General features: G+C 32.4%; 8 protein-coding genes and 1 pseudogene across 12 annotated transcripts; 4 read left to right on the top strand and 5 right to left on the bottom strand.

The window, feature by feature from the left end:
• Positions 1-246: 246 nt before the first annotated feature.
• LOC110627442 (glucan endo-1,3-beta-glucosidase 4) lies at positions 247-1,601 on the top strand. The gene is made up of 3 exons (XM_021773748.2): positions 247-389; positions 473-724; positions 1,354-1,601. Exons 1-3 carry the CDS (start codon positions 323-325, stop codon positions 1,386-1,388), a joined length of 354 nt encoding a protein of 117 aa, XP_021629440.1. The 5' UTR covers positions 247-322; the 3' UTR covers positions 1,389-1,601.
• Positions 1,602-1,620: 19 nt separating this feature from the next.
• On the bottom strand, positions 1,621-4,058 carry LOC110627440 (transmembrane protein 256 homolog). The gene is made up of 5 exons (XM_021773746.2): positions 3,783-4,058; positions 3,616-3,686; positions 3,381-3,461; positions 3,149-3,192; positions 1,621-1,887 (listed from the first exon to the last, which is right to left on the bottom strand). The coding sequence occupies exons 1-5, from the start codon at positions 3,853-3,855 to the stop codon at positions 1,788-1,790; spliced, it is 369 nt and encodes a 122-aa protein (XP_021629438.1). The 5' UTR covers positions 3,856-4,058; the 3' UTR covers positions 1,621-1,787.
• Positions 4,059-7,762: 3,704 nt separating this feature from the next.
• Positions 7,763-10,936, bottom strand: LOC110628444 (annotated as a pseudogene).
• Positions 10,937-16,130: 5,194 nt separating this feature from the next.
• On the top strand, positions 16,131-19,809 carry LOC110628486 (scarecrow-like transcription factor PAT1). 3 transcript variants are annotated; one of them, XM_043948901.1, is made up of 4 exons: positions 16,156-16,339; positions 17,542-17,622; positions 17,699-17,792; positions 17,886-19,809. In XM_043948901.1, the coding sequence occupies exon 4, from the start codon at positions 18,008-18,010 to the stop codon at positions 19,607-19,609; it is 1,602 nt and encodes a 533-aa protein (XP_043804836.1). In that variant the 5' UTR covers positions 16,156-16,339; positions 17,542-17,622; positions 17,699-17,792; positions 17,886-18,007; the 3' UTR covers positions 19,610-19,809. The 3 variants fall into 3 exon arrangements, with proteins under 3 accessions (XP_043804838.1, XP_043804836.1, XP_043804837.1); XM_043948902.1 differs by having other exon boundaries at positions 17,524-17,622; XM_043948903.1 differs by lacking the exon at positions 17,542-17,622 and having other exon boundaries at positions 16,131-16,339.
• An 11,875-nt stretch (positions 19,810-31,684) lies between these two features.
• LOC110628349 (WRKY transcription factor 1) lies at positions 31,685-36,085 on the bottom strand. Of its 2 annotated transcripts, none has more exons than XM_021774985.2 (5): positions 35,722-36,085; positions 33,396-34,077; positions 33,166-33,313; positions 32,917-33,075; positions 31,685-32,403 (listed from the first exon to the last, which is right to left on the bottom strand). In XM_021774985.2, the coding sequence occupies exons 2-5, from the start codon at positions 33,976-33,978 to the stop codon at positions 31,821-31,823; spliced, it is 1,473 nt and encodes a 490-aa protein (XP_021630677.2). In that variant the 5' UTR covers positions 33,979-34,077; positions 35,722-36,085; the 3' UTR covers positions 31,685-31,820. The 2 variants fall into 2 exon arrangements, with proteins under 2 accessions (XP_021630677.2, XP_021630676.2); XM_021774984.2 differs by having other exon boundaries at positions 33,396-33,985; positions 35,722-36,084.
• Positions 36,086-42,580: 6,495 nt separating this feature from the next.
• On the bottom strand, positions 42,581-43,440 carry LOC110628445. Its single transcript, XM_021775097.2, has 2 exons — positions 43,435-43,440; positions 42,581-43,024 (listed from the first exon to the last, which is right to left on the bottom strand). The coding sequence occupies exons 1-2, from the start codon at positions 43,438-43,440 to the stop codon at positions 42,581-42,583; spliced, it is 450 nt and encodes a 149-aa protein (XP_021630789.2).
• A 1,002-nt stretch (positions 43,441-44,442) lies between these two features.
• On the top strand, positions 44,443-46,174 carry LOC110628446 (splicing factor ESS-2 homolog). Its single transcript, XM_021775099.2, has one exon. It carries the CDS (start codon positions 44,600-44,602, stop codon positions 46,109-46,111), a length of 1,512 nt encoding a protein of 503 aa, XP_021630791.2. The 5' UTR covers positions 44,443-44,599; the 3' UTR covers positions 46,112-46,174.
• A 3,331-nt stretch (positions 46,175-49,505) lies between these two features.
• LOC110627489 (probable serine/threonine-protein kinase WNK11) lies at positions 49,506-53,170 on the top strand. The gene is made up of 3 exons (XM_021773823.2): positions 49,506-49,676; positions 51,939-52,442; positions 52,525-53,170. The coding sequence occupies exons 2-3, from the start codon at positions 51,939-51,941 to the stop codon at positions 52,921-52,923; spliced, it is 903 nt and encodes a 300-aa protein (XP_021629515.1). The 5' UTR covers positions 49,506-49,676; the 3' UTR covers positions 52,924-53,170.
• A 7,905-nt stretch (positions 53,171-61,075) lies between these two features.
• On the bottom strand, positions 61,076-65,746 carry LOC110607949 (protein MAIN-LIKE 2). Of its 2 annotated transcripts, none has more exons than XM_021747124.2 (7): positions 65,591-65,746; positions 64,952-65,055; positions 63,891-64,535; positions 63,563-63,730; positions 63,069-63,458; positions 61,543-62,978; positions 61,076-61,402 (listed from the first exon to the last, which is right to left on the bottom strand). In XM_021747124.2, the coding sequence occupies exons 2-6, from the start codon at positions 65,033-65,035 to the stop codon at positions 61,569-61,571; spliced, it is 2,697 nt and encodes an 898-aa protein (XP_021602816.2). In that variant the 5' UTR covers positions 65,036-65,055; positions 65,591-65,746; the 3' UTR covers positions 61,076-61,402; positions 61,543-61,568. The 2 variants fall into 2 exon arrangements, with proteins under 2 accessions (XP_021602816.2, XP_021602817.2); XM_021747125.2 differs by lacking the exon at positions 65,591-65,746 and adding an exon at positions 65,173-65,584.
• Between the last annotated feature and the right edge of the window lie 5,351 nt (positions 65,747-71,097).

Raw genomic sequence — 71,097 nt, 5'->3', positions numbered from 1 at the left:
ATTTTTTAATTTTATTAAAATTTTCACTAATTAATCTCTTTATATTATATTAAAGAGATTTTAGAATACTTAACAACTATAATTAATAAATTAATTAATTAATTAATAGATTTTTTATAATTTTAAAAATATTTTAATATATTTTTTAAAATTAAAATATTAATTAATGAGTTTTCTATATCTTAGCGAAACAATAATTTTTTTTCATTTCCAATTCCAACAGAATTTGTTTTTTTGTTCTATATATTGGAGCTGCACAACAACCCGATTGTGGATAGGTTACGTTGCCATTGAGACCTCTCTCTCTGTCTCTCTCTCTCTAATGGCAATTATTTGGCTAAGGGTATTGCTTGCTCTTCTAATCATATCAATAACTCCTCCAAGCTCAGGTAAGCATCTGAGGAATCTTCATCTTTATTGCCCCAACAGTTGTGAATGTTGTTTAATAACATCAATGTCTGATAAATATCAGATGGGGAGTTGGAGCAATGGTGCATTGCCGATGAGCAGACCCCAGATGGAGAATTGCAGGCAGCATTGGATTGGGCATGTGGGAGAGGTGGTGCAGATTGTAGTATGATTCAAGTGAATCAGCCTTGCTATTTACCAAACACTGTAAGAGACCATGCTTCTTTTGCTTTCAACAGCTACTTCCAGAAATTCAAGCACAAAGGTGGATCTTGCTATTTCAGAGGAGCCGCCATTATTACTGAACTTGACCCCAGTAAGCTCCTTCACAATGCTTGATCCAAAGCATCATCATTATTGTTGTTCTTTTTTTTTTTTTTTTTTTTTTTCTGTTAGGAAAACTACACCATTGTCGAGGCTGAATCACACGAGAAATGCATCACCTAAATGAAACTAATCCCCAGGAAATCGGCTTGCAGGAGTAGATGTCTAGTTACCTTTTAAGCTTTAATCAAGATTCAAGATTGTTCCTTAGTAATGTGAAATCGTAGCTTGATTAGCCAACTTTCAACGGCTTGTGTTAATAACAGTAGCAAAACTTTCATCTCATCACGCAATCAAAAGTGAAAGCTGAAAAACAAAAAGATTAAAAAAAAAAGGATTAAGGAAGCTTAGATACAGCCGATACTGTTGCTAATAGCTTATTGAAATATTTTAGGTAATTGATAAATTATATTGAATTGTTATAATTGATATGAAAAATAACTAATAAGGATATAAATTAATTTATTATATTAATAAAATAAATATAAGCCATTATCATCCCATGTGGTGGGCAGACGTTGGATGAGAATTGAGTGTTTCAAGATGCACTTTAAATGCTCATACATGAAGATTGCTTAATCTCTAATGGTTGCTTATCAAATCTCATTGAGTTGTCTGCAGGTCATAACTCATGTCACTATGAATTCATTCCCTGATTCAAAGCAAAGAGAAGAACAAAACAAGCATTGTTATTTAGATTTACCTGATCGATTTCTGCATTTCTCGTAGTGTAGCTGCACTAAGATTACAAATTGTAAGGAGACTCAGAAATGGTGAAGATGGTTGCTTGATTCACATGTTAGCTACTGCTTTCTAAACTTTTGTTTCTATTTTCAGTTTCTTCAAAAAGATTTGTTTTCTGTGCTCCAGACTCCCAAAATTCAAATATTTAGTCAAAAGAATTCACTTCATTTGAATTATTTCATTTTTACACTTTTCAAACACACCTGTGCAATACAAGTTACAAAATTATATACATGACATCAAGTAAAATTATACAAATTATTGATCCCATGACATAGATATGCAAACAATGCAGAAATGAAAGATATGACTCAGAAAAGCAAGCTTGCCCAAGCAGCAATAAATGCAAAGCCACCAAATGGAGCCAAGGCAGCATACTTTCTGTCCTCAAGTAAAGCCACAATGTAACACCTACACAATAGAAAGAACTTCTTTCAGTCTTTTAACTTTAATTGTGTAAATAGCAATGTAAAAACACCCTAATTTTAGATGACAATGAAGCTCCTCCAATCAACACATGGGTTGTTTTAGAAAGAACAGTAATTGCTACCTATTTTTCAGTCATTCTATTCATACCAGACCCATTATAAAAGAAAACCCAAGTCAGAATATTTGTGATGTTTGAGCTAACATAAGGTCTATCCATGCCAAATCCGAATGAAATGAATTTCCATGGCAAATTGAAAAACAATCTCATATAAGTCATTTGTTATATATCAAACAGTATTGTCCCAACACATGTTTGGAAAGAAAATATTGTACACACTTTACAGAAACATGTATTGTTTTCCTGCCACTGGTCAAGTCTTGGTAAAATAATCCTACTGATATTTCACATGAGTTTGAGATAAAAAAAATCCTCCAAGGTATAATCCCTACCCAAGATTTGCATCTGAGAGTGAGATTATGCCTCAATAAGATTAGTTAAGCAAAGAGGTTATGAGAGGGGAATTAACTGAATACACAACGCTATGCCTGTGCAAGAATGCCACATCATGGACCGTAGTTAAGCAAAGAAAATGGAATTAGGTGAGCAACATCTTAAGATCCTAAAGGATATTCAATGGCATCTCACTTACTAAATTTAATAGCAAGATTAGTTACTACCTTCTCATTACTTATCAAACATGAAAAAGCTGTAATCACAACTGTCATAATCTCCAAAACCAATTCGGTATAGTCCCAAGGAAAGTTAATGTTTGAAAATATTTGCTACTGTGCTCATTCTGGCGTAGTTTTCCTTAATAAGATTAAACATAAGTGTGCCTACAGTTGCCATAAAAGCAAAGGCTCACTCAGAGATCCCTCATCTTACAGCAGCATATCCAAAACCATAATCAGATTACCAAATAAATTACAAAAAAAGGAGATTAATTAGGAAGTCAATCATTGTTCAAAAGTTCAAAAATTTCCTTGAATTAACTCATAATTTAATATATCATGTTTGCTTTATAAATCCAATAAAATTCAGTAGCATTCCATTGGCCAACATATAAAAAGCCAATTGAAAGAATTTCAAAGATCACTTAGCATATTTGCATTTTTCAAGGAATGAAAGCCTGACAATATCGACGTTAATTTTCACAAAAATTGCGATAAACTCACTTCACAATATAAACACATCAAAAGGCAGAAGATCAAACACATCAAAGAGAAGGAAATGATCACTCACGTCCCAGAGAAAGCAAGAATCCCAGCAGTCAAGAGGCCCCCAAACTGAGAAGATAATAATAAAAAAAAAGAGACAAAGTTCAAAGACACATGCTTTTACAAGAAAAAACTTTTACATAAATGAACAAAAATCTCTAAATTGCTAATAAACATCTTAAGAGTGGGTGGAAAATAATGCACAAAAATAATAAAAAAACAAGAAGAGGGTGAGAAACTGAAGGGAGGAAACTTACAACATGGGAATTCTTAGTGATAGGGGCAGCAAGAAGAGCTGCAGTATGAACCAGATGGTATAGAGATGCTGTTTGCCATACCTTCAAAATATAATTGCATTTGCAACAATTGGCAATAAAACAAACACATTAAGTTCTTTTCAGGGAAGCCAAACAAAATTCAACACAGAAAAGTGAAAATTTTATCATATATATAAAGAAAGGGAGAAAAACAAACAAACAAACACAGAGAGACCTCTTTGAAAGCGGGATTCTGAGGCTTGAAGATATGGAAACCATATGTGCCCAACCCAAGAGCTGCAGCTCCTGTTTATGGGTCAACCCAAAATAGAATTGCACAGAACGAGTTAATCCAACGGATAAACAAACAGCAAAGATGATCGATGGTGGAAAAAACAATACCGGAAATAGCAGCTACTTTGAGCCATATATTAGCATCTATTCTTCTGTGCTTCACTATTAGCTCTCTCTCCATTCCAGGACACAATCACCAGAGAAAGTCAAAAGCCTTCAAAACTTGACATTCAACTGCAGATAGACGTCACTCCTTCTCTAGCTCTCCTCGAGGTAAGCTTTAAACTCTACAGACGGGCCTCTCGGATTGCTCATTGCTCTGGCCTCTGAGCTGAAAGGCTGCTGCTTTTCATGAAGCCTAAAAATGGGCCGATGATTGTTTTATCAGATTTTGAAGAACTACTCTTCTACTGTTGAATCTGATTTTGGAGCCAGTTTGATATTGAATTTTGAAGCCAAATAAATATTTTTTTTAAAGAAAGCATTATTTTAGATGTTATTAAAAAAACATTATATTAAAAATAATTTAATTTTAAATTATTTAAAAAATAAATATTTTTCGTCCTAAGACCAAACAGAACCTTAACCTGAGCCTCGGGCTATCCTTGATGGCCCACAACGACAAAAAAGAAGCAACTGCAAACCGCAGCCTTCTTGAAGCCGTTAATAATTGGAGGATAAATGTTATAATTAACTAATAATTTAAAATATATATATAACAGGTTAATGGAGTATAAAAGCCTCCAAAGATTATAAATTTTAGAATTTATTAATATATTTTATTTTTTAAATTAAAATTAAATAATAAAAAATAAATAATCTCATTAAAAAATATTTTTCATAAAAAATATTTTCTAAATATAAGAATATTTTTCACAAATAATTGTATATGTTACTTTTTTTTAATTGCTAGTAATAAAATTAGTATAAAGGTACACAAGTGAAATTATTAGATTCATAATTTTATAAAAAATGTAATGAAAAATTAAAGTCTGAATAAATCACGACATTGCATACATTAATTACAAAGAATTAAGCAATTGTATTTTTTTTATAAAATTTAGATATTAAGACTTCGTCCCTTTATAGAAAATAATTTGTATTTAAAAAATATGTTTTTAAAATTATTTTTAAAAAATATTATTTATAAATAAATTATTTTTTATTATTTAATTTTAATTTAAAAATAAAATATATCAATAAATTTATATATAAAAAATTCTTAATAAAAATATTAAAATATGAAAAATAACTTTTTTTTAAAAAAAAGAAGTTATTTTTTTAAAATAATTTATTTTTTAATTAAAAAATATTTTTTATTAATTAGTTTTTTAAACATTTGAAATATCAAAAAATCTATAAAATATTTTTCATAAAACAAGTTTATTTATTTTATGAAAAATATTTTTTATATTTTTATTATTTAAAATATTTTAAAAATTATTTAATAAAAAATATTTTTTTAATTAAAAAATAAATTATTTAAAAAAGATTTATCTTTTCCGTACTAGGAAATCATTTTTTACCCATTGAAATTTATAAAATAAGTCTAAGTTTATATGGAGCATGTAATAAAATCACTTAAAATCAGACTCAAGCTTATTTTTTAAAAAAATTGCATATCTTTAAAAGCTGTTTATATCCTTTATTTCGACAGCATATTAATTAATTATTTTCTTTTTCAATGATTAATTATTTAATCATTTTTATATAGAAATTAAATAGTTATAATTTTAAAATTATATAATTAAGAAAATGGTATTTTAGTGATGTATTAATGACTTAGATAAGTGAAAAATTAGTGATTGAAAAAACAAAAATTAATTAGCATCATTTTTAAAATCGACTAGTAAAAGAATTAAATAATTAATTTTATAAAATAATAATGGCATATATTTTATAAAATACTTTCTTATAAAATAATAATAGTGTATATCCACTAAAACCCACTTTCATAATTTAAAAGCTTAAAAAGAAAGATCAAAAAAAGAAATATTTCACCGATAAATTTAGCTAATTTGATGGTAAATGTATTTAAATAAATTTGAGAGATTTCAGATTCTATTTTCATAATACTGAATCTCCATTTCATAAAATAAAAAAAAATATATTTTTTTAAATTAACCCAACAAAATGCTAAAATTTATTTTTTTTATCAATAATAAAATTACAATTCAGACCATGAACCGAATTGAAAATTTTAAATTAAAAAATCGATTATGTGAATTAAAATGAAATCGTATTAAAATTGATTGATTCAAATTACAATTAGAATCGCTTTAAAATCAAATTAAAACCATTAAAAAATTAGGTTTCTAAGTTAAAAATCACTTATTTCCTCTCCTTTCTTATATATTTTTTATCTTTAGTTAATTGATAATTATTTATTAATTTATTTTTAATAAACTTACTATTAAATTTTATATTCAATTATATGATATATTTGTTATTTCATTTTGAATTTCAATTTAAAATTTTAATTTTTTATAATGTAAGAGTTTAAAATTATAATTAACTAAAATTAAGTAACTAATTATAAAGCTATTTATTAAGATTTTTTAGATAATTAACTAAATAATAATAAAAATCTATCATTTTTAATTAAAATAATAATTTTGGACATTCTATTCACCACTCCTATTTTATGATCAAAGAAATTAAAATTTAATTATTAATAAAATTATTTTATCTTAAATAAAATTTTACTTTAATAAATTTATTAATAATTTAGTTACTACTCCATATTTTTTTTATTCATTTCATTTTTATTATTTTAAATTTTATTAAATTAATTAATGTAAATTAAACTTAAATAAATTTTAATTTTAATTTATTTTTCTCTAATTATTAAAGGCTTACTTTTAATTAAAAAAATTGTAAATATCTCAAAACTAAAATATAAAATATTTATTAATAAATATATCTATATTTAAAATACTTAATAATTAATATTGAAAATAAAATTTTTTATTATTTAAATTAGTGATAAAACTTACTCTATTATTTTTTAGATACATAGTGAATCAGATTCATTAAAAAAAAATTAATTGCAAATAAAATAAAAGGGAAAAAAATTTCTTGGATAAAGCAAAGAAGCACAAAACAGAGAGGGAGGACTGGAGGTGGAGGCTCGCGGCCAATACACAGTAGAATATAATAATTGAGAAGCAGTTAAAGGAGATGATCGAAGGTGTCACCATCGCACGTGAACATGACAAAAGCAGAACCACTTTCACCCTTTATGCAACGCAGTCATTTCACTTTTCACCCTTCTCCCTTTTTATGGACAAGAGAATATATATGTATATATATATAGTTTCGTTGCAATTTTAATGGTAAAATTTTAGTTTTTAAATAATACTTTTTAATTTAATTACACAATAATAACTATATGATAAAATTTTAAAGTACTATTAGTATAAAAATGTAACTATAATATTTAATAGTATTGTTATTGATTTTCTTTTACCTATTTATTAAAAAAAAATTCAAAAATTTTATTATTATTAGAGCTTCTCTGTGCAACTAACGTTTTTTTTAATTTATATTAAAAAAAATTATTATAATAATAAAATAATAATATTGTTAAACGATAAAATTCGTGAATGATTCAGTTATTGTGTATTATTATTTGAAAATGAGATTATATATAGATACATTTACAATTAAGAGAGAAAAAGAAAACAATCATATTCTAAAGAAATAAAATAAGTATGTACAGAAAATAATATATATCAGATATATTAATTGTGCAAATCTCTATGAATATGTAATCTACTCCTAATTAATTAGTTTATTCCAACATTTTCCCTCAAGTTTGAGTATGGATATCTATCATGAATCATATCATGGAATATCTTCCTAGACATTGCTTTTGTGAGTATATAAGCTAATTGGTCTTCTGATTTGACAAATGGAAACTGTATAATTTTTTTGTCTACCTTTTCCTTGATGAAATGCCGATCAACTTCAACATGTTTGGTGCGATCATGTTGTACGGATTCTGTGCAATCTCAATTGCAGCCTTATTATCGCAGTAAAGTTTCATTGAACTTGCATTATCTATTCCCAATTCTTTTAGAACGCTCTTAATCCAGAACAACTCGTATAAACCATACGCCATACCTCTGAATTCGGCCTCTGCACTTGACCGTGCCACAATATTTTGTTTTGTACTTCTTCATGTAACCAGATTCCCTTCCATGAAGGTAAAATAACCCGAAATAGATTGCCTTGTTGATTGATCGCCTTGTTGATTGATCGTCTGTCCAATCAGCATTCGTGTATCCTTCAATATTTGATGTACCATTCTTTGAGAATAATAGTCCCTTGCCTGGAGTCCCCTTCAGGTATCTCAAGGTACGGTATATTGTATTCATGTATTCTTCACTTGGTTTATGCATAAATTGACTTACAACACTGACAGCATATGCTATGTCTGGCCTCGTTTGAGTCAAATAGATCAATCTCCTAACCAATCGTTGATAACGTCCCACATCTGTTGGAATTTATTCTGTAAACAAACCGAGTTTATAGTTCACCTCCATCGGAGTTTCTGCTGATTTGCAGGCAAGCATTCCAATCTCAGTTAACAAATCCATAATGTACTTCCGCTGTGAAAAAAAATCCCCCGTTCTGATCTTGCTATTTCAATACCTAAGAAATATTTAAGTTGCCCAAGATCCTTCATTTCAAATTCGGCAACTAAATAGTCCTACAATAACTTCATTTCACAAGGATCATCTCCTGCTAAGACCATATCATCGACATACACAATTAAAGCTGTTACCTTCCCTTCTTTGTGTTTAATAAATAAAGTATGGTCTGAATTACTCTGTTTATAACCAAATGCCTTCATCGTTGAAGTGAACCTCCCAAACCAAGCTCTAGGTGATTGTTGAAGCCCATACAACGATTTCTTCAGCTTACAAACTTCATTTCTGTTTGAAATACTTCGTTTAACCCCCGGTGGGACCTCCATATAGACTTCCTCCTCCAAATCTCCATTAAGAAAAGCATTTTTAACATCAAATTGATTCAAAGGCCAACCTCGATTTGCTGCTACAGAAATAAGGATACGAATTGTGTTGAGCTTGGCCATCGGTACAAAAGTCTCCTGATAATCTACTCCATACTTTTTGTGCATATCTTTTTGCAATCAACCTCACTTTATATCTATCAATGCTTCCATCTGCTTTAAGTTTCACAGTGTATACCCATCTACATCCAACTGTCTTCTTCTTTCCTTTAGGTAGAGGAATAAGTTCCTATGTAGAATTCTTTTATAGGGCCTCCATCTCTTTGTTCAGCGCTTTTGTCCATTTTGGATCTGTTAAGGCATTCTGCACACTACTAAGAATATATACTTTGGATAATTGATTAATAGTAAGTGCATATGATTTGGAAAATCTATGAGTAGAAAGATAATTACTAATTGGATACTTGACATTGGCTCTAAGGTCAGGTTTATACTGTTTCCTTGGTACACCCTTATTTGATCTTTGTGGATATCTAGGAGCCAAATTATCACAAGAGTTACTTGTTTCATTACACTCATTAAGTATAGGACTCGGGTTTACATGAGTAGAAATGTTGGTATACAGGACATTCTGAGTTGATTCTTTAGTTGATGGTGTTATCATGGGCAACTCTTCAGATGTTGGTGACTCTTCAGATGTTGGTGATTCTTCAGCAGACGTTGGTATTTGTAATTTTATAGGAGGAATTAATAAATCTTCATCACATCTTTCAGGGAGACCTTGCTGACTGTTATGCTGAAAACTTTCACTTACTTCCTCTAGTTCTAAGAAATCTGTCATTATTTCTTGTGGCACATTCTCTTCACTAAAGCTCTCCCCTTGAAGAGAAGGAGGTGTGACTTCCACTGAATAGTATGGTTCTAATTCACGAAAGGACACATCCAAGGTCACATGTAATCTTTTTTGTGTATGGATCATATCATTGGTATCCCTTCTGGAAATCAGAATAGCCAACAAATACACATCGTTTAGCACAAGAATCAAGTTTATTTCGCAAAATTTTTGGAATATGGACATATACTGCACAACTAAAAACCCTTGGTTCAAGATTTGGGACATGTAACAGTGAGAAGAAAGCTTGCATCTTTTGTTGAGGAGTTCGAAAATCAAGTGCGCGAGAGGAGACCCGATTAATTAGATAAATAGCAGACTTCACTGCTTCTCCTTAGTAGAACCGAGGCATATTCATGCCAAAGAGAGAAGCACGAATAACTTTCATGATTTGCCTATTTTTCCTTTCTGCCAAGCCATTTTGTTGTGGAGCATAGGTTTTAGAAGTATGATGTTGAATTCCTCTTTCGCTTACGAACTTTCCACAGTTTGTATCCAAGAACTCCAGTGCGTTGTCAGTTTGCCAAATACGAATCTGCCTTTGATATTGAGTGCCCACCATATTATAGAATTCCTGAAATGCTGTAAGAACATCACTTTTTTTGTGAAGCAGAGACACCCAAGTCATTCTGTGCACTCATTAATGAATGTAACAAAATATCGTGCTTTAGAAATAGAAGGAATTTTTGCAAGGCCTCAAACATCGGAATGTATAATCATAAATGGTTCAGAACATTTATTTAAGCATGGTAAATAAGAAATACGGTGACTTTTGGCTAGTTCGCAAATATCACAATAAAAGTCTGAAATATTCAAATTTGAAAAAAGATGTGGTTGCAATTTCTTAAGATATCCAAATGAAATATGTCCTAATCGCCGATGCCATAACCAAACAGTTGCTTGAGCTTTGTCTCTACTACTCGTTTGACATGTAAGGTTATTTTTCTGTTTCCCATTCTCTGTCAGATCCAAGTAATAGAGTTTGCCCCTTTTAACACCATAACCAAGAATCTTCTGGGTCAGAATATCCTGAAAGACACAGAATGAGGGCCAAAAAGTTACAGTACACGCAAGAGAAGAGGTTATTTGGCTAACCGAAAAAAGGTTACATTCAAGAGATGAAACAATCAATACAGTATTTAAAGTAAGGGTACTAGACAAGATGACTGATCCTTCTCTAGTAATTGGAGAAGTACCACCATTAGTTGTAGATATAATAGATTGTGAAGAAGCACAAATGGATTGTAACTGTCCTGAATCTCTAGTCATATAATCAGATGCATCTGTATCAATAATCCAAGTACTACTCTTAGAAGTTGCAGAGAGTACATTTGCCTTACCAACAATACCTGGGTGGGTAATGTTAGCAGTAGATTGTGATTTATCCTCCATATTTTGTTGGACTTCTGTTGTGGCTGAACAATAATGGTGTTAGAGAATACAAAATACGATGTTGCAGATGGTAAGCTATGGTGGTGGTTTCAAGATATGAAATTCGGAAAGCAATTCTTCCAGAATCAAAATTGCTCTGATACCATGTTGAACGATGGAATCTGTGAATGATCCAGCTGTTGTGTATTCTTCTCCGAAAAGGAGGTTATATCTATATACATTTACAACACAAAATCAGGAGATAAAAAGAAAGCAATCCTATTATAAGAAAACAAGATAAGTCTGTATAGGAAACAATATATATAAGATCTGTTAATTATGTAAATCCCTATAAGTACGTAATTTACTCCTAATTAGACAGTTTATTCCAACAAATATCTATAATTTAATATTATATTTAATAAAATAATTGAGAGATTGTATATATTTTGCATATGTAATTATAATATTTCTTTATAATTTTATTATATATATTAATTTCACATGATTAATTACAATTAAAATACTTTCAAAATGAAAATATTAACATTAAAATTTAATTATTATGAAATTAATTTAAAATAAATTAAAAAGAAAAATATAAACATAGCATGTAGTTTTTCCCATTTTTACTTTTGGATTTAGAGTTCATGTTAAAATATTATCGTAAGTATCATACCATTAACAAATAGCAATAATTTTATAATACCGTCAAAAAATAAATATAATTATTAATTAAAAAATAAAATATAAAAATAAATTATAATTTAATTTATTTTTATTTTAGAATATGTGATTGTTGAGATGATAATTAAAATATAATTATTAATTAAAAAGTAAAAATATAAAAAATTACACTAATAATTTATATAATAAAAATTTTATTGAGAATTAAGAAAATATAATTTAAGTAACAAATATCGAGTAAGTATTTTATTGAGAATTAAGAAAATAATTTAAATGTAAAATTAATTTTTAACTATCATTACCGTAAAATAATAAAAATTATAATTAAAAATTATTATTACTAAAATTACTACTATTGTAATAAAAATATAATTAAAAATTACTATTCTTAAAAATTATTTATTATTTTTATTAAGAGCAGTAATAATTTTTATCAGATTTCTAATTTGTTCCTTATAATAAAATTTTATTTAAAATAATAATAAAATAGAATTTAAGTTCAAATAGAACTAAATATTTTAGTTATATGTAAATTTTAAAATAATTTAAATACAAAATTAATTTTTAACTATTATCATAATAATCCTTTTTATTTATTTTTTATTATAAGCACCAATACTTTTTTTATAAGAGCGATGTTTCTTAATGGTTTTATTATAATAAAATTTTATTTAAATTAATATCGAAATAGAATTCAAGTATAAACAAGCCACTAAATTTAATAAATTTCTAAATGATTAAAAATATTTTAGAAAATTTTAATATTTTTTATATATAAATAAATTTATTATAATTTTTAATTTTCATATTATATAAAGCATGCAAGTTTTTTTATTCACATAAGGGGGCATTCTTTTTTCATCACCCTTTGTAAAGAGTAATTATTATATTATTAATAAATCTAATTCCATTTTATTTTACATTAAATATTATAATTATTTTTATTACTCTCTTAATTTGATTATGTAATAATTGCTAAAACTCAATTTTTTATTAAATTTGTTATTTAAAAATTACTATATATTTTTTATTAAAAAGGTATTATTTTTATCTAATGTTCATACATTTTATTTTGCTTTACATGTCATTATTATTTTCATTACTCTATTAATTTGAATAATTAAAATGATTTTTTTATTTAACAATTATTAAAATTCAAGGTTTTAAAAAAATTTAAATCTTACTAGTTTCATTTAAATCATATTTTTTCTACACAATAAATAATTTAATTAAATAATACTGAATTAATGAATATATATATATATATTTCTAAATTAGTAAAAACTTTGAAGTATATATTTTTTTACACCAACTTAGAATTGTGTTTAGATAATTCATTTACAGAAAAGAAAAAACTTTTTAAGAAACATTCATTGAGTTGGGCACGTGGGTGATGAGTGGAATTTCAAAAAATAGGTTCAAACAGAGAGTTACCATTGTCAAATTGCGACCCACATGAGTTTCAAAACAAAAAAAATACGGTTGGTTGGCATTAGGGCACGGTTTTGTGGGTCCGAAAATAAAGAGTGAGGTTGACAGACGGCCTGTTCGCGATTTCTTTTGATTGTGAAATTTGTGATGATCGAGTGATCAATCGACACGCAGTCATTTATTATTTTAATTTTTTAAAAAAGAAGTCCATTTAACTTAACTAAAATTAAATTTTAGTAAAGTGACAGGTTTGTCAGAATGAATAATTTAATATCGAAGCAAAAAATTCGATGACTATAAAAATCTATTTATATAGATAATATTAAAATATATAGAATTTGAGATTTAATAATTTAAATTAAGTTAATTATTTAAATATTTTATAATTTTAAATAAAATAATAAAATTTTAATTATAATAAAATATTATTTATATTAAAATATTATTTTTATATGATATAATTTTATATCTTATTTTATATAAAATTTCATATTATATTTAAATTTTATAGTAACTCATATTTTTTATGATCAGTTACGATATCTTTTTTAAAAGTTAATTTCACAATTTATTCATATGGAAAATATTCTCAAAGTAATTTATTCAATATTTTATCATATTTTACAAATTTATAGCTGAAAAATTATAATGAGAATAACATCAATAATTTATAATTAAATGCGTTCAGATTCAGATTTAAAACTTAACAATGGAAGATTTTAATTGGTTTTCTATTTATATATTAATATCTTTTACTATATTGTTTATATAAATGAGTAATTAAATACAAAAATATATATTTTCATAATATTATTTATAATTTTATATATCATATTTTATAAATAAAATTTAAATATTTTATAGAAGTATTAAAAATATTTTTAGTGACATTTTCAAAAAGGAAAAAGAAAACAATATTACTTTAAAATATAAAGATTTGTAAATAATAGAATAAATTATTAGTTTCTATTAATATATAACATTATTAATTTTGATTATTAGAATTGAATAACTTAATGAAATTTTATTAATTTAATTTAATGTTTATTTATATTAATTTGCACTATATATATATATATATATATATACACTTAAACAATCAAAATTTTTTATTTTAATGTATTTTTCTATAAAATGATTACTTTACAAAATAAATAATATATTATGTAAATTTATGAAATAAAATATTAAAATTTTATAAAATGTAATACGCTTTTATATAAAAAAAAAAGGTAAATTTAGTTTATCCTTTAATCAAGTAAGATATGAACACCCTAAGGCAATTCTTAAACAATATAATATAAATATTTAAAAATTTATTGAATTACAAAATTATAAATTTTATACATGTGAAATTGAAAATTTGAACTTTAAAGTAAAAAAGAGTAAAAAGTAAAAAGTAAATAATTAGAGTAAAACAAAACTTACCTATAAAATAAAGGAAAATAAAAGTTTAGAAATGAGTTCAATATAAATGCAATTCAAGCAGAATTTTTATATTTGATTTGGAGTGTAAGCGTGGGTGAATTAACAAATTCAAGATTGAAATATGAGTGTAAGTAAGAAGGTGTTTTTTTTTTTAAAAAAAAATGGAAATAAGATAAAGAAATTTAAAAAAATCCTTGGATTAGGAAAAGATGGAGAGAAAAGGCTAACGTGGATTTATAAATTGTAATGTTAATTATATATATTTTTGGGTTTTTTTAATTAGTTGTTTACTTTAATAAAAATAAATATCTTTTTTTAGTTAAGAAAGACAAACAACACAAAAGTAGCTAAGGACACACTTTGATTAAATCGAACTAAACTTAAATTATATTTTGATTAAATCGTGCTCAACTTAAATTATAATTTAGGAGAAACTCTTAAAAAAGATAAATTTTTATTTGAATTCAGTTTTATCACGATGAATGTGAGATTTGGGAGTTTATAAAATAATGAAATGTGAAAAGGTATTAAGATTAATAAATATAAAGTCAAATAATATAAATGAATTTAACTTAATAAATGAGGGTTGTAATGTAATAGTTATTCGGAAGGTTAAGATTAAACTTGCATGGATTAAGAAGTTGAAAATAAAATGGAGATGTGTTCGCGATAAAAACATGAATATTTAGAGAGATGATTGTACGGATATTTAAACATCATGTTAATAATAGATAAATAATTTATTTAATATTGAGTCGACTAAAATCATGCTATTTCTGACACAAACTTTATATTAAAGTTATTATTATACATGTAATTATTTTATATTCATAAAGTTATCATTATACATGTAATTATTAAGTATGAATACAAAAGTCGGTGATTTAATATTCAAAGATTAAAATTTAAATATCCGACAAATTCAAAAATAGTTTTAAATCTTTATTGTTCATGCACTCTGTAGACCTAATCAAGTTGATGAGTTTTCTTAACTATAATTAATGAGTTGATTTCGAGTGTACACATATTTTCTAATCTCATAAAGACTTATATTTTATATATTATTAATTATGAATTGAAAATATAAATAAATGCATCTCATTTAATTTTTTTTATGAAAAGCATGATGTATTGGGTATGAACAAAATTTTTTTTCCCCTAATGTGAGTGTCATATGGAAAATTTTAGCAAGGAAGCAAGCCTAATTATGAAATATATATGTATGCATTTTATGAATTGGGACATGGTTTGATTAATATCCACTAAGAAATAAATAAATAAATTATATTTAATTATTAATATTTTTATAATTATAAGTGTTTAATAAATTATAATTATAATTTTAATGAATTAATATTTTTTTTAAAATGAGAATTAGAAAAGTAGATCTGAGATATTTTGTATATACAAAATGTAGTTTCAGCCAAGTGTATTTTCTTAATATACATGAATATAACAAATAGTATTATCTCTTCTTAAACAGGATTTTTTAAAATTTAAATTTAAATTTAAATTTAAAGCTAACAGTCTTTTTTTTTAAAAATATACATATAAAAATCACAACCACTCAATTTAAATCAAAGGTGTAGTAAAATCAATGGTTAGAAAAATACTTTATAAAAAGGAAAAATAAAAATAAAAAAGGAAATTGATTGCAGGAACACAAGATTCCACTAGACAGCTTGATTTGTACATAGGAGTATTTGCTAATTTATTATTGTTTCTTTAAAGTAATTATAGTACTCTGCTCTGCTTCTTCTCTTCACATTCTCTGCTCTGTTCTATCACTCTCTGTCTCTCTCTCCCTCTTCCTCTTTTTTTCCCCGCCTCTCTGCTAACAGTCAAATACCAACAAAACAGAGCATTTCTCAAAATAAGGTGGGTATGCCAACATGTTGAAAGTGAAATAATTCGCTAAAAATAATTTTAAAAAACTCTCTTTTTGTTATTGCTTTTCTGTTTTGGTAGAATCGAAGTGTCTATTTTCTGGGGAAAATTTTTGCATATGAAAGTTAGTTTCTATGGATAAGACAATGATGCTAGAAATGGGTTGGTGGTGGATCTGTTAATGGGAGGATTTTTATGATCAGGTTTACAATTTTATTTTTCTCTTTTTGGGGCTCTGTGTAAGTGAATTCCAGTTGATGATTTGAATATCCGGTTCGGTTTTTTTTTACCCAGAAATATGCCCTCATTTTGGAATTGGAAAAAAATCTTGTGTTTGTTTATGACTGTGTGGATATTTTTGGTGTTTTTATTTTATTTTATTTTTTAAATCCTGAATTGTACTGTTTGTGGGAGTAATTGTTCTTTTGGGACGAGTTTGTGATGCATTGAATTGAAAATTTTAGTTTTGTTTTGTCTGGTAACACATGCCTTTCCTAGTGGCTTTTTATTTTGTGTTTGTGTTTGTGTGTGTGCATAGAAACTTGATCTTGGAGGGGTTGGCTTTTGGGGTTTATGCAATTTTATGCTGCTGGATATGGAGTTTTGGTTGATTTAATTGCTTTTGACAATGAGATTTCTTTCCTGATGCTATATTTTTCTTCTGGGGAATTAAAGAAAGTAACAGATGATGTATATGGAGTTTATCCAGTGAAATTACAGTAAGAAAAAAGAGACAAGTAGCTGCATGAGGTATTGAAAAGGAATTTAAGAGTAAAGACAAAAATGATTCAACATTTTTGTTAGTGATTTGTTCTTATTTGAGTGAAAGTGAGATAGGCTATAATACTCCTATTTTCTTTGTTATTAATTTGTTTACAAACTGTTATGAGGTTGATAGACTTTTTAATATGTTTATTTATGTGAAAGTAAAATAACAGAAGGATGAGAAGGATGGGACAATTAGAAAGTATTTATGGAACAGATTTGTTGACTCTAAAAATTAAAATGTGTTATTAAATGCACTTTTATTGTAAAGGGAAAAAAATTTGAGAATTCTCTGTTTCTAGGTTTCAGATTGAACTTTTGCATGATGTTTCACATGTGTTGTCTTGTATTGTTCATTCCCTCTCATGGGGTAGCTAATGTGAGTGCTTTTGCTTTGGCCCCAAATGGAGCTTTTCCCCATTGTGAAGGAGCATTAGTTCATTATATGCTACGTCTAAATGATTGTGACGAACGGAGATGGTTTTCGACAAATGATTCATGTTAGTTTGGTAAGGAATGCCACTTATTCTAATTTACAACTATGAAGAAAATGTTCACTTACTGTCACTATTCTTGTTATTGCAGATTATGTTGGTCTATAGCATTCTGCCGAATTTAGAAATTTAGGCAAATGATCTTGGAGCTGCTTGCTGCAGTGTAATCTAGTTGAACTGCTGCTGTAAGTCTTATTTAGCTGATTTCTTCTGAATTCCTTGTGATGATAACAAAAGCGCACTAATTAGATGATGCATTTTCATGGTTTGATTATCAGTTAAAAGTTCCAAATGCAGTCCTGATAAGACAATCACTTGGGTTGTTCCTGTTGCTAAAGAGGCATCACATAAACTGATTAAGTGTTCAATGTAAGCATTGAAACAACTCAGAAGTAGAGGCATGTCTACCAGGTTGTACAATCAACCAATGCAGGAAGTTGAGGACTACTGCATGCCTCAGTTCCAAACTTTGGACCACCAGCTATGCCACAGTGGCGGCAGCCAAGGATCCAATTTATCTACTCTGACTTCCCGTGAGCAATACTGCACCCTGGAGTCATATTCGGCAAATGGCAGTTGTACCATTTACAGATCTCCATCAACCATTAGTTTCTCACCTAATGGAAGTCCTGTGTCACAGCAAGAGTCTCGGTCATACCCACCTGATACACGCCATTCTCCTGACAATAACAATGGCTCCCCACTAAGTGGTTCCTGCATAACTGATGATGTTCACGACTTCCAGGACAAGTTGAAAGAATTAGAAAATGGAATGTTTGGTCCTGATTCTGATATCATTGAAAGCACCTTCCAGAATGGGGCGATCATTAAGTCGCCTGAAATGGATGGCTTAAGACAAATAATGGAGGCAATTTCTAGAGCGGACCTAAAACATGTCCTTGTTGTGTGTGCACAAGCAGTGTCAGAAAATGATCTGTTAAAGGCACAATGGTTAATGGATGAACTGAGACAAATGGTGTCGGTTTCTGGTGGACCTATTCAAAGATTGGGTGCATACATGTTGGAGGGGCTTGTTGCTCGGCTAGCCTCCTCTGGGAGTTCTATCTACAGAGCTTTGAGATGCAGAGAACCAGCCAATGCTGAGCTGCTCTCTTACATGCACATTCTTTATGAGGTGTGTCCCTATTTCAAATTTGGATACATGTCAGCAAATGGTGCTATTGCAGAAGCCATGAAGGATGAAAACAAGGTTCACATAATTGATTTCCAAATTGGTCAGGGGAGTCAGTGGGTCACTTTAATTCAGGCATTTGCTGCTAGACCTGGTGGGCCACCCCACATCCGCATTACAGGTATTGATGGTTCTACATCGGAATATGCCCGTGGAGGAGGACTGACTATCGTGGGGAAGAGACTATCTAAACTTGCGGAGATTGTTAAGGTGCCATTTGAATTTCATGCCGCTGCCATGTCTGGTTGTGAGGTTCAGGTAGAGAACCTTGGTGTTCGTCCTGGAGAGGCACTAGCTGTGAATTTTGCATTTGTGCTTCACCACATGCCTGATGAAAGTGTCAGCACTGAGAATCATCGTGACCGGCTTCTGAGGCTGGTTAAAAGCCTGTCTCCAAAGGTGGTGACCCTTATTGAGCAGGAATCTAATACGAATACTGCTGCATTCTTCCCTCGGTTCCTCGAGACATTAAACTATTACATGGCTATGTTTGAATCGATAGACGTAACTCTCCCAAGAAATCACAAGGAGCGGATCAATGTTGAGCAGCATTGCCTGGCAAGGGATGTTGTTAACATAATAGCATGTGAGGGAACTGAGAGGGTGGAACGGCATGAGCTTCTTGGGAAGTGGAGGTCACGGTTCAGAATGGCAGGGTTTACTCCATACCCTTTAAGCTCATTAGTAAATGCCACCATCAAAACTCTGCTTGAGAACTATTGTGATAAATATAGACTTGAAGAGAGAGATGGGGCTCTTTATCTTGGTTGGATGAACAGAGATTTGGTGGCATCTTGTGCATGGAAATAAAAAGTTTGCCATTTTCTTGAAACTACCATTTCAATTTCAATGCCTTGAACCTTTTTTTTTTTTTCCTTGTGCCTGGCTTTGGTGCTTCTGCTTCATCAGGATATGTTCATATTCTTAGAGAATTAGGTGTTGGATTCCAAAGTGTTATCCTCTGACCGTTCTAATTTTCTAATGAAATGCAAGAATGTTTTCAGGTTGTATGGATCTGGGAATACCAAGCAAAAAATCCTCAGCCATTGATTTGGGTGCTTGCAAAATGAGTTTTAGATTGGGAAGCTCGTTCCTCTAACATATTGTCTATTGAAGCTGGGATGAGTATGTCTTCCCCTAGCTTTATCTAAAAAATATTAGTATCAGCCTTTTTGCCTTTTTCAAATTAAAAAAAAAATTTCTCGAATCTGATAAACAATTAATTAAAAAAAAATATAAATATTACCGCATTTTGGTAAGTGTGGACAATTTATACACCCCATAATACGGTCTTCATTACCGCTCTAACCGCTCTTTAAAAATGCTTTGCGGTAATGAATATTCCACGTTTAAATCCTAGCGGTAATGAATATTCCACGTTTAAATGCGATATTCGACCGCATTTTAATTAATTTAAATTATTAATTTAATTTTTATTTATTTAATTATTATATTTTATTAATTTATATAATTTATTTAATTGTATATTAAATTTATATAAATATAACTATAAAAATTATATTAATATTATTATTAATTTTAAATATTTTAATTTATTTACAATATAATATTATATTTTGTCATTATATTTTATTAATTTATATAATTTATCTAATTATATATTAAATTTATATAAATATAATTATAAAAATTATATTAATATTGTTATAAATATTAATTATTTTAATTTATTTATAATATAATATAATATCTTTCATATTTATTATTTTTATTTTTATTATAATTAATTTATAAATATTTAATATAAATATTTATAAATAGTAGAAACTATAAAAAATTAAATGAAAAATACATATAAATACTTAGAAATAAAGGAATGTAATACAAATAAAGGAATGTATGTATAAATAATGACGTAAAAAAAATAATGTTAAGTATGATGCAAATGTTCTCCCGTGACATATATACGTCTCACTTTTTAAGGTGGACATCGAGTTTTATATGACCGACGGTCACTATTTGTATCTTCACCTTCAGCAACAACTAGATCAATATTTATTCTTCGATCTCGGATATTGTGTTGCAGTATATTGTGATGGTAAAAAGATATCGTTAGATGCATAAGTAGAGTAATACTGGCCCGACATATACTGTACAAAATGGCCGGAGAATAATTGTGCTCCTAAACTAGATGAAGGAATGCCCACAGAATATCTAGCTGAAAATGACTTAACGGAGTTTGCATGTCGGACAAAAGTATCAAAAGTATTACCAACCGGGGTCTGCATCTGAAACGGATGATTTTGAATATCAACCTGTTTGAAGGACTACTGTGTTGGGGTTATATGAGGTGGTAGCATATAACTACCATATGTTCACGCAGTATATTGTGCTCCACTGGTCCTGCTGATGACTGTCCAATCTCACCAAATGGTCAATGAATATGGAATGAAACGGGTGTCAAAATTATGACATTTATCAGAATAGTGGTATGTGCATCAATATCATCTTCTTAGCATAGGCTACGTCTAGGCCTGGGTCTCCTTGGCTGGTCAACAGGCTCGTCAGAGTCATCTGGCATAGGTTACGCTCGATGAACACGCTGTGGTAGAGATATCTCAATTTCTCTTTCTCCATGGCATAAAACATAACTGTTGTCTGTCTTTCAATGAGATTTGTGTCCAAATTAGAAAATTGTTGATTTATCCAATGAATATTCTCGATACCATCCTCCTATTGGCATTATATAATTAAACAATAATATTTTAAATAAATATAAACATATGAAAATATATTGAATAATAAAATATTAGTACTGTAACGACCCGAAAATCGGACCGCTACCGGCGCTAGGATCCAGATCGGTTTAAGGCCGCCGGGACCCGTAGCAAGCCTGACATGAACCTGTAAACCTGCTTAATCCCACACATGATCAAGAAGCATACATAAAAATTTAAACTTTTCGTTCATTCATTCCTCATACACCAAACTCAACCAAAACATGCATACAAGCTCCTAGGGGCCTCAAACAAGCATATACCCCAATTACAACACTTCAAACATACTCAAACATGCCACATTGCTCAAAAATTCCATAAAACCTAACATAGCTCAACTAACTTAAACATGCATTTCTACCCCATAAAACTTCATAAAACTTATTTAAAACATACATGGGGCTTAAGATCGGCTCTTATCTCTTGAAGATCGAGAGGAAGACGACCTAAACTTGGAGATCCACGAAAATGAGCTCCTGAGTTCCCAAAGCTCCAAAACTTGTTTCAAAAGTTCAAAATCTTCAATGCAAGCTTAAAACTCAAGAAAAATGGTGGGAATTTGAAGGAAAAACACTAGATCTGGGGAGAGGGAGGTCAGAAGCTAGCTATGGCCGAAAATGGGAGAAAACTCGCCCATTTCGGCTAAGTGAGTGGCTGACCAGGCCACGTTCGGGGGCCGAAAGTGCTTCTGCATGCATGCCATGTTCGGCGGCCGAACCTGAACTTCCCTCACTCATGCTTTCGGGGGCCTAACGTGCCTCCAAAAGGCATGCATGTTCGGCGGCCGAACCTGGGTTTTCCTCCAAAGACTTTTCATGCAAAACTCATTTAACTTTCATGCTTAAAACCATGAAATACCTTAAAACATTTTATAAAAACATGTTTCTACCCTACTAGAGGCTTCCGACATCCGAGATTCCACCAGACGGTAAGAATTCCGATACCGGAGTCTAGCCGGGTATTACATTCTCCCCCCCTTAAGAACATTCGTCCCCGAATGTTCCTCAACTAGTACACATAGCATGGCATAAAACATAACATACATGCAAAACACATAAAACTCACAGGGAACTAACCTCAGAAAAGATAAGGGTATTGCTGGAGCATGGACTCCCGTGTCTCCCAAGTGCATTCTTCTAAATTGTGGTGGTTCCATAGGACTTTCACCATCGGGATTTCCTTGTTCCTTAACTTTCTGATCTGGGTGTCTATGATCCGTACTGGCTGTTCAACATAGGTGAGATCCTCTTGGACCTCCACATCAGGCTCACTAAGAACCTTGCTCGGATCTGACACGAACTTCCTCAACATTGAAACATGGAAAACCGGATGGATTCTTTCCATTGAAGCAGGTAAATCCAGCTTGTACGACACATTCCCAATCTTTTGCAAGATTTCAAAGGGTCCGATGTATCGTGGGGCTAGTTTACCTTTCTTTCCAAAGCGAACCACTCCTTTCATAGGAGACACCTTGAGCAATACCAGATCCCCCTCCTGAAACTCTAACTGTCTTCTGCGGATGTCTGCATAGCTCTTCTGTCTGCTGGCAGCAGTCTTGATTCTCTCTCTGATTATGGGTACCACCCTGCTGGTGATCTCTACTAGCTCAGGCCCTGCCAAGGCCTTTTCTCCAACTTCTTCCCAGCAAACAGGTGATCTGCACTTCCTTCCGTACAAAGCTTCATATGGAGCCATCCCGATGCTAGCATGATGGCTGTTGTTGTAGGCAAACTCCACCAAAGGTAGATGCTGCCTCCAAGAACCGCCAAAGTCCAGCACACACATTCTGAGCATATCCTCGATAGTTTGGATGGTCCTTTCTGACTGTCCATCAGTCTGGGGGTGGAAGGCAGTACTGAAATCCAACCTAGTACCCATGGCGTTCTGCAGACTCCGCCAAAACCTGGAGGTGAACTGGGGCCCTCTATCTGACACTATCGAAACAGGAACCCCATGCAGCCTGACAATCTCATCCACATATACCTGCTCCAACTTGTCCACAGAGTAGCCACTCCTGACAGGAATGAAGTGAGCAGATTTGGTGAGTCTGTCCACAATCACCCATATGGAGTCCACTCTGTTGGACGCCGCCGGTAACCCCACTACAAAGTCCATAGCTATATTTTCCCATTTTCACTCTGGAATAGGTAGCGGGTTAAGCATTCCAGCCGGCTTCTGATGTTCCAGCTTCACCCTCTGACACACTTCGCAGGCAGACACAAACTGTGCCACTTCTTTCTTCATAGCTGGCCACCAATAAACCTTCTTTAGATCTTGATACATCTTGGTGGCTTCGGGGTGAATGCTGTATCTCGCATTATGAGCCTCTCTCATAATGTCTCCTTTTAGCCCTATGTCATCTGGTACACACAGTCTGCTCCCATAGCGGAGGATCCCCTTGTTGTCAAATCTGAACTCACTGTCATTGCCTGACTGGACAGCCCTGGCAATCTTCACTAATTCCGGGTCCTCATGCTGTTTCTGAGCCACCTGCTCCAGAAACACTGGTGCCACTCTCATCTGGGCCACCAAGGCACCTGTACCAGATAACTCCATCTGTAGACCTTCCTCAATAAGCTTGTAGAATTCCTTCACCACTGGCCTCCTCTCTGCCGATATGTGAGATAAACTACCGAGTGATTTCCGGCTTAAGGCGTCTGCCACAACATTCGCCTTACCCGGATGGTACTGAATCTTGCAATCATAGTCACTCAGCAGCTCCACCCATCTCCTCTGTCTCAAGTTCAAATCTCTTTGACTCAAGATGTACTATAGGCTCTTATGATCCGTGAAGATCTCACATTTAACCCCATAGAGGTAGTGCCTCCACATCTTGAGTGCAAAGATTACTGCTGCCATCTCAAGGTCATGTGTGGGGTAATTCAACTCATGCTTTTTTAGCTGTCTAGAAGCATAAGCAATCACCCTCTCATTCTGCATTAGTACACAACCCAGTCCCACACGGGACGCATCACAAAAGACTGTAAAGTCCTCATCACTAGATGGCAGAGCTAAAACTGGTGCTGAAGTCAACCTCTTCTTAAGCTCTTCAAAACTCTCTTCGCACTGGTCGGTCCACAGAAATTTCTGATTCTTCCTGGTTAACCTCGTCAGAGGAGCTGCTATCCTTGAGAAGTCCTGAACGAACCTCCTGTAGTAACCTGCCAAACCCAAGAAACTTCTAATCTCTGTCACTGAAGTGGGTCTAGGCCAGTTAGCCACAGTTTCTGTCTTCTTGGGGTCTACCTCTATCCCATTCTCTGACACTACATGCCCCAAGAACGAAATGCTCCTCAGCCAGAACTCACATTTAGAGAACTTGGCATACAAGCCATGTTCCCTCAAGGTCTGCAAGACCAACCGCAGATGATGGGCATGCTCCTCTGCATTCCTAGAATACACTAAGATATCATCTATAAAGACAATAACGAAGTGATCCAGGTACTGGCTAAACACTCTGTTCATGAGATCCATGAATGCTGCAGGGGCGTTGGTTAACCCGAACGGCATTACAAGGAACTCAAAATGCCCATATCTGGTCCTGAAGGCTGTCTTCAGCACATCCTCATCCCTTATCTTTAGCTGATGGTACCCCGATCTCAGATCTATTTTGGAGAAACAACCCGCTCCGGCTAGCTGGTCGAATAGATCATCGATCCTTGGCAGGGGGTACCTATTCTTGGTAGTGACTTTGTTCAACTGCCTGTAGTCGATACAAAGTCTAAGGGATCCATCCTTCTTCCTCACAAACAAGACCGGAGCACCCCAAGGTGAGGTACTCTGTCGGATGAAACCCTTTTCTACCAGCTCTTGCAACTGCTCTTTCAACTCTTTCAATTCGGCTGGGGCCATCCTGTAGGGAGGGATAGAGATCGGTCTAGTTCCATGCACCAACTCTATCTCGAACTCTATCTCCCTAGCAGGTGGTAAACCTGGAAGTTCGTCTGGAAAGACATCCTGAAATTCTCTGACAATTGGCACCGAGGCCGGCTCCCTGACCTGACTGTCTAGCTCTCTCACATGAGCTAAGTACCCCTGACATCCCTTCCTAAGCAACCTACGAGCCTGAAGTGCTGATATCAAACCTCTAGGTGTGCCCCTCTTGTCTCCTCTGAAGACGACCTCTGACCCGTTCTGATCTTTGAACCTGACTACCTTGTCTCTGCAGTCCAAGATAGCACCGTGGGTAGATAGCCAATCCATCCCTAGAATGACGTCAAAGTCTGTCAAATCTAGAACCACAAGGTCGGCGGAGAGGCATCTTCCCTCAACAAAAACTGGACTGTACTGGCAGACTGACACTGCCACTGACGGGTCACACTTGGGTCCACTGACCCATAGGGGACACTCTAACCCAGAGACTATCAGACCCAACCTCTCAACGGCTCTCGGAGCAATAAATGAATGAGATGCACCTGGGTCCATTAATGCATACACATCAGAACACCCAATGACGAGATTACCTGACACCATGGTGTTGGATGTGTTAGCCTCCTGCTGTGTCATGGTGAAGATCCTGGCTGGAGCTGATGGACCTTCACCTCGGGAACCAGAAGAAGAGGCTGCCCCTCTCCCTCTACCTCTGCCACTGCCCTGAGTTGTGGCTGGAGCTGCTGGCTGTGCCACACTACTGGAGGCTGTCTGCTGGGGCTGGCCCATAAAAGGTGCTCTAGGACAATCCCGAGCTATGTGTCCCTCCTGTCCACATCTGAAACATGTGTTAGTCCCAGCTCGACACACTCCCCTGTGCGGTCTCCCACATCTCTGGCATTCTGTACCATCTGAGCCTGAGCTCGAGCCACCGTCGAATCCCAGACCGGATTTCAACTTGTTCCAAAACTTATTCTTCTTTGGCTTCCTGGTGGTGTTATCCCACCTCTTCTTACCTGAGCTCTGAGAAGAGAAACCTGATCCTCCTCTGCCTGGGGTCTTAACCCCTGAAGACTGGGTCACTGACTGCTTCACTGACCCCTCAACTATAGCACTTGCTTCCATTCTTCGAGCCATATCCACCACAGTGTGGAAATTTTCTCTCTCAGCTGACTGAATCAACGAGGAGTACCTGGAATGCAGCTTCATAACATACCTCTTGGCTTTCTTCGTATCTGTATCTAGAGCTTGCCCTGAAAAAGGCAATAGCTCCAAGAATTTATCCGTGAATTCCTCTACACCCATGTGCTCTGACTGCCTCAGTTGCTCAAACTCAATCATCTTCAGTTCTCTGGAACTGTCTGGAAAAGCCAATCCAGCGAACTCGTTCGCAAATTCTTCCCATGTCATACCGTCTAGTCTCGGGTCCACATAACATTTGAACCATTCCCGTGCCTTCTTGCACTTTAAAGTGAACCCTGCCATCTGAATGGCCCTGCTGTCACTTGCCCCTAGCTCATCAGTTATTGTCTTCACTACTCTCAGATACTCAAAGGGGTCATCCCCTGACTTATATTTGGGAGCATCTAGCTTGAGGTAATCTGTCATCTTTACCTTGCTCCCATCGACTGAGCTAGGTCTAGGAGGTTGAGTAACTGGGGCTGCTGGTTTTGTAGGTGGTGGAGGTGGAGGTGCAGCATTCCCCGAGGTGGGGTTTGCCGGGTTTGGATAGAAGGGTGAGGGTGGATAAGCTGGGTACTGTGTGTAGGGTGGATAGAAAGGTGGATAAGGCATGTAGGTAGGGTAGGGGTTAAAGTTGGAATAGTCCGATGTGCCTCCCATCGGATACCCTGAACCCTGCGGGAAGGGTGGATAATGGGGTGGAAAACCATACCCCGAGGCCTGAACGCCTCCCTGAGACTCCCCTGTCCCTTCTTCCTCCATGCTCACATCCAGGTTCCCATCCCTCCTCTGATCCTCTCCTGTAACCTCCCTCACATCTGAAGAATTTCCTCCTCTATCTGTCCCCCTTCTGCTAGCATCAAAAGACCTTCTAGGGTCCCTTGACACTCTTTCTCTGTTGGCTCTACAAGACATTGCCCTAGGCAATATAGGAGGACGGGCGCTCGTGCCCTCATCCTCAGGTGGCACTCCAGTCAATCGTGCAGATCGACGAGTTCCTCTCATCCTGTTTCTGAAAAACAGTACACATCATACAAACATTAGCATCATATGGTTCATGTGGGCACACATGAACCCTCATCACATATACATCATTCATATCATAGCATCAATGCACATGTATAAATCATGGCATTTCACATCATCATGCAAGACAGGACTCAACATCCTATCCTAGTGGACATGACCTTCCTATTGTGCTTGACCTTCTATAACATCTATGAGCCCGACACTCTAGGTCCGATCCTATGAACCTAGGGCTCTGATACCATTCTGTAACGACCCGAAAATTGGACCGCTACCGGCGCTAGGATCCAGATCGGCTTAAGGCCGCCGGGACCCGTAGCAAGCCTGACATGAACCTGTAAACCTGCTTAATCCCACACATGATCAAGAAGCATACATAAAAATTTAAACTTTTCGTTCATTCATTCCTCATACACCAAACTCAACCAAAACATGCATACAAGCTCCTAGGGGCCTCAAACAAGCATATACCCCAACTACAACACTTCAAACATACTCAAACATGCCACATTGCTCAAAAATTCCATAAAACCTAACATAGCTCAACTAACTTAAACATGCATTTCTACCCCATAAAACTTCATAAAACTTATTTAAAACATACATGGGGCTTAAGATCGGCTCTTACCTCTTGAAGATCGAGAGGAAGACGACCTAAACTTGGAGATCCACGAAAATGAGCTCCTGAGTTCCCAAAGCTCCAAAACTTGTTTCAAAAGTTCAAAATCTTCAATGCAAGCTTAAAACTCAAGAAAAATGGTGGGGATTTGAAGGAAAAACACTAGATCTGGGGAGAGGGAGGTCGGAAGCTAGCTATGGCCGAAAATGGGAGAAAACTCGCCCATTTCGGCTAAGTGACCCTTTTATAGTGGCTGGCCAGGCCACGTTCGGGGGCCGAAAGTGCTTCCGCATGCATGCCATGTTCGGCGGCCGAACTTGGGTTTCGGCGGCCGAACCTGAACTTCCCTCACTCATGCTTTCGGGGGCCTAACGTGCCTCCAAAACGCATGCATGTTCGGCGGCCGAACTTGACTTTCGGCGGCCGAACCTGGGTTTTCCTCCAAAGACTTTTCATGCAAAACTCATTTAACTTTCATGCTTAAAACCATGAAATACCTTAAAACATTTTATAAAAACATGTTTCTACCCTACTAGAGGCTTCCGACATCCGAGATTCCACCGGACGGTAGGAATTCCGATACCGGAGTCTAGCCGGGTATTACAAGTACTGTGATAATAGCTGCACCACGATATGATATCCATCAACGAGATACTCTTCTATACCATTACAAGTATTCTGAATGATAATAAAGTTGCTATCTAATGTTGCTATTTCAACTAACCTATACCATCTATCTTCCCATATGGCAATCCAACACGCATGAACTATAATCTAATTACTATTAGATGACAGTAGAAATGTGTTATGAAAATTAGCTAGCTGACGTGGTGAATTTGGTATTGGTTGTTGTATGTCGAATTGGCTCAACACTCTATCTGGTTGATGTCATTCTACCACATAAAAGTGTATTATGGGAACCAGTGCTCTCTAAATGTCACTATTTTATATACAATACAATAGTAATGATGCAAGGAGTTCATCGGAATATGACTCCCATACCATATGAACAAAAAAATTATTATAATAATATAAGAAATGCCAACTAATCAAAGCACATAAAATTTTGTACTTTTGAATAAGAAAGTAAGAAATATGGGAGAGTAGAGAATAAATATGAGAGGGTAAAGAAGAATTATGAAAGAATAATTTTTTCAGAAAAATATGAGAGAAGGGAGAAGAATTATGAGAGAGTAATTTAAGAGAACATAAGACTTTTTTTTTAGAGAAAATTTAAGAGAAAGGAGAAAGGAAAAGGAGGGATATTAAAGAAAGAGCGGAGAAAGGAGAAAGGAAATGTGTGGATTTGAATTACCTTCTCTAGAGAAGAGAGCCATTGGTCAATAGCTTTAATACTGCGCTTTAAAAGCGCTATGTTAAAGCTACTCGCCTCAGCAGGAGGTAGCTACTCTCTTCCGCAGGAGATAGGCAAACTTCCTGTTAAGGCGACAAGATTTGTACTGCGCTTTTAAGAGCCATTGGTCAATGGCTTTAATACCGCGTTTTAAAAGCGTTGTATTAAAGCTACTTGCCTCAGTAGGAGGTAGACACGCCTCCTGCTGAGATGACAAGATTTTTACTGTGCTTTTTCTGTCAGTAGGAGGCGTGCCTGCCTCCTGCTGACGAGACGTCAGCCTCTGCCAAGTCTGGAATCCCTGACTTGGCAGAGATTCTACTGCGATTAAGAAGTACGGTAAACAAAACATACCGCGCTTTTGAAGCATGGTAAGCTCTATTGCGCTTTAAAAGTGCAGTAGAATCATGTTTTACCTTAATGTGTGAAAAAATTTTTTCTAGACGAGAGTTTTAAAATTTTCTTTTTTAACATTAAACAGTAAAAAACTCTAGTATTAGAGGATATCCTGAAGACTACTTCCAACAAATCGAATATAATCATCCATCCATTAATTTGAACTTACAATTAAGTTAATAAGAACTTGTTATTTTAAATTATGAACTTGAACTTGAGCATATTGCTATCTTATATATTTAAAGTTAGTAGACATTATAATTTATATGGAAAATTTACCATTTAACTCCTAAGTATTGTTATTATTTCAAAGTCAATTTTTATATTTTTAAAAATATATTAAAATATTTTTATATATTCAACCCTTAAATAATTACATTCTTCCATTCATTGAAAACTCATTTTCCGTCAAATTCTCATTAAAAAGGAGAAAAAACTTTTAAAACTCCATTTTACCTTAGCACTTTCAATTAAATCATGTTTTTACTCTCTAACCCTGAACGAGAGATAAAAAGTCTCTAACCACAATCTTCTTTATTGTTATTATGCGACCACAAGACTCCTCACCATCCTTCTTCTTCTTGTTCTCTTTTTTCTTTCTCATCTCTATCTATTTTGTCCAGCCGCTTCTCACTCCAACTCCTTTCTCTCTCTCACTTTATCACACGAAAATAAGACCCTCAGTCCCTCACCCTAAGCTGCCAATCCCAATCATCATCAGCTCCTCCTCTATTTTTTCTTCTTCTTCTTGGCAGATTGAGTCCCCACCAGCAATCACACAACCATCAAAGTTGACGATATACGAGTATTCACTGTTGCATTACTCTTTCTTGAGTACCTATGATTGTTTATCATTATCTGGTTCTCTTATTGCCAATGCATATTGCAGATTCAGTAATGGGGCAAAGTCTTCAGTCATTTACAGTTCGCAAGATTCAGTTTAAATTGCGCATCTACAGATTTGTGAATTTTTTTTGTCGAATTGTGAAATGTAATTGATTGATTGGTGCAGATTTATGAAATGTAATTATTTAAATACAGATTTCTTTAGATTAATATTTTCATTTTGTGGTAAGTTGAAGATTTAGATTAATTAAATTCTTAATTTTGATGTTTCTGTATTCTAGAGATTAATTGAAGATCTATTTTTGGTTTTTATTAGATTTGGGCAAAATTCATATACTTAATCTTTTAGATTTGAGAGATTAGAATCTGATTGATTTTGGGGGTTTTTATTGCTCAGCATGATCTCCTGAAAATTGAGAAGAATTTAATTATTGTTGATTACAATGATTTATTTGTTGAAAATTACAAGTTGAGAATTATATTCTATAAGAGAAATATATGAGAAATGATAATTTGGTCTTTTCATAGTGCTTTAACAGTAAATTAACAGTAAAATTAAATGGAATGACTTGATTGTTAACCGAAAGAACATTTTAATATATTTTTAAAAATATAAATACTTACGTGTAAATAATAATAATACTTAACTAAATTATAAATTTCTCATTTATCAGTTAAATATAATAAATATCAAATATATGTAAAATTACATAAAGTTAGATGCTTAATTATGCCCACAAACTAGCTCAATTCAAGTAGCTAGCTGGGGTTTGGAATCATCTACCAATCAGATTGTTTGAACCCAACTCGACTCTACAAGAGCAAATAATTCAGTGAGAAAGATACTGAAAGAATGGATCAAGTAAAAAATTGGAAGTTTGTTATATATTAGATGTCTCTGAGGCCCTATACATTAAGGATTATTTGATCTATTGTAATAATTTACATAGCTGGATGTGCTTTCTATCTCCCAGGAATAATATGCTTCTATTAGCTTTGGACAGGTTCCGCATTGGGCCTGTGTTGCTCATTTGGATTAGTTTCTGACCCTGGATTAATGGTATGAGCACTATAAGCAGCACAGTTCACTTTCGATTCATTTCTAGAGTCACAATCATGTTGATCATTTGATCGACACCCAGAAACTGAACTGGCATCAACAACTACGTCAATGATAGCAGCATCACTTCCTCCTGGAGCAACTGGCTTGTCATTCATCAGCTCATTTGATTTACTATCGTCACCAGAACCTGAATGGATAACCATATCAGTGCCACTTGCATCATTTCTACATCTCGACTCAGTATTCAGATGCTCCTCTGAGTTTCCACTTGGATCCAAACTGTTGTGAACAATCATATCACTACCTCCTGATTTAACGCCTGATTCACCACTGCGGATGGTAGTAGTATATGTGCTTGGACCAGTTGCATTATGAGTTACTGTCCTTGAAGGAGGTATATCGTGATCATGTTGTCCCTCGTAACTGGTTATAACCACTTTTGGGTCATGAGATGCCCTCTCTACATGCTTCTTAACGCGGCACCCAGGACTGGAGCACCTGTAGTAGCTCCTACATAATGCAAGCGCAGGACAAGAGCGAGCATATAATTGAGCATTATACGACACTAAGAAAGGTTGTTTCTCTCTCTACATAGAAATCAGAGATGTACCTCTTTGAATATATTACTAATATAAGGATGACTTTTAGGAGATGTATCCATAACCAATGAGATGACTTATAATGCAGCAGCATACCAAATCTAAAGTGACAAATCAACTATATCTGAAATCCTAATTCTTTACAGCATTTTTCAATAAAGCACTATTACTGTTGCTGGGTAGGAAACTAATTCTAGAAAAGTACTACCACGCATCAACATGTGCTTGACAAAAATTCTTGACATTAATGGTTTAGGACTAACTGTTTATGTTTAAGAATTATCACAATATGATTGAAAATAAATGAATAAATAAATAATGTATCAGGAATTAACTGAAAAAAGATAAACTATTAGGACTTCTAATATAATTAATCTGTCAGGTGCCTACCCATGCATATGATGATTCGATAATTAATAATTACCTTGGATTTGGATTTCCTTTAACCAATTTCTGCCCATATTTGCGCCAACGGTATCCATCATTCACAATATGTACCTCGCTTAAAGTTTGAATAACAACACGTGGTTCATTAGTTGGCTTATCTACAGCAGTAGGTTCAACATTATGATTGCCCTTCTTTCTGTTTAATTTTTTGGAAGACAACAAAAAGGGTTAGCTCACAGATCATTAGTAAAGCAGTAAATAAAATAAAATAACTTTGCTGACGTACTGTCGTTTTGAATGCGGATCATCGTCACTATCAACTTCATCCTTTATCTTATCTGATTCTGACAGTGCATTTTTTACATGTTCATTTGTAGTACCAACTGAAATCTGGGAGGTACTTGTAGCCTTGAGCGGATGAGGTACATGATCTTCTGCATTTATTATTTTGGTTACAAGATTAAAAATAAATCACTTGTTAATTAGGTGCCGAAACTACAAAACAACTCCCCTCACCTTCTGTGCCAGTTGATGAAGGTACATCACCTCTTTCTTCAGCAACAGACAGCACAAATCCAGTCACTAGCGGAAGATTATGTTCAGGTTTAGGATGATCATGCTGACCCAAGTAAATAATATCTGCAATCTGGCCATCCTGTGAGCGTTCCAATTGCTTTTTCACTTGACAGCTTGGATGTGTACATTTGTAATAGCTCCGAACGAATTCATTTCCTTTAACAAGTTTTTGTCCATATTTTCGCCAATGATATCCATCTTCTGACACTTTTTCACGGACTATAGTTCTTCCTTCCTGACCAGAAGATTGCAAGGAACTGGAGCTAATGCCAGGGGTGTGTGAGACTTTATGCAGTATTGTAGAGGAGATACTTTCTTCTTTATCTACCTGTGATATATGGGCCCCAGGATTAGTATCCTGCAGTGACTTCTCAGGGGTAACAGGTGTGACTTCTTCATTTTGTGATGTACAAACTCCACTATCATCAATCTGTTGTATTACGTTACTGCCATCATCTGGACCCTGACTTTTCTGCAATTCATCAGAAGCAAATTCATCTGTACCTTCTCTTGAAGAAACCATCTGAGCTCTGGAAATTATAACAGAATCAACTCAAAGAGCCATTAACGCAATTTGACCACAAACTGAAATAAATGCTATATGCTGTTGGTTGTTTCATACCTATAAAAGGATCAAAAATCAAATTACGCACCAAAAAGAAATAATGTTCAGATTGCCAACCGATAGAAATCCAAATTTCATGTGAAAATTCAGAGACAAAGAAACAGATCAGAGATATTTTAAGACTTGATGAGGAAGGGTTTAAATTTGCAAGTCAGACACATACATCTATTTCTGAGATTCTATAAACAAGTTTGTAATAATTAAACTACCCTGCATTAGTTTGTCAAATGCACACTTGATTCAAGCTTCAGGTTTGATTAAGATATAATTGCAAGCAATTTTAAGTAGTTTACTATCACTGTTTCTCTTATTATTACTTTATTGAGATGCTATATTCACACTACAAGCAACGAAGTTCTCAAGTTCAACCAAGCAAATGACAGCTCTAAAGTTTTTCAAGTAAGTGAATCAGAATACACAGTACCAGAACTGGGATTATATCAACTTGGTAAAATACGGCAATTTGCATCAATTGTCACTGAACTTTACTGCCAACTTCAGTCAATTTGTTCCAATTTCAGCACTGAACCTTTTATCTTCCCATTAATTTGGTAACCATTACTGGAATTGCAAACATGCCAGTGAATCACGTAGCACAGTACAGTTTACAATATGGTTGCTACTGCTCTTTTTGCGTACTCAAGTGTTATTAATGACTTAATCTCACTTCAAGGCATTCTCAAAAAAAAGAAAAAAGGGTTAAGTGAGATTGTTATACTCCTCCAATCTTAATTCAAACATAAGAAACAATATTCTACTAGATTTTGTTAATTTTCTGTTAATTAATTCACCAAAATCTTCATGATTCCACACGGATGACCAAATTGTGCACAAAATAGAAGTTCAACTATTAAATTATAACTAACTTTATCTGACAACCTGAAATTAAATCCAAAATTATGATGCAATTTATACTGCTACAAGAACGTTCCATCTAACACATAACCGTAGCATATACACCAACTTTGCACTTAATTAACAAAACAAAAGCACATTATGAACAATCCTACCAGAAAATGGAAATCAACTTGCAAATTCAGAATTTTATTATGCATAACATTAAAATATTGCAAATAAAAACTTCCAAAATTTTACAGGTATGCAATTTTATTAAGCATACAACAAGCAAATTTCTCTTTCCAACACAGTAAACCAAATTTCTGATATTTAAAATAATGTAATTTTAGCATTCCCTTTCACGTAAAGAAAAAATTCAAGCAATTTTTCAAGAAGAATCTCAGTAAATAAATTCCAGTAAAATTTCCCAAACACTAGGATTGAAAATCAAACTACTTCTTGTCCATTTTAAAAGGAGAAGAAGAAGAAAGAATCGAATAATTCAACTTCGGCAAAAACGAAACCTAGTATTAAGCTCTAAGCTCAATTTCCGTCCATTTACTACAATTTTTCTCAGCAACCAACCACCATATGCTCACTCTAACTCAGAGCTCCAATACATACTTAAATGACGGTGAATTCAAAATCAATCAACACATACACACCAATCAGGCCACAAAGATTTCAAAAGAAAAAGAAACAATAATATTAACGATTAATTGGTCATAGGAACTGAACATCAACATCTAGAGAAGCAACAAAAGGACCAATCCTTCAATTCAGAGCTGGAGTTGAAGAACTTACCTTGAAGCAGAGGGATGATCAGGGTCTCCCGCTTCCACGTGAAACCGGTTGAATTTTGACTTCGAATCAGGGCCGCAGATCACACCGGTCTCCGGATCCCAACCGGCAAGTGGAAGGTTCGAGAAGTTTAGGCTAGTGAGAGTGTAAGTTTAAGCAAGTTGGAAGGCCTTGAGGTTATCAAAAATAAAATTAAGGGACAAAAAAGGGGGAAAATTTTAATCCATAATCGGAGACTGGAGAGTGGAGAGAGATTGGGGAAGGGGAAGAAGAGCAGGGAAAATGATCGAATGTGGTGAGGTGACAGTTTAAGAATCTGTGCTCTCCTTCTAGTTCTAGGTCTGATTGGGATTTTGGGTTGCGATTTCCTTTCTCATATACGGTTTTTGAAAGTTTAAACCGTATCGAAAAACCATACCCTACTGTAATAGAACTGAAAAAAACTGTATCTAATAGAACCTATGTGGCTATGTTTATTGTTTTTAGAGGAAATTATTATTTGATTTTTTAGTATATAAAAATTTATTAATTAATTATTTAATTTTAAAAATTACATTAAAAAATCTGTATAATTTTAAAAAATTTATTAATCAATTTTTTTAAATTTTAATTTTTAAGTATTATAAAATATTTTAAAATAATTTCAATACGAAAAAATTAATTAATGAATATATCAACTAATTAATTTTTGCATATTACAAAAAATAAATATTAAAATATATAATTAGTAAAATTAATTTAAAAACTAAAATAATATATTTTAAAATTTTAAAATAAACTAATAAATTTTACCGTATTATAAAAATTAAATAATAAATTTTTCTATTTTAATTTTTCATCCAAAATCATATGGAAACGATTTTGAATAGCACCAAATTAAAATACCAATGCATTACATATAGTTTTCAATATGTATAATTGTGTGATTATATATATATATATATATAATAACTAAATTAAAACAAAAACTTAAACCAATTTTGATATTGAAACTGAAAATTTAATTCCAAATTTAATTTTAATTTTTAGTATTAGAAGCAAACATCCCTATTAACAAAGTGCATCATACTAGTTGTTGGATCTAGGGTGTGTAGTTTATAATTTAAGATTTATTTTTGGGTAACCAGATTATTTTGATTTGAATTTTAATGAGTTTAATTTTGATTCAGATGCTCCTATCGAAGACGAGCTGCCTGGACTTATTTCGGGATTGTTTGTCTTGCAGCAGAAGTTTGGTACATGGTGCGGTGTCCAAGGTCATGTCTTGAATTCATACGCATGTCTATTGTTGATTGAGTTAATAGAGTTCATGATTTTGACTGTCTTCTTTGCAAAGATTTTGATCTGCTTAGATGCTTTGAGTCACTCTTAGGTGGATATGATGTTGGCAGAATGAGAAGGTGTTCCGTGGGATAGGTCTTATGTTGAATAAGTGTCATCATAATCTGATAGCCTGGAATAAGTGTCCCACTGATATAAGCATGAAAAGGCAACGGGTTCTTGTTAATATTTGTCGGCAAACTGCTGAACAATAGTGGATAAAGAAACTCGAGCAGGACTGGTGGACAGGGTCAGAGATAAGGGGTGCATAATGGGCAGTCTGCATCGACTTTGGTAAAATATATATATATATTTCTAATAAAAAAAATTAAAATTTTCACACTACTCTCCAGTTATGGATTTAAAAAAAAATAATTTTAGCGTACTTAATTTTTTTTTTATAACTGGCAATTTGGAGTATTTTTTAAAAATTTTTTGTACACTTAACATTGATAGTATGTTTATTATATATTTTAAAATATTTTTATTTTATATTATTTATTTAAATTTTTTTTATAATAATTTAACATAATTATTAAGAATATGCATTTTTTTTCTTTCAATTACAAGTTCGCTGTGTACAAATTCTAGTTTTGCCGCTGTTGATGGGGAAGTGTTTTGCATGACTCATGGTTTTTGGATTAATGGTTTTTTAGTTCCCCTTGGCACTTTGTTCATCAATGCAAGCAGAGTTACATGTAATGCTTCATGGCCTTTGATTTTTGGTTGTATAGATGAAATCCAAGGTTCTAGATTTTTCCTCTGCTAATGAGGCTCCAATATCAAATTTTCAAATGTTTTAGCTCAATGTTTAGATTTTCTTCGCCTTCCCTAGTGTTAGACGATAAGACCTTATTATTTGTTGTATTTGTAATTCTATTAGCTGTATATTTATCTTAGACTTAGAGTTATAGTCAAACACTGTAAACACTGCATATAATTACCTATTCAGCTAATGAGAAAATAAGCCTCTTCACCAAAACTGTATATGGTATCAGAGCCCATCTAGGGTTAATTACCATGAGTTCAAGTAGTGAGATCTCAGATACGACAACCCCTTCTATTTCTTCTACTTCTCCTGCTCGTGAATCTTCGATTACTCCTTCTGTCTTTGCTTCTTTTTCCTCTGTTCCAAATGTCTCCAATCAGCTTAGTGTCAAATTGACTTCTAGCAATTATATTCTATGGAAAACTCAGATCTTGCCTATCATAAGAGGGTACAATCTTGAAAATCATATTAACCCAAATTTCACTCCTCCACCTCCTGTGCTTGCTAATAATACTCCAAATCCTGCGTTCACTACCTGGTATTTAGAGGATCAGATTGTCCTTGGATGGATCAATTCCTCCTTAACTGAGCCGTTGTTAAACAACGTTGTTGGTGTGTCCTCTGCCTTGGAAGCCTGGAATAAGTTGGCTACATCTTTCTCTGTTGGTTGTCGAACTCAGATCCGCCACCTCAAAAGCGGTGCTATTCTTGACGGACTTGGTCCCGACTATAGACCTTTTGTTCGTTCTATTGAAGCACGTTTACAGCCAATCAGTTTTGATGAGTTGCGGGGGTTATTACTGTCTGAAGAACAACAACTTAATAAACTAGGAAAAGCTGCTGTTTTGTCCCCTGCTACTGCGTTGTATAGTAGTAAGGAATCTTTTTCTAGACAAAACAGTGGTCAGCGTGGCAGAGGTGGGAGGAATCAGCGGGGTGGTCGTGGTTATAATTCCTCTGATCGTTATGGTTCATCTTATCGTTCTACACGACAGCAGTCTTCTGGAGGTACTGTTGTATGTTATAATTGCAATGGCACAGGTCATATGTCTCGTCAGTGCCCTAGTCCTCGCAAAACTCCACAGGTTCATCATGCTGTTCCAACTTCGAACTCACCACAGGCTCAGCCATGGATCGCGGATACAGGAGCCACACATCATTTGACTGGGTCTCTGAGTAATCTGTCACTGGAAGCTGAGTATCATGGACCCGATGAAGTAACTGTGAGCAATGGTAATACAATTCCGATTACTCATATTGGTAGCACTGTTTTATGTGACAACTCTAAATTTCGCTTGAATAATGTTCTATATTCATCACAATCTCCCTTTAGTCTTATGTCTGTTAATGCTTTTTCTCGTGATAATTTGGTCTCATTGGAATTCTTTCCTGATTACTTTCTTGTTAAGGATATCCGCACGAAGAGAGTGCTTCACAAAGGTCCGGTTGATCGTGGTCTCTACAAGTTCTTCCCTTCAAAGTCTCCTTTTGCTTCTGTTCATCATGTTTTTGTTTCATGTTGGCATTCTCGGCTGGGACATGCCCATGACCGAGCAGTTATTTCAACTTTGAGATCAAATAATATTTCATTTGAATCAAATAAAAATTCTTTGTGTTCTGCTTGTAGTGTCTCTAAAGCTCATCGTTTGCCATTTTCTTTGTCTAATTTCACTGCTTCTGCTCCTTTAGAACTTGTTTGTTCTGATGTGTGGGGTCCATCCCCAGTTGTTTCTGCCAATGGAAATCGTTATTATGTCTTGTTCTATGACCATTATAGTAAGTACACTTGGGTGTATTGTTTAAAAACTAAATCTGAAGTTTATAACACCTTTGTGCAGTTTCGAGCTTTTGTTGAAAAGTTTTTTGAACAGAAAATTAAAATATTCCAGTGTGATTGGGGTGGGGAGTTTAGGTCGTTAGCACCTTTTCTTCGTGACAATGGTATCTTTTTACGGGTTTCGTGTCCTTATACACCGCAACAAAATGGGTGTGCGGAGAGAAAAAATCGTCATATAGTGGAAACTGGTCTTGCCTTATTAAATCATGCTTCTGTTCCACTTCGATATTGGGATTTTGCGTTTGAAACGGCTGTGTATGCGATGAATAGAGTTGTCACATCTTTGTTACCTAATTGTTCACCGTTTGAGAAATTGTTTAAGAAGAAACCAAATTTACATGAGCTTCGAACCTTTGGCTGTGTTTGCTATCCTCTTCTACGACCATATAATAAGCATAAACTTGAGAATAGATCTGTTTTGTGTTTGTTTGTTGGGTACAGTGCCATACATAAAGGATACAAGTGTCTAGATGTCACTTCCAACAGGTTATATATCTCTCGTGATGTGGTATTTGATGAGCAGCAATTTTATTTTCCTAAAGTGCAGGAACAGCAGGTTTTGATCAAATCCAAATTCACACCTCCTTTGAATTCAGATTCTGGTATCCTTGGGCCACCACCAGCTCCTCTGGATCGCACCAATCGGATTTTTCCATCTGCTACAGGTGTTGCGACATCAACTATACATTCACACATACCTGCTTCTGCTGTTACTGACAACTCTGGTTCGGTGACAACTCCAAATATTGGTCTTATTGACAACTCTGGTTCGGGTCAAGACTGTGTGCCTGCTGCTTCGGTGGTTTCGCTTGCTGTTGACTCTAGTGTTGCGACTGAACATACTGTTCTGCCTGCTATTGAAGCTCCGTCGCAACCTGTTTCTTCTAATGCTCATCCTATGTTAACACGTTCTAAGACAGGTCATTCGAAGCCCAAGGTTCTTGTGTCTGTTTTACCACCAAGGCAGCCTAAAAGTGTTACTGAAGCAAAGCAATTTCGTGAATGGCGTGAAGCTATGGAATCTGAACTCAATTCTCTGTTACAACTTGGTACTTGGGAGTTAACTGAACTGCCGAAGGATGCAAATGTCGTGGGTTGTAAATGGGTATTCCGGGTTAAAGAGAATGCGGATGGGTCTATTGCACGATACAAGGCGCGTTTGGTTGCAAAAGGTTTCCATCAACGTCCGGGTGAAGATTATGCTGAAACTTTTTCACCGGTCGTCAAACCCACGACTATTCGCACAGTGCTTAGTATTGCAGTTTCAAACAAGTGGACAGTCACTCAATATGATGTTTCAAATGCATTTCTCCATGGCAAACTTAATGAGACTGTTTATATGATGCAATCACCAGGTTATGTTGATGCTTCACAACCTAATTCAGTTTGTCGGCTACATCGCTCTTTGTATGGCTTAAAACAGGCACCTCGCCAATGGAATCATTGCTTACGTGATGCGTTGAAGGATTGTGGTTTTTACCAATCTAAGCTTGATCATTCCTTATTTATTCTTAAGCAGGGTTCTTCTGTTTTGTATTGTTTAGTATATGTTGATGACCTCCTTTTAACAGGGAATGATTCTGGGCTTCTTCAAAATGTAGAGAAGAGACTTCAGGCCAAATTTTTGCTCAACAGTTTAGGACCTCTACATTATTTTCTTGGGATTCAGGCAACATGGCAGCATGGCAATCTTTTTCTGTTTCAGACAAAGTATATCAAAGATTTGCTCCATCGAGTGAAAATGACTGAAGCCAAACAAGTTTCCACACCAGCTACAGTTTCGAAAATAGAGGCTACATCAGCAACTACTGCATTGTCTGATATAACACTTTATCGAAGTACAATTGGGAGTTTGCAGTACTTGTCTTTTACACGGCCAGAAATCGCATTCTCAGTTAATCGATTAGCACAGTTTATGCATTCTCCCTCTGAACTAAATTGGCAAGAGGTCAAACGTATACTTCGATATTTGAAGGGAACTTCTGATTATGGGTTAATTCTGCGGCCGACTACATTAAATCAGTTGCATGCTTATAGTGATGCTGACTGGGCCGGGTCAGTTGAAGATAGAAAATCTACCACGGGATATGCTATTTATTTGGGTCGCAACTTAATTTCGTGGAGCTCAAGAAAACAAAAGAGTGTATCTCGGTCGTCCACTGAAGCGGAGTATCGAGCAATTGCTAATACTACATCAGAAATTCTGTGGATTCGAAATTTGCTCCACGAGCTTGGTCTTTCTGTGCAAACACCGAGTCTTTGGTGTGATAATATGGGAGCTACATCTTTGACTGTCAATCCCGTTCATCATAGTCGAATGAAACATGTCCAGATTGATGTTCATTTTGTTCGTGATAGAGTAGCCAACAAAGAGTTACAGGTTCGTTATCTATCCACAAAAGACCAAATTGCAGATATTTTAACGAAACCTTTAGCTAAAGGCCGGTTTTTATTATTACGGGACAAGTTGACTATCGTTCCACATCGATAGATCAACTTGCGGGGGCATGTTAGATGATAAGGCCTTATTATTTGTTGTATTTGTAATTCTATTAGCTGTATATTTATCTTAGACTTAGAGTTAAAGTCAAACACTGTAAACACTGCATATAATTACCTATTCAGCTAATGAGAAAATTAGCCTCTTCACCAAAACTGTATATGCTTATTTTCTCATTAGCTGAATAGGTAATTAGTTCCCTTCTGATTATAGGCTTATTTTCACTGCATATAATTAGCCATTGCAAGTGAAGCTTCATCATGTTTATAAAAAGTAAATTGTATTGTAAATAAAATGGTAAATTTGGATGTGGTCTCCTTAATAGTGGCGGATGCAGAAATTTAGTTTAGGGACTCAATTTTTTTGGTTTAGAGGAGTATCTCCCAGACTACTCTGTCTGTGCAGCTAGATTATTATCAATGTCCTTGCTGAGAATTCACATGACTTCTGGTGGAGGAGAGTCCAGAACTTGTAAACCCTTGGCATTGTGGGTAGCCAATTTTGCGAGGAAGTCTGCACCTTGGTTAGCTCTATGAAAAGTATGGCTGAGGTTTGTATCCCAATCTGGTTTCATAAGATACTGGATCTGTGCGACCAGCTTCTTGTATTCTGTCGGGATTGCACATCTTCTATTAATCATATCAACTGCCATCCTACAGTCACTCCCAATCATCAACTTCCTTATTTCCATCTGCGAGGCTAAAAGTATGCCAATAAGGATAGCTCTACGTTCAGCTTCCAAAATGGACGTCACACCAAAGACATCTACAAAGCCCTTAATCCACTTTCTGCCCTTATCCCGAAAGAGACTCTCAAACGCAAGGTCTCTGACATCATCTTTAGCACCATCAATATTCAGTTTGATATAATATGAATCTGGCTGCGCCAGCCCACATCTTGACTGCCATAGTCTGTTGCATTCTCTTGCCTACTAACTTCATTCCACACTTGCACCATTTCTCTAGCTTGGCGAATAGCTTCACTATAATAGTGTCAACACTCTCTACATAATTTATGAAAATGAGATTGTTTCTTCTTTTCCATAATAATATTACTGAAAATGCCACTCCAATTGGTATTCTCAGTATCTCTTAGAAAATGATACTTTATAATATTTTTTAAAACAAATATTATTTTTTGTAAATTATTTTGATTTCACTTTCAAAATTATTTTTTAATAATTGTCCCAAAAATATTGGTACTAACCATAAATTTTACTTTAACTTTAAGAATTAAAATGTACTTTACTTTAATTAAAAATTAATTTTAATTGAATATTCAGCCACACACCGCCATTTATCATATTGCTAGAGGGGAAAAGCTTTAATTTGTTAACCCACCTGAAACTGTAGAGGACCACAAAATTAATTTTTGTAGCTAGCCAAGATTTAAAAGGGCTTTGAGGGATTTGATACATCATTGTTCAAATATAAGTAAAAACAAAATATGAATATAATAGCACCCTAGCTATTTGGGCAATCAAGTATTGTTATTCAGCAGTTTTAGATGTATTTAGAATAATTCATTAAACATTGATATGATAATTTCCTACTAGAAAACTCGACATCTTCATTAGTGGGTTAATAATTTTTTTTAAAAAAAATTAAATTTACTATTTTAAAATATAAATAAAATTATAAAATATAAATTTTTTCATCATTGGTGGGATAATTCAATAATAATATGATATTTCTGTCTGTAGATTAATAAGTGTGTTGTAAATTGTAAAGTATTATAAATTATAAAAAAAGTATTATTTAATAGAAAAGTAATTAGTCAATTTTTTAATTTTAAAAATATATTAAAATATTTTTAACATTTTAAAAAATTTACTCTTAATCATTTTATTAATTTTACTATTTAATTTCTATAGTTTTAAAAAAATTTATTAATTAATTTTTAAAATTTTTAAAAAAATTTATTAATTTATTTATTTTATTAATAATATTTTAGATTTTTTTTACTAATGATTAAAATTAATGAAAAAATTAACTAATAAAATTTTTAAAATGTTATAAACTTTTTAATATATTTTTTAAAATTTAAAAATTAATTAATAAATATTTTTATATTATAAAAACTAAATAATAATTTATTTTAAATTATAAATTTTTTTTAATAATTATCTTCATAAAAATTTTTTTTCCACTTTTCCATAATAATTTATCATTAATTTTCTGCTAATATTTTTTAAGAAAAAGATACGAACTCCGGCATTTTCGGTAGTTCATCCTGATTTTGAACGGCATTCATCACTGCCGTTGGATGTGAGTAAAATTTGGCGGTCATAATCATACTCCTAGGCGAATTAGGATACAAACTACAAAATCTTTTATAAAAGGGAAAGCTGCAATTTGACAAAATTATTCCCGCCTTCAAAACCACCACATCAGGCTCCCAAATCCCTTTCATTCTCATCCACAATCCAAAACCCTAACCCCAATCCTGATTCACCATGCTCGTGTCTCCAGGTCACTCACCTCGCCACCTATCTCCAAATCCTCAAAATGCTCTCAAAATCTCCAATGCATCATCAATCAGTACACCTGCAAACCCTAGGAAGTGCCCTGCTGTTCTCGATGAGGATATGTATGTTGCCGCGATCGAGAAAATCATCGAACGCGACTTCTTCCCCGACCTAGCAAAACTCCGTGATCGGCTTGATTGGCTTGAAGCGGTAAAAACTGGCGATCCTATCCAAATACGAGATGCACAGTTGAAGATCATTGAGCGACGCATCGAAAGAGTCAATAATTCCACTGCTGATGGGAATACTCAAACCAGAAGCCAAAAACAGACTCCATGTTCTACTTTTATGCGTAATTTCACTCCCTTCGATGAATTTGATAACAAAACGGCTAGTGCTGCAAATATGGAGTTTTCTGGTAATGAAGAGTCTGGTGAACATGAAGTTGCTGTTGATGATTCAATGAGTTTAGACGATTTCTTTAGGAGGTATACGAGCGAGGATAATGATAGTTTTTCAAAAATATTGGAGAAAGAGAATAGGAAGAGAAAAGAGAGATATGGGCACTTGTTAGAAGGTGAGAAGCTGGATGAAAAATTGAGTGGGGATGCGAAGAGGAATAGGATTACAGATGGTTATGGGACATCTGATCAACCACCAAGTACATTGGAAGGGTGGAATTATACTGCCAAGAATTTGTTGATGTATGGCCCCTCTGAAAGGAGTGAGGCTCCTTTGACAGAAGAAGAACGGGCTGTTAGATTGAAGGGTTTGACAAAAGAGATTAATAGGTCAAACACTCGGTTCCATGGTAAAATGTTGGATTCGAGGCCAGATGATGATGGAACTTTGGAGGTGCTCTACACACCAATAGTGGGGGCTACCCCTCTTCCTGTCTTGGACAGAGATGAGGATAAAGCAAAGAAGTACGATTTGGAAGATTTGAGGAAGACACCAAACATGTTTTACGTGGAATCAGGGCAGAAGGCAGAAAATGGATATAGTTTTGTGAGGACACCTTCACCAGCTCCAGGAGTCGATGAATCACCATTTATCACATGGGGTGAGATAGAGGGAACACCATTGAGGTTGGAGCCTGAAGACACACCAATTGATGTTGGTGGCAGTAGCGATGGGCCACATTTTAAAATCCCAAATCTACCTGCACGAGACATGAAGGCCCACTCATTGTCAAGGGAGGTTGCAAGAAAGTTGAGGGAGAGGTCCAAAATGTTTCAAAAACCACCATTACCTTCTCCAGCAAGCGGGGGCAGTGCAAGTCCAAGTGTTCGCATACTTTCTCCAGCTGCACAGAAGTTTATGAGGGATGCAATTTCCAAATGTTCATCTTCTATTGATCTATCCCTTCGTGCTAGTTACAGAAGAGGGAGTCCTGGTATTGGTACTCCAAAGAGTGGAAGGAGTGTGTCGAGGTTTGGAAGAGATGGAAGCATGAGTTTCGGGTCACCATCTGTAAGAGAGGATTTTAATCCTCTTTGATAAAAATGTACTTTTCTTGGATAGTTTCATAATGGAAATTATTTTTGTTATCACATAGTTACCAATCAACTAAGCCTTTTTTTTTTTAAAAGGATGTGTGATCATTTTCCACTGTTTATATTGTTGGTGAGCAAAATGAAAATGACAGACTAGAAAAAAGATTGATATTGCTTTGAATGAGTACCCAAGTAATGTTCATAACTCTCTCTCTCTTATTGACACAGCCACAAACTCAGACACTCGTTGGGATCATAAGTTTTAGAATTTCAGGTTTAGTAAGCCCTTTGGTGAGACATTGTCAATTTGAATCCTGAGCTTTTGCTGGAAGAGTTAATTTAAATATCCAAGAGAATTTAGAATTATTTGTGTGAAAGTTATATTTCATAAGCGTGTGGGATGGTTAGTGATGTGCCTTATGTTCTGGCTTGATGGCAACTGTGCAGCTTATGGTTGTCAATTTTACGAGTATCCTGGAGTAACTTTCTGAGTACTTTGTCTAATGCCCATCAAATGGCTTCATGATTTAATTTTTATTTGTTCTGCATGTTCTACACGAGTCCAATTGTTCCACTGAGTTTCATGATGACATGATGAAAAATCTCTTTCTTTGGATGAAGCAAAATTGTTTATGATTATCTTCTAGTTGAATAACCAATCAATTTCTCATCCTATGCTTAGATAACTTTGAAGGTTTTAAAAATGGGTTAGCAAAAATGTCTGCTTTTAGTTTGGAAAACCAAAGGTAATATTATTTTTGAATGGCTAAATTTGTGAAAAATAAGCCCCATCTTATGTTGACGTAAGTTATACTCTTGTCTTGTAATTTTTGTCCATTTTTCTTTTTTTGTTTATCTTAAAATTATTGTCCACTTTATTATAATAATAGATAAATTGACTATTATAACTCTAAATTGTATGAAAAATAAAGTGGATAAAAATTATGGAACGGAAGAAGTATATTTTTTTAAAATCCTTTTTTAGGCTGATTCAAACCATTAACCATACGTGAAATAGGAAGAGTTATATTTTCTTCAATTTGTTTTTTTCCATGATGCATTTGTTAGAATTTTTGCGTATAGCTTGGGATCCATTCATCATGGGAAGTAAGAGTCATTTGTCAGTATATTGAAATATCTTACGTTCAGAGGACTCCTTATAAGCTTCCCTTTTTTCCCTATCAGTTTATTGAGAGTAGTCCTTTGTCCCCCCTTCCTGGGTGTTACTATGGGAGGTTTACTATTCTAGTGATCTTGTCAGCAAAATGTAAGAAAGCTTATCTGCATTACACACATTGCTACACTTGTTGGTAATAGCTCAATATGCATGTATTTACTGTGCGTAAGAATTTTCAACTGTCAAATTAAATGAGCTGCAGTTTCATTCATCCAGTTGTCTAAAACTCATGTGCACAGTAAACAGTTGTGCACTGAATCTTTCCTGTTCTCATTTTGGTTGTCCTAGCCTTTTGTAATGTGATCCACAGGCATCTACCTTGGTGTTGAAGAAGAGAGAGAGAGAGACTTTTCTTTATTAGTCCTGATGACCAAAGAGCAGCCCATGCTAAGGTCCAGATATTCGTAATTTAAGCAACATCACATTTTGTGTTCCTGATGAAAAAGGGCACTTCGTGATGCAGACAATCTGTGAAGCAGCATTGCATCCAGTAGTTAGCATCTCATTAGCTGGCCGATATTGGAGACTCAATGTTTTTTTATTATGGCGCGAGTAGGTGGTAATCTCCTTTTAATGAAAGAGACTTGTGTAACCTGTGAACTCTCCTGGTTCCATGTTTCTGACTCAGTTCTTTCAAAGCTCGGATAACAGCTAGGCGTATCAACCAAAACACAAGCATCTTATGTGCATGCTCGCCAGACTCTAGATTGTGCAAATCTAGGACTTCAGGGGTTAGAGGTCAGGATTGGTGGCTTCAAAGACTGCCATGCTTTGCTCATAAAAATCTGAACCGTCGAGAGAAGTTGGCATTTGATGACTTCACAAGCTTCACATTTTGCTGGTGAAGTAAATATTGCCAATTTTCAAAAATTACAATTAATCGTGTATAAATAAATAACCCATGTATTCATTGGATAAAGCTTAAAAAATTATATAAATTGTAGGATTTAAATGGATATGAAGTTGAGTCATTAAATAAAAGCTCTTGAAAAAATTTGCCCAAAGGCAGGGGAGATGAAAGCCTCACTAAAAAGATCTTCATGGCTGAGTTATATTTGAAAATTTAATAAATTTTATTAGAAAAATAGTTTTTGAAATTTTAAAAAATTTCATATTTTCAGTTAACTTGCGATTTAAGAAAAAAAGTGATTAGACCTAGTTTTGAGATGATCTTTTCCATTTCTCAGAAATCAGTAATTTGTTTTTTTGTAAAAAATAATTTGATGGTATTTTCTCAGTCTAAAATATATATTTTTTTAAAAAAATTATATTCCTTAAAATATACATAATTTTCTACTTAAGCTAAAAAATAATTTTTATTAATCAATTTTTTTAAATGATTTAAAAATTAAAAAATATAAAATTTATTTTCTGTAAAATAAATGAAATTTTAATCTAAAAACTTTATATGGTTCATTAGTAAAATATTATTAATTTAAATTTAAATATAAAACTTAGTTATGATTTTAATTTATATATTATTTATTTAAGACTACTCAAAATTTTAAAATTTTTTTTGATCATGAATAAAAAATTTTAATTTTTAAATTTATTTTAATTATAATAATATTTTAAATTAATTTTTATCATATTTAAATTAAATTAAATTATTATTTTTATCATATAAATAACTTAATTAACTTGAATTAAATTTTAATTAAAACCTTACAATTTTAGTTACTTAAAATTTTCAATTAAAATTTTTATTTAAATAAAAGAGAATTAATTATTTTAATTATATAATTTAAAAGTTTTATATAATTAAAAATTAAGAATTTTAATTAAATTATTTATTTGATAAAAATAATAATATGTAACGTATTGTTTAAATTAATTTTTAAATTAATTTAAATTTAATTAAAATTAATTTAAAAAATTGATATAATTATAATAAATTTACAAATTAAAATTTTTATGTAAAATTAAAAATTTTAATTATAAATATAAAAAATCGGAAAATGTGTGGTTCCGTGTCAAAATTTCTCACGAGACAAGCTACTTTTTGCATACTTGGTGATGCCCGTGTCCACTGGCACTGTACACACTCTCCCAGAATCTTCCACTTTGTAACACGTGAAAAAAACGTCATCAATCACCCGTTTGACCTTTCACAAAAAGCCCGTTTGACCCAGAAAATGAAAACCGGAAACGATGTCGTTCCAAACCTGATACCCGCCTAAACCGTTATGAGTCGAGTACTATAAATGTCGGCCGTGATGCCATCTTCTCCGATTAACTCCCTCAAGGATTCCAGCCTCGCTCGCACAGTTTCAAGCTTTTTTGTTTACCTCTTTCTTGCATCCTCACAGTTCGATCTCTTCCTTCATCTCTCAATCTCTTCTCCAATCGGTGCTTCTGAAAAGCTTCAACTTGGAAATTTTGAATTCCCAAGGTAAGTAAAGTCTATATGTATAGTTATGTGATGTGAGGATATGAATGAACTGTTTTTGTAGACTCGTATGAGGATTTAAATTCTGTAACCATAATTTTGGATTTGGTTTTGCTTGGAGCTCCGATTTCCGAAATTTCATCATCAAAATTCAAAACTGTGTTTGCTTGAGTTTTACGTTTTGATCTTTCTCCTATTAGTACTTGAGACCGAGTTTTTATCTCCAACGGATCTTTTAATCTCTTCGAGCTTTGAAATGAATAATATTAAAAATACCCTTCTTACTGCTTTGTTGATTACATTTCATAATTCTTAAAACGACTGTGATGAGATTTTGCTGCTATGTGTTCTTCAGTCCATTGTTGTAATTCAAAAGGAAAAAAAAATATGCGAAAACCTGGTGAGGAATTTAAGATCAGTTAGCACTTAGGCCTTTCGATTAGGGATTTGATTTTAAAATCTGGTTTACCAGTTCTGGTTTTCTCCCTCTTCTTCATCATTTCATGCGTCAGCCTCTCCTGGTTTTGATACTTTTTTGTTTTCCCCTTTGCTATACGTGTGAGTTTCACTTCATATGAAAAAAAAGGCAAAATAATAATAAATAGTTTTTACTTTTCATTAGAAAAGCCTTGCCTTTTCCTTTTTTGCTTTCAAAAGAGCGAAAATAACAAACAGCAAGCAAACCAAACAAAGCTGTAGATTATTCTTTCTAAATTTTCTTTTGATAATTCTATTGAATTCTTTACTTCTACTGAAGTATTTTAGGATCCTAATTGAGCTTTCGTCCCTTTTTTGGTCTGTTATGTTTAAATTGAATCTATATGTGTTGATTTTGCAAGGGCCTGTATATGTTTGAATATTGCAAGTGAGCTTCATATTAAGTCATGGTTTGGCTAATTTTGAGTTTTTTTAGAATGAAATTTGCCTTGTTGAGTTGGAGTAATACAAATCATAAGTTTTGAATTTTATTGCAATTTGGCATTTGTTTGGGTTGATTAATATTATCGTAATCATAATTAGGTTGCCTTCCTTATTGACAATGACTCTGGTTAGACACTTTCAATCCTATGGATAGAAAATATCCATTTTGAGCGACGACTAATTGCCCCTGAAGTACATAGTTATCATGTTAGTGAAAATTGTTATACTAAATAGATCTTTTTCTGTTGGTTACTGCATTAACCAGATGAAAAATTTGACCAGTAGGCATAGATCATTCTTTGACCATAACCATAGAGATTTATTTCCAATATATGTGTGTAAATTTCTATTAATACAATGTGAACCATTTGAATGTATTGCAACAGCAGCCAATACTATGGAGCTTTTTTTTCAAATTATACTAAAACACAAAAATAAATTGTAAATCCAGCAAACCCAAAAATATTTTTAGAATTCATGCTGTTTGAAAACTTGGTCAACAGTATGAACTAAGTAATTGTAATTTCAATGTACTTAGCTTTTAGCTTTTTTCAAACAGTTCGATCAATGAAATGAAACCTTCTAATTTTTTAGAATAAAATAAAGTTAATATTAAATAATTATTTTTTAATAATTAAGTTTAATTTAAAAAATATAAAATAAAATTTATTCATATTTAAAAAAATATACTGGCGTTGAAAAAAAAGTAGATTCTAAGTAATTTTGTTCTCAAATCTCTCTCACAATATTTCTTTTTCTTTTGTAAAATTTCTTTTTTTCTAACAATATTTCTCTCCATTCAAAAACAAATGAATAAAATTTTTAAAAAATATTTTGACAATTAATTTTCAAACAATTTTGCTGAATAAATAGTCTAGAGCCCCAAGGAAATGTGACCGTTGGAGCTTTTTCTTGATACATGTTCGGCAGAATTCTTAAATTATGTTCGGCACTTTATATCACGTTCAGTACTTAAAGCGCCTAACATTAAATGCTAATCATACACCTTGTCCGTATGCCACCTAAGCTCCTGTATGCCATCTAAATTCCTGTGCATTGATGTGGCACACCGTTTATTTGTTTTACACTTTGAAAATAAAGATATCAAATTTCTGTCAAAATAACTATTAAAATGTCAAACAATGTCAAACATGTTTTTTTGTTTTTTTAATACCACGACTATAATAAACATGTTTGATAATTATGATTTGAAATTTATTTATATTTTTTTAAATTTGCATGATTTAAAAAAAAAGCTCTCTTGAATTTTGATGTCTCTCGAAGATTGCATGGCCATGTCAATCTTTTCTCATATAGAGTTTCTATTTGCCTCGATATTTGAAGATGCCGGCTGCGAGACCCAACACATCAGACAGAGATGGTGAACCATTTGTTGAAGTTGACCCTACTGGACGGTTTGGCCGATATGATGATCTGCTTGGAGCTGGTGCAGTTAAAAAGGTTTATCGGGCATTTGATCAAGAGGAAGGTATAGAGGTGGCATGGAATCAGGTGCGGTTGAGGAATTTTATGGAAGATCCAATACTCATCAATAGGCTTCAGTCTGAGGTTAAGCTGTTGAGATCATTAAAGAACAAGTATATCATTGTTTGCTACAGTGTTTGGTTGGATGAAGACAAAGGAAAACTAAATTTTATCACTGAGGTGTGTACATCTGGAAATCTACGAAATTACAGGAAGAAGCATCGCCATGTTTCCTTGAAAGCCTTGAAGAAATGGTCAAAACAGGTACTCGAAGGGTTAGAGTATCTCCATACACACGACCCATGCATCATTCACAGAGATCTCAATTGTAGCAACATCTTCGTTAATGGGAACATTGGCCAGGTAACCACAATTGACTTCTCTTTTAGTTTTAGTAATTTTATTGTAATCTTTACGCTTAAGCATTACGAATTCTCCATAACAGGTGAAAATTGGGGACCTTGGCTTTGCGACAATGGTGGGGAAGAGCCATGCAGCGCATTCAGTGATTGGCACACCAGAGTACATGGCACCAGAGCTGTACGAGGAGGATTACACTGAGTTGGCGGACATATACTCATTTGGAATGTGCTTGCTAGAGATGGTTACAACAGAGATACCCTACAGTGAATGTGACAGTGTGGTCAAGATATACAAGAAGGTGACAAGTGGAGTGAAGCCTCAAGCCTTGAACAAGATAGCAAATCCAGAAGTGAAGGTTTTTATTGAGAAGTGCATAGCTGAGCCAAAGGCTAGACCTTCGGCCTCTGAGCTTCTCAAGGATCCTTTCTTTTTTGAACTCAATAATGATGATGAGTCGGAGAGCTCAGATGCTTATGCTTGAAGATCTGTGACGTTTCTTTGAATCAATGCTACCCGATAGTTAGGTTTGTATTGATGGAAGTATAAACCTAAAAAAATACTACCCCACAAGCTTTGTTATATCTAAAATTTTAAAACCCTGACAGAAAATAACTTTGGAAATCTCCAACCTAGTTGTCCTGCACCTGTATCTCATTGAGACTTTTAATTCTGATATTCGCCTTCCTTTACTAAAAATGAAAAAAAAAAAAAGATCATTTGTAGTCAAATTTTTACATTCTTTTTCAATTTTAGTTAATTTTTTTTTTAACAATTTTAGCTAAAGATCAATTGGAGTTAAAATTTAATTATACATTATAATGAGTCAAAAAAAATATTATTTTAATATGTATACCACATAAATTATAAATTTTAGTTAAAATTAATTTTTTTTTATCAATTTTAACTAAAAATAAAAAAAAAATTGTAATAGAAAATCATCAGGTAATGTAGAAATAATCTTTTAATGCAGACTCTGATCGAAACAACTATCTTATCATGTAAAAAAATATATTTTTTTAATATTGCGTTTACTTGAATATAGTTTGATATAATAAATTTAACAATTTACACTAATTTTACATAAAAAAAATAAGACAAATATTTTATTACTGTACTACAATAAATTTTTTCTTTTCACTCTAAATTAAAATTAAAAAAATTTTATAAATCACTTTTATAAATAAGCTCTTTATTCTAAATGGACTACCTCCAGAGATTAGAAATAAGTCTCTTGTTACAAGTTGTTTTAGTTAAAAAGCAACTCTTATCTCATTTTTATCCACTATTAAGCTATGTTTAACTTGTAAACAAGTGTTTTTTAATTTTGGACTAAGTTGTTGCCAATTTTTTATACTGTAGTCCTATCAGAATAATTGAATTGAATTATTTTTATTTTAATAAATTACTGAATGAACATGGTTTTGATTAACACGAGTATAAAAATTTTAATTAAAATTAAAAAATAATAGTTAGAATTGTGAAATTAAATTGCGTAAAATATAAAATTTATTTTTAATAAGGTAAATCTTATAACTTTTAAATTATATTTTTATTGACTCAACATGTCATATAAATATGTCAGCAGCATTTGATGATATTTATTACTATTCTGATACAAATTGAATTATAAAATTGAAAATATAAATTGAATTATAAATTTTGAAGTGAAAATGAGTGGAATCATAAAATATTTTTTTGTACTTTTCTTTAAAATTAATAACCTAAATAGTTAGGAAATCGTGAAAGAATAGGGAGAAACAATATGCATACCAGAAAGCCAACAATGATGAGAGCACTAGCAAGAGGCAATGACAAGAGCACCGGTGAGAGGCAATGACAATGACTGAAAGTTTGAGGGAAGACGAGATTGAATTCTCCACACAAACAGAAAGGTAAAATAATAGGGTTGAGAGAGTGTGGTGCGGTTAAGATTCTCTTATGCTTATTCTATTGCCTCTTATTAGAGGCGTTTATTTTTTTTCTACCTTTAGAAAACTGAAGTATCAAGGATAATTTAGTAATAAGAGGCATATTTCAAGTCTGCCCCGACCCAAGTGCCGGAAATGACCCAGTTTTTTGTAGTGTTTGTCTAACTTCAGAGTTACAAAATGCTAGTATTTAAAAGTCCAATCTACTCTGCCTAGGTTTATAATAACCTACTTTAGAGACTTCTCCACAGCATTTTTCTCTACACTTTCTAGCTATGTTATTATAAGTCCCTTTTTATTATTTAAAATTACACATCTCTCTAATTTGAAATTTCAATTTGAATAAAATTGAAAAAAATAAAATAAAATTTGGACAATAATATTAACTTTAAAATTTTAGATTAAATTTGCAACCATTTAAAGTTTTAGATTTTATTGGTTTTTGAACCGAAAATTGGAAGAATATAATATAAAATCTCTCGAATTTACTCGGATACATTTATCATCAGATTAAGCATATGAATGCAGATTTTATTGGTTAATAGACATTTTTAAATAGAATTTATCCAATTTAATCTAAAAATTATAAAAATTACAATATTTTATCATATCTTGTAATCGATTTAAATAAAAATTTCAATTAAAATTTTTAAATAATAATAACCTTATTTACTATTTTTTGAATCAAATTATTTGCTCCTTTCCACTTTTATATATAGTATAAATTATATATAAAATAAAAATAATAAAAAGTTATATGTATTTATTACTAATAATAATTTAATAAAATTAATATTTAATTAAATAATTTTTATTTTATTTTCAAATGTAATATATTATAAAATTTTAATCCTCAAAACATTAAAATATTTTAGTTTTTTTAGTATATTACTTTTTTTTTAATGTGAATCGTTATCTTCTACTAAATCTAGTTCACATAGAATTTTAATGAAAATTATCTGTTTTAACTAAAATATTTATCTTTCTAATAAATATCTAAATTTTAGAGTGTTCTCCCTTCACACATTTATATATATATATATATATAGGCCAATTGCACATAAAAGACCATATTTTATGATTTTTCATAATTATAGGTAAAAGTTTTAATTTTGTACTATAAAAAATATTTTATAAAATTTTTTATTTTCAGTAAATATTTTAGAGAATATTAGTTTTTTGTTCGATTTTTTCACTAAAAATCTGAAGAAAAATCATATATATATATATATATATATATATATAATATTTTTTTTCATTTCCCCTAAACCTAATACTCCTCTGCGCTGTCCACCATCTCCTTCTTCTTCTTTGATGATCTACTCCTCTCTTCCTCCCTTCTCAAGTATCTGTTGTCCCAAGCTCTCAAAACTCTCTTCTTGTTTCCTCATAGGTCTAGCCATAACTCTTCCCTTTTATTTCTCCCTCTACATATGCTTAGTGCGTCTCCTTCTACAATTCCTTGCAACTTTATCTCCTTCTCCTTTGTCCTTTGTCCTTCTGAATATCCTAGAGAATCAAGATAATCATAGAGACGCAATTTGGCAACAACTCCCCTCCTATCCTTGTTCGTTCTGCATATGATTGATGGGTTCAAGCTCTTCATCTACTTGAGTTCTGATGAGTAGTTGCTTTTAAATTTATTTTGCTATAGTGGATTTATGAGTATTTTTTATTGCATTTGCATTAATTTTTTCTTTTATTCTATTTTAATAGAATTTGATAGTTAGGTTTGATTTGAATGTCTATTTATATTCTGAGCAATTAATTTTGAATTTTATAAAAAATTTGGACCGGCTTAATTTCTATTGCCGAATTCTGTTGGAGGTCTACGATAGCATTTCAGAAGGAAAATTTCGAAACGAGGACTTCCAAAAGTGTCATAAAATTCGATACCCAAATTCAATAGTTTAGGAGTTAATTTTGTATTTTAATTCTTTTTAAGATTTTTTATATAATTTTTCACATTAAAGCTTTTATTATTATAAATAGTCATTTTTTTAGCCATTACAATTTTTAATTTTCAAAAATTCAATAAAAAATTTCAGTTTCTATCCTTTTATTTCATGAATCTCATCTTAATCAAATGTAATTAGTTAAAATGACTGATGCAATCTAAAGAGTTTTATTTTAGATTCTCTATTTAATAAATTTGATGTTTGAATCTGTGTATAAAAATAAAAATGCTGTTTGCTAGTATTTTGGTTGCATATTGATTTTTTTAAAAGAAAATTTTTTCTCATAAATTTGTTTGATTTGAAATTTGAAATGGATTCATACATGATTTGAGGTGGGTATTGAATCTGATATGCAAAAATTTGGAGTTGGCTTGTATGAATTTAAAAAATTACCCTCTCCATCTCAAAATCAATGCCATTTAATCGAACAAAGCTGAATTGATCAATTCAATTCGATTCGATTTCTATCACTTTGATTTGGTTCAATTCAATTAGAATTAACTAAGTTATATAAATACTGATAATCGCCGGACTTTCTAACATGAAGGGACTCAACACGCGCACAGAAAGAAGGGACCACACAGAGCGCCCATTCTCTAAAACCCTAGTCCGGTGACATGACAGGAAAAAGAGAGGACAGCCCCAGTTACTTTGTAACCCAGCTCGCATGCGCGCCGAAAGGAATTAAATGGCCACCTAATGTGTAAAGGGGTCTGACACATCTGTACATACGGATCTAAATAGTAAGGACAGGTGACATCATTATAGAGAGACAATTAGACGTCACTAGAAGACAAAAGGGAAAGAGATAAAAGAGGAGAAACGTCTCCCTCTTCATCTAAGTTTACACGACCACCATAAAATCTCTTTTATGAATTTCAGAACATCAAATATTTGCGTGTCTTTTAAGTAAAAATTAAAAAATTTAAATTAATGTCACCTAACTGATTTTATATTTGATTAAAATTAAATTCGGAAGTTGGTATAATTATAATAAAATTGAATGTTGGAGCTTTGCAGTCCAAAATTAAAACCCTTATATATATTATAGATTATTGATAGTTTTGTTAAATTTATTATAATAGACAAAATAATTACTTAATTTAATGATAAAGTTTTTTTTTTTATTTTGCTAATCCTTGTTAAAAAGGAGATTTAGATTACGGAATTTAATATTTTATTTTTAAATTTATAAAAGTAAAAGTTGTATCTTTTAACAAAAATTGAATTATAATTAAAAAAGTTAATTAAAACATTTAAAGTACAAATATAATAATTAAAACTTATATGAACTCTATAATTAATTTAAATAAAAATAAAAACTTAAAATAATTTAACAACAATTAAATTTAGTGCTTTATTATAATAATACAAAATTTTAAAGGACATTTTAACTAATTCAATTATTTATATAATTAAAGAAACGAAATAATAAGTTTTTTTTTGGTCTTTTTGTGACTCGATACTGTCGCATTTTTCTTTTTTTTAAAATCTAATTACTTCTTTAAATCTAATTTCTTCTTTTCCATTTCCCATGAAAGACGATCTGTGTCAATTAAATATCGATGAAGAAGAAGATATTGTTGTCCTTATTAAAAACTCAAGAAATATTCCGATCGTCACGTATGATTTTTGTATGTTGAAATATTTCTCACATATAATCCAATCAATTTTCAGAATATGCAGATCTCTTTGGCAGATTTATGGCGGCAATCCTCAGACAGTTATTGTATTGAAAGATTTGGTTCCTAGTTACAAGTCGAACATTTTATTTTTTATGGAAATAAAAACTCTTAGTTCTCGTATGGAAATTTTTCATAATTTTTTATATTTTGATGGTTGTTTCTCGGTCAATAAATAAGGATTGGGATGAGACATTTCGTTAATGTGAAAGAGTCATGGATCTGTTTCTGTGGTTGGCTTTTTCTTCAAATTTTATTGACTCGGTTATTTCGAAAGATAATGTTCAATGGAGGTTTACTAGTTATTATGGGTTTTTGAAATCGCAACGACGACGTCAGTCTTGGAATTTTATTCGAGTTTTATCTCGTAGAAACTCTGTTCCGTGGCTTTGTTCGGGAGATTTTAATGATTTATGCTTGAGAGATAAGAAAGAAGGAGGAGTATCTTTGCCAAATTATCTTATGAAGGGGTTTAGACAGACATTTGAGGAGCATTTTTGTCAAATTATCTTATGCAGGGATTTGATTTTGAATGATTATAAATCTTTATTAGACTCTAAAATTAATATTTATGTTAGATGAATTCGTCGTAATACTACTTTAGTTGCTCATACTTTGACTAGAGAATCTATTAGACATGATCGTTTCTGTTTGGAATGATATCCCAATTTATTTGATAAAATTTTATTAATACAATCCGTTGATTTACTTTAAAAAAAAAAAAACTAATTCAATTATATTTTCTTTTGCACTGTTATATATTTTATTTAAAATTTAAATTATATTAAAATTATAGCTTTTTTAACTTTTATAATCTTAACTTTATATTCATTAGGAACGTAAAAGATTTAAAAATATATATTTAAATTAGTTTTTAAAAAATTAATATTTTTTCAAATAAAAAGCATGAAATAATAATTTTTTTTAAAAAATTAATGATTTAGCAATTGTTTTATAAATTTTATTTTAAATTATATTCTAATAAAATTTATCAAATTATAATTTAAATATGAGTAGGGTAAAAAATTTAAAATTATATAACTAATTAGATTAAATTATAGATAAAATAGATTTTAAATTTAAGTAGAAATTAATCTTTAAAATAAAAATAATTTTTTACCTAAATAGAGGTCAATTAGTAATTATTAAATTTAAGTGAAGGTTGTTTAGGAATTCTCATTATTCTCACCCTCTTTTCAATTTTTTCAATTTTATATATAATATATACTGCTTCCGCTATTCTACGATTTTTATCTACTATATTTTTTCACATATATTAATAAATATAATTTTTTTATTAAACTTTTAATTATATTTATTTTAAATATATTAAATATTTAATTCATTAAATATTAAAAAATATTTTAAAAATAAAATAAAATAAAATAGTGTTATAATAATTAATTTATATATTATTATAGTAAAAAAATATAATAATTTTGAAATAATTAAAAAATAATATAAAAATTATGAAAGGAAAGGAGTTTAGGAATTTATGTTTTTTCTGCACATCTCACGACTACAATGCAAAATAGAGCTACAGCTTTTTTAGTAAGAAATTTTTAAAAATAATATAAACACAACTTTTTATTAGGAGTAAAAATATGCACAATAGCTTAGTATTATAATAATGAAAGATTGAAATTAATTGACTTAAAAATAATATTTATAAAAAAATTACATCTATTACAAAAATTAAATCACAAATACATATAATATATAAATAAAATATACTATAACTTACTAAATCAGTTATAGAATGTCATACTTTCTTTCTATTCAAATAATGTCATATTTTTATTATTATATTATATTAGTGAGAGATGAGTAATATTCGGTTTAAATTAAAAAAATTAGACGAATTAAATTGATTCAAAAATTTAATTCGGTTGTTATTTTTAAAATTTTTGGATTATTTTAATTTCATTCGATTTTGATTAGAAAAAAATTAATAAAATTAAGTAAAATTAATATATTATTTTTATATGATATAAGATTACACCATAATTAGTGTTGAAATACTTTAATTAGATTTTAAAATACTATAAATAAAATAAAAAATAAAAAAGACAAAAAATTCAATTGATTTAATCGAATCAAATTGATTTGATTCAAATCAATTTCTAATTAAAATCAATTTAATTTAATTTTATAAATATTAAAATTTTATTTTTAATTTATTCAATTTTTTTAATAATAATGAAATATTTTTAATTTATTCAGTTTTGAATCGATCGGATCAAATGTTGTATTTTAATAATAGTGGAATATACATAAAAGGATAAAAAAAACTTAAATTCTAGGCTATACCTACACAAAACACAAGATTTCGTGGTAATGTCTTTTTATTCAGGTATATAATGAGTAATACTTAATATTATTAAAAAATTATTAAGTTATTAATGAAATTATGTTAAATTTTATTAAATATTAATTTAATCTTTAGTTTACATATTTACAACAATTAGGTAAAGTATTCATAGTTTTACATATATAATATGGAAAAGACTTCTAAATGGAAAAAGAAAATATGATAATACCTATAATTTTCAATCAATAAAAAAAATAAATTCATTTATTGTAATTAATTGCTTAATTTTTAGGGAATATTTAAAATGGCTGTAATTCAAATAAATTTAAAATATATTAAGATTGTTTTATTTTTTTTTATTTTATTTATATTTTAAGCATTATCTAATATATAGCAAGGATTACATTAAGTAATTTCAAGCTTTATTAAGGAATTAAATAAACAGAGATCAAATAGTTAACATTTTGCAAATGAAAAAGAACAAAAAAAAAAACACTAAATATAAATTTCTCATTGTTGTCTACACCAAATTGTATCAATATCCAATCAATAAAAAACTACCACCATGTGAGTAGTGCTCTCTTCTACCAACATATTTCAGGATAGACAAAGATTACTTCCTAAGATCATAACATTACAAATTTAGAAGATGTTAAACTGCTGTGTATACAAGAAAAAAGAGCAATGCTTGTGTAGCCTAGCATCAAAAATTTGCCAATTCAATGCTAATTACTATATCCTATGGATGGAAAACTGCATAATTAAGAGTAAATTCTATGAACATCTCATCCATGTCCATAAGAAAGCTACTTCAAACCCATAATTAATATATCCAAGCAAGCAAGGTGAACATTTTTAAGCATACAGACATTAAGTTACTAATCTCAAAACTAGGTAAGCATCTTTGAATTATAACCTTCAGTCTCAGATGAAACATGAAATCCGATGTCCCTACATTAGAGGAAACTGTAAGCTGCACAAAATCGAACTTTGAAATCTGAAATACTGTATGATGGTATTCTTTTCCTACTCTGATTGCCACCCTTATTAGAACTCTGAAGATGTCAAAGTGTTTCAATACCTGTGACAAAAGAAATGAAAGTTCTATTTCTTAAGCTCTGGAAATGCCACGCAGCTATGATCAAGAGTGGAGATTATAAGATTATAACGAGTTCAGATCTCATAATATTCACTCTCCTAAAGCACAATTAGTACGTGTACCTGAAAGAATTGACGTGATAAAGCCTTCATTTTATACTAATGCTTTCATCAGCCTGCTTTGAAATTTCTTCAGCAGTTTCAAGGGATGACCCTGGAACATCATTTACTGCTACTTTGGCTTTTGAAGTACTGCTGCCATCAGTTGAATTAGAGAGCTTTGAGTCATTTGCATTATTACTTGCATCAGGAAGCTGCAATCCATTGGCCTCTAAACTTGCATCAGGGAGTTGCAAGTCCTTCCCCTCTTCACTTGCATCAGAATGCTGCAAGACCTTCCTTCCTTCAGTTGCATCTGCAGGCTGTGGGTCCTTCACCACTTCAGTTAAGTCAGAAAGCTGCAAGTCCTTCCCCTCTTCACTTGCATCTGGAAGCAGCAAGTCATCCTCCTCAATTGAATCAGGAAGTTTTGAGTCCTTTTCTGCTTTAGTTGAATCAGAAAGCTGGGGGACCTTCTCCTCATCATTAGTTGCATCAGGAAGCAGCAAACCATTTCCCTTTTTGGTTGTATCAGGGAGTTGTGAGCCATTCCCCTCTTTATTTGCAAAAGAAAGCTGTGAATCATTGGTCCCTTCAGTTGCATCAGGAAGCTGCAAGTCCTTTGCCTCTTTAGTTGCATCATATTGGTCCGTGGAGTCTTTAGTTGCATCAGGTTGGTCCTTTACCTCGTTAGTTGCATCAGGGAGCTGTGAGTTGTTTGCCTCTTTAGTAGCATCACAGAGCTCTGTTTCATTCACTTTCATAATTGCGGCATCATGCAGTAGTTCATCATTGACCTTGTTCATTGGCTCACACAGGTTAGAGTCATGAACCTCATCAGTTGTCTGACAAAGCTGTGAGTCATTCACCTCGTTAGTTTGATCACAACTCTCAAAATCAGCAACCCCTTTAGTTGTGGCATCAAAGACTTGAGAGTCCTTGACATTATTAGTAGAATTATAAGGCTGACAGTTATTAATGTTATTGCCATCAGTTACATTGTTGAGATGTGAATGATCAACCTTGTTCACCACAACATGCAGCTCTGTATCATCGCCCTCACCAGGTGTAAGACACAGTTGTGGATCAACCTCATCATCTTCCTGTTGCAACTCTAATTGACCAACTTCATCCTCTGCCTGTCGTAATTGTAATTGATCAACCTCAATAACTGCACCATAAAACAGAGATTGCTCGTCTTCACTAACTTCATAATCCATAGGATCATCCTTTCTCCTGCGTTTCATGGTACCCTTTCTTCTTACCCGCTCCTTCCCTCTGGTCCTTTTCCCAAGTTCTATTTGTGGAGTAGCTGATGGTGTGACTGGACTTCCAGCCTGGTCCCTCAAACAGTCCTGTGCAATAAACCTAATTCTTGTAATTGACTCAAATTGTTGACCATCCAACCCTTTTGTGGAGAATGAATCTGCTAAGTAAGCAATTTCCCTTAAACCAGATATCTGCATAAGTTAAAGAAAGAATAATTAGAGATGCATCAATGTAACTGTAATAACTAGAAAATGTTCATCAAAGTTTGAGAATAGCCTCACCGTTCTTTGGAATTCAGAAGATAAAGATATAGGCCTCCCTACAACTTTACGGGTAATTTTCAAGTACCATTGCATGTATTCATTTTCATCTGCACCATCATCACCATCCACAATATGGAGTCGACGGTCCAACCATTCATTAAGTTCTGACTCCATTTTCCCAGACAAGTCTACCCCACCATCAACTCCTCTACTCTTTCTGACCCAACGCACCACATCTTCAGGGATTGATTGAAGCATGCCGTATTGCCTTAGACAGCGGTCAGGGAGGTGTCTCTCTGCCTTGTCAAAGCATATAAGCATTGTCTTTGATCTTCCCAAAATCAAAGTATCTCTTATGTCTTCTGGTATCACTGTACTGTCCATATATTTGTATGGAAGCCACTCAACCTACAAGTCAACACCATGCCAATTGCATTAGCACTTAGCAGACAGTAAAAGAGGAATCAAAGCATAACATAGGTGAAACTGAACAAGGGGCACTGGAAACCTACATCACTTGGTTTCAACAAATCCAATGCCTTCCGGTAAAATACCACATCACGGTTCGTTGTTGGCCCACTTTGTTTTCCCTTCCACCTAAGCACAAATGGAAAGTGATCATGGATAGGATCCCGATTGAGCTTTGGTCGACCAATATTCAGATGAAAGTAACTCCAACACTGCAAGGAGCAAGAATGAGTCATAGCCACAATTCTACTATAGATGGCAAATAGTTGCCAAATACATAAATGCTCCCATCGCCCTATCACATCTGAAAAATAAAGGTTGCATCAATTTATAAGGAACCAAATAAATAAACACAATTAAAGAGTGTAGTACCTGTAGCAAGGTTAAACAGCCACAGATGGTGCTTTGAGATTTAACACATGCATTGCCAAGTGCTCTGTACAAGAAGGCTAATGCTGCTGCGCCCCAGGCATAGTTTCCAGCTTCTTCAAAACTTTCAAACAATGGAAGATACATGACAGGAACTTTATTCCCAGTGGTTGTGGAGAAAATTGTACTTCCCACAATGTACAGAAGATAAGCACGTGTGCAGCGCTCAACCTCTTCACTAGGAGCATCCTCAGGACATTGAGAAAAGAATTCCTTTAGCCAACTTAGCTTCACCATTCCACCACTTGCATAGTTTGAATCCGGGGCTTTCCCTAGAAGCCTTTCACAAACAGAGCTACAAGTTGTATATGTTATTCCAATCACAGGTTTCCCATCAATAGCCAATCCAAGCAATAATGCAACATCTTGAAGAGTTACTGTCATTTCACCAACAGTAAAGTGAAACGTGTTTGTTTCTCTTCTCCACCTCTCAACCAGTGCTGAGATAAGAGGATTATCTAGACTAATAGCAGGAATCTTTCTCAAGTAACCAAACCCAGCTTTCTCCACCAACTCTATCTGCTTTGGAGTTAGCTTCCATTCACCTAGCTTGGAGGTATGCTCATGGCATCTAAGTGCACCACGTTCCTGTAAACATTTTCACACAAAATTCATGTTACTGGGAAAATTAAGCAGCTTCAACAATCATATATTTAAACTTCCACCCGAAAGAGTCAATTGCATTTTATGTACATTTCAGGAGAGGAAACTTTAGTCATAATTTGATAACAACAATATATGCATAGACACCTTTGCATATCCATACATATAAATATCTTTGGCAAACAGTAGCCCGTGAAACCACAGGCCTTCCCTGCTCACCAGTTCCATGAACCAGTGCACATATGTACCAAATTTTAGAATACACATTATATACCATTTTTATGACAAGTTTGCTTTTAGAAACTCACTCCATTTGAAGTCATTTACATTTTAAACGTGTGCATGTGTGTGTGTATGCGTGTGAATATATACATAGGACGAATTGTGTGATTTTGTGTCACCTGGCCATCCCAAACAGCAGCAGAGACATGCTTGTCTTGATCATACAGAATAGAGCCATCAATTGGTCCAGGATTGGCATCCATTCGCAGATTGCAGATTAAAACTGATAAATGCAAGCAAAAAACAAAGAGAAAGATTGAGAAGGAGCAAATGTTAGCTCTACAAAACCAACTTTAAGTCCAATAATATAATTTTAACAGATCCCAGTAAGTGCAATTACCAGAATTCCAATAAGAAACAGTCACTTGGACAAAATCCAAACTTTACTTTCTCTACGCATCTCTACTAATCACCCAAAACTTCTTTCACAAAGCAATCAATCACCAAAAATTATCTCCCAAACAGGGATAACATTGCCCAAAATCCATCACTGTCGAATTCTAATAATCCAAATATCCTTTTTTTTTTAACCCTAAAAACCGTATCGAACAATAAAAAATGAAATAATAACATAAAATTTCAAAACCCTAACTAGTACCAATGATACAAATCCTCCCTCCCTTTGCTTGCCGCGCCAAAAAGGAGGAAGAGAAAGAATTAGCAAAGAGAGAAAACATTTCAGTAAAACGACGACGGAGAAGGGATAGTGCATGAAAGAAGTGAGAACAAGGAAGAGGAAAGGAGAGGAGAAAATTTACGAGTAAAACGACGACGGAAGTAATCTGAACTCCTCCACCGTGATCGAGATCAGCAAAAACCTCAAAACGACGGGTACAAGGTCGTAGCGACGTGCACTGCCCACCGTTTATGTAAGACAGCACCAGATCTCTTTTTCTTTCTGTTTATCTAACCCTTTGGAAACACGTGGCAATATTTAAGCATCCTAGCCTAAACCCTTTGCAATCTCAGCGTATTATAATTACTTTATTTAAAAATAAAATAAAATAAAATAAAAAATTCCAACCTTATAAAATTTTTATATTATATTTTTTTATACTTCAAATGTTATCATTTTAAATATATATATATATAATTATAAAAAATATGAAACATTTTAAAATATATCATTTTCGTATTTTTATAAAAAATATTATTGAATATTTATAAAAACATTTTAATATTAAATATTAATATTTAATGTATTTATAATTGATATTAAAAAATTTATTATATTATTTTTTTAAATAATAACCTTAAATTATATTATTTTTATGGTGAAAAAATCATGTAAAGCTTAGCTTTTAAATACTGTTAAAACTATTATTAATAGTTTTTTTAAAAAATATTTTTAATGTGATAAAACATAATATTTATGTTTTGTTTAGAAAATAATAAAAATGAGGAAGAAAATAAATCAATTTGATATTATTAATTTGTGTAAGATAAAAGAAATTAATTGAATTTTATTATAATAAAATTTATTTCAAATAAAATAATTATTTTATAAATAGAAATAAATTTAATTTAATTCTTTTATTATAAAAATAATTTTCAAAAAAGGTAATAATATATAATTTCTCTTACTTTTTTATAAAAATTATTATAATCTTATAATATATAATTTATTGTTGAACTTTTAAATTATAAATTAATTATTGTAATTATTGTAATGGTAAATATAAAAAAAAATCACTCGAAAATTGATGTTTTGAATATGTAAATATATTTTTATACAAAGTAATATAATAAAATGATATTAAATTAATAACATTATTATTAATTAAAAATAACATTCTATTCTATTATTTATAAAAAGGTATTATTATCTTAATATTTTAAAATGTTAATATTTTTATATATTTGATTTGTTATTTTTTATTAATTTAATAATTTTTCATAAAATAATTACTCTACAGAAATACATGCCATTGCATATAAATTTATCACATCTATAATACAAATGTTATAGATTTTTATTTTTATCTTTTAAAAAATATTATATTTATATATTCTTTATAATTATTTTCACTTTCTATTACCATTAAATATTTTTTTAATTTACTTGTTAAATGATTAATTTATCTATACTTGTTAAAGGGGACACTAACTTTCTACAATCCAAAGCTACACCCATAGCTATTAAAAGTATCAAATTAACAAAATTTTGACAAGTTCGTTGCTTTCAACCCAAATCGATCAAGCACAAAGGGAGTTCTTTTAGAGTTTTTTAAATTATTATTTTTCCTTGAGATAAATTAGTTTGTTTTTTCAACACCCTTCCAGCAAATAAATTTAAAAAATGAATGGAATCACAATAGGTTTAAACAATAATAACATGTTAATATGTTAATAAATTTTTTAAAATGTAAAACTCGACTTATTAATAATAACAACAACTAAATACAAAATTCTAAACTTCTCTTTTAAAAAGTTACATTTCTTCATCTTATTTTACTTTAAACAATATCTTGTTACTTCATTCAAATAATACCTATCGTCTTTAAGTTTTATTATTTATAAATTTTAATGCCATTTTATATCTTATTTATTATTATTAACTAACATAATAAATTCCTAATTAAAAAGATTTAGATTTTTAAAATCCTAATTATACTTAATTATAGAAAATTTTTTTTTCTACTATTATTATAGATATTCTTAATTAGGTGTGTTGTAAATATTACTAAATTATGTTGATTCTCTATGTATAAATACTCAAATCTTATAAAAATCAATTCAATTAAAATATGATAAAAAATTTCTCTCAAAATTTTTCATGGTGTCAAAGTCCTAAAACTGATTATAGGGTTTCAATTTAAATGAATTTCAATTTTAGAGCTTTTGGAACCCTAACTCCTTGAATTGGTACTGCCACACCTAGGGGCTTTCTCTTGCTTCACCGCCACCACCAGTAAGGTCGGCGGAGTGTCACTGGCCTGTTTCCAGATTTCGACACTGGATCTCTGAGTACGTAAGCCTCACGCGCCACTATGCCAATGCATGAGCTTCTGGTTCCATCGAATTTTCCTTTCCAGGCTTTTTCGGTGATATTTTTTACCACTTCCTGATACTTTGGTGTTGGATTAGGTCTTCTTAGTGTTTGCAACTTCTATTGAGTTATTTTATAGGTTCTATTGGATTAGATATGTTGTTTCTTTGTTGTATTCTAGCCTGAGCATAGCAGACATGCAAGCAACTAGTGAGGGTAATGTAAGTGCTTTTTATAATTCTTTGTCTTTTGGTAATGCCCCATGGATTGTTGATTTTGGTACCAATAGACATGTGACAGGCTCTTCTAAAGGCTTCCTAATTATCTTCCATGTTTACAAAAAGACACTATCAGAATAACAGATGGTTCTTTTACTCTAATCTCTAGAATCAATTTTATCGTTTATACTCCAAATATCAAGATATCCTCTATTCTTCATGTTTCTTATTTCCTTGTTAATCTTTTATCTATTAGTGCTCGCACCAAAACACTTAATTGTAAAATTAAAGTTTTTTCCTGACCATTGTGTTATTTAGGACCTTCAAACTGGAAAAAGAATTGACAATGGTAAACTGCACGATGGCTTATATATGTTGGAAGGGAATCTGAGTTTAAATTCACCTCGGATTCTGGAACAAATTAGGATGTCAACCAGAAAATCATACAGTGGCATTGACAGTTAGGACACTCATCCTTCTTTATTTTAGAAAAACTTTATTCTGATTTATTTTCCAAGCCTTAGTGTGATTCTTTAGTTTGTGATGCTTGTGAGTATATACTAAGCATACAAAACCTCTTATCCCTTAAGTATCAATAGGAGTACAATCCCTTTTGTGACCATCTATTCTGATGTTTAGGGACCTACTCAAATGTCTTACTATCTAATAATTATTGGTTTGTTACTTTTATTGATTGTTGCACTCACATGAGTTGGGTTTATTTGATAAAGATAAAGAGTAATGTGTTTTCTTACTTTCAATCTTTTCACAAAATGGTTTGTACTCAATTTGATGCTAAGATAAAAGTTTTGAGAACTGGTAATGGCATAGAGTACATGGATGGTCGTTTTTCTACTTACCTAGAATCTAATGGGATACAACATCAAACTAGTTGTTCTTATACTACTGCTCAAAATGGTGTTGTTGAAAGGAAAAATATGCACCTATTAGAAGTAGCTAATTCTCTACTTTTTACCATGAATCTTCCAAAAACCTGTTGGGGAGATGTAGTCTTAATCGTAACTTATCTCATTAATATAATGTCTCTCAAAGCTCTTGCCTTTAAAAGTCCTTTAGAGGTGGCACATGGAAAAAATGCTTATACTATTCCACCAAAGGTATTTGGATGCACGTGTTTTGTTCATATTAGAATAGGTGGAAAGCTATATTCGAAGGCTCTTACATGTGTGTTTGTTAGATACTGATCAAGCATAAATTAGCCGCATTTTTATTATCCTTTTTATTGCTTATTTACACATTTTTTAGTTTAATTTATGGTTTTTATCTTGTTTTTACAGAAAAGGAAGAAATTGGAAAATTGGAGAAAAAAGTGCAGAAAATTGACAGAAAAGTGATTGGGTCAGTGATTTGCCCAAAACACTCAAATCACCGGGCAAATCACTTTGACAACAGAAACCTGGAGGCAACAGGCAGAAGTGATATGGGCAGTGATTTGCCCAAGACACTCGAAGACACTGGCCAAATCACTCGCAGAAGACAGAGAGCAGAAAACTGGACTGACTCACAGAAAAGTGATTGGGTCAGTGATTTGCCCAATCACTTGAAGAAACTGGTCAAATCACCGGGCAAATCACTTTGACAGCAGAAACTGACAGCAGAGCGGGAAATTGGGCAGAAAACAGAAATCCGAATTTTCAGATGTCCAAATCCAACCCAATCACTACCAACATAAAACCAAGAGCCACGAAAGAGCTTCTCATCCAAGGAATTCCAATTGCAATTAAATTCAACATTAAAAGAGGAGTCAAACACCAAATCAAAAAGGGATTTCAAAACCCTAGATAGATAGAATTCTTCAGCTATAAAAGGAGAGCCTCCAAACCAGCAAAGGAATCTTCTGATCAGCAACTCAACTCGTCAGAAACTCTCCAGAAATTCTGCAGCTTCTTCCCTTTTTCTCTTCTTTCTTTTGTGTATTTTGCCCACCATGAGTGGCTAGTTTCATCCTTTTCTAGTTGAAGTTGAGAATATTCAGATTTGTGATGAATTGGGAGGTTTAATACTCCATTGTTGAACTCTTGTTTGTTTCAATATTTATGCAAACTGATCTTTTCCATACTTATTACTTTGCTTTTAGAATCAATAAGGGCTCATTGCTTTTAAATTGCTTAAGTAATATTGTTTGAATGATTTAGGTCCGTAATTACTTAGGTTGTTCAAATACACATTTAATCAAGTTGCATAATCTAAACTTGACCACGCGGTTGGCAAGGATAGAATTGGGTTTTTCTAAGTCTTAATGCAGTCAACAGTTGTTCGATGCTACAATGCCCCAAGGACGTTCCTTGGCAACTTGTTGATTAGTGTTTGATTAGCGAACGTTTCCTAATCAAAATAGAACTAAGGAAGAATTTGGATTGTGAGAAGCGTCTTCCACAACCAAAACTGATTTATTGAAATCAAATAGGAGTCTTTAATAATCAATGATCAATTCTGAACAAACTGAATTAGACTCACACTTCAGCTAGAATCTCTTTCTCATTGAAATTCTCATCTATTTAAATTATTGCTTTCTTTTGCTATTTAATTTTAATCATCAAATCAAAACCCCCCTCTTTTAATTACTTGTTATTTATATGACCTAGTCATTATTAGGAAAATCATTGGTGTCAATTCCCTGTGGTTCGACCCTATTGCCACTATCTACAAGTTTATTGTTGATTGTTTAATAGGTTTATTTTTTACAGCTTCGACAACCGCTTATCAGATACTCTCTCACACAGAAGGGTTACAAGTATTATCACCCTCCATCTAGAAAATATTTTGTCATTATGGATGTTACATTTAGAGAGACTAAATCTTATTTCAGTACTATCCCATCACCTCTTCAAGGGAAGGACAATGAGAAAAAAGAGATTATTCCTAGTCCTATAATTCGAGAGCATTTTACTCAAGAGACTACTATACAGGGGGAGACTATTGGTGATCAGGAAAAAATAATTGGACGTTTGGATAACTCAAATTTAAGAAAATACTTAAAAAGAGATAAAACAGAAGTAGAAAAAGTCATTGTCAACCTACTCAGTGTCATGAATCT

This window comes from Manihot esculenta, chromosome 12 (assembly GCF_001659605.2).
Source record: "Manihot esculenta cultivar AM560-2 chromosome 12, M.esculenta_v8, whole genome shotgun sequence".
In the NCBI taxonomy this organism is placed as follows: domain Eukaryota; kingdom Viridiplantae; phylum Streptophyta; class Magnoliopsida; order Malpighiales; family Euphorbiaceae; genus Manihot; species Manihot esculenta.
The sequence above is the reverse complement of the archived record's forward strand: the minus strand, read 5'-3'. Positions and strand labels throughout refer to the sequence as shown.

Bases quoted from the DNA above. Each gene is read 5' to 3' on its own strand.
- LOC110628349 (XM_021774985.2), bottom strand. From the start codon at position 33,978: ATGGTTTCTTCAAGAGAAGGTACAGATGAATTTGCTTCTGATGAATTG. The intron at 33,314-33,395 runs GTGAGGGGAGTT...TAATAAATGCAG, and splicing joins TTCATCAACTGGCACAGAAG to AAGATCATGTACCTCATCCG. The intron at 33,076-33,165 runs GTACGTCAGCAA...AAAATTAAACAG, and splicing joins GATCCGCATTCAAAACGACA to AAAGAAGGGCAATCATAATG.
- LOC110628446 (XM_021775099.2), top strand. From the start codon at position 44,600: ATGCTCGTGTCTCCAGGTCACTCACCTCGCCACCTATCTCCAAATCCT.
- LOC110627489 (XM_021773823.2), top strand. From the start codon at position 51,939: ATGCCGGCTGCGAGACCCAACACATCAGACAGAGATGGTGAACCATTT. The intron at 52,443-52,524 runs GTAACCACAATT...TCTCCATAACAG, and splicing joins TTAATGGGAACATTGGCCAG to GTGAAAATTGGGGACCTTGG.
- LOC110627440 (XM_021773746.2), bottom strand. From the start codon at position 3,855: ATGGAGAGAGAGCTAATAGTGAAGCACAGAAGAATAGATGCTAATATA. The intron at 3,687-3,782 runs GTATTGTTTTTT...ACCCATAAACAG, and splicing joins CAAAGTAGCTGCTATTTCCG to GAGCTGCAGCTCTTGGGTTG. The intron at 1,888-3,148 runs GTGAGTGATCAT...TCTATTGTGTAG, and splicing joins ATTCTTGCTTTCTCTGGGAC to GTGTTACATTGTGGCTTTAC.
- LOC110628486 (XM_043948903.1), top strand. From the start codon at position 18,008: ATGTCTACCAGGTTGTACAATCAACCAATGCAGGAAGTTGAGGACTAC.
- LOC110627442 (XM_021773748.2), top strand. From the start codon at position 323: ATGGCAATTATTTGGCTAAGGGTATTGCTTGCTCTTCTAATCATATCA. The intron at 390-472 runs GTAAGCATCTGA...GATAAATATCAG, and splicing joins AATAACTCCTCCAAGCTCAG to ATGGGGAGTTGGAGCAATGG. The intron at 725-1,353 runs GTAAGCTCCTTC...AGTTGTCTGCAG, and splicing joins TATTACTGAACTTGACCCCA to GTCATAACTCATGTCACTAT.
- LOC110607949 (XM_021747124.2), bottom strand. From the start codon at position 65,035: ATGGATGCCAATCCTGGACCAATTGATGGCTCTATTCTGTATGATCAA. The intron at 64,536-64,951 runs GTGACACAAAAT...AAATGTTTACAG, and splicing joins CTGCTGTTTGGGATGGCCAG to GAACGTGGTGCACTTAGATG. The intron at 62,979-63,068 runs GTGAGGCTATTC...TAACTTATGCAG, and splicing joins CTTCTGAATTCCAAAGAACG to ATATCTGGTTTAAGGGAAAT.